The sequence below is a fragment of the Procambarus clarkii genome, chromosome 80 (genome assembly GCF_040958095.1).
Source record: "Procambarus clarkii isolate CNS0578487 chromosome 80, FALCON_Pclarkii_2.0, whole genome shotgun sequence".
Classification (NCBI taxonomy): Eukaryota; Metazoa; Arthropoda; class Malacostraca; order Decapoda; family Cambaridae; genus Procambarus; species Procambarus clarkii.
The window spans coordinates 12,223,335-12,295,423 of NC_091229.1; the positions used below are offsets into that span (position 1 = coordinate 12,223,335).

The 72,089-nt window shown below is 40.8% G+C and overlaps 2 protein-coding genes across 2 annotated transcripts; both read left to right on the plus strand.

Annotated features, from left to right (window-relative positions):
- Window positions 1–8,168: 8,168 nt before the first annotated feature.
- Window positions 8,169–12,301, plus strand: LOC138357834 (uncharacterized). Its single transcript, XM_069315010.1, has 3 exons — window positions 8,169–8,557; window positions 11,405–11,649; window positions 11,709–12,301. The coding sequence occupies exons 1-3, from the start codon at window positions 8,169–8,171 to the stop codon at window positions 12,299–12,301; spliced, it is 1,227 nt and encodes a 408-aa protein (XP_069171111.1).
- Window positions 12,302–12,561: 260 nt separating this feature from the next.
- On the plus strand, window positions 12,562–13,428 carry LOC138357835 (mucin-22-like). Its single transcript, XM_069315011.1, has one exon. The coding sequence runs from the start codon at window positions 12,562–12,564 to the stop codon at window positions 13,426–13,428; it is 867 nt and encodes a 288-aa protein (XP_069171112.1).
- The last annotated feature ends 58,661 nt before the right edge of the window (window positions 13,429–72,089 follow it).

A 72,089-nucleotide genomic window follows, 5' to 3' on the forward strand; every position in this document is an offset into this window, starting at 1 on the left:
GGAGACACTCGCAGAGGGACACTCACAAGGACACTCATGGAACACTGAGGGGGAATACTCATGGGGATTGTCATTGAAACACTCATTAGAACTCTTATAGGTACAAAGTACAAAATCAGACTCTCATGAGGACACTCACGTAGACACTCTGAGGACACTTACGGGGACAAAGTACTAACTAGGCATTCAACGGAGACACTCGCGGGGAGAAAGTATGAAATAGGCACACATGGGTGGGGGGGGGGGAAGTATTCACTTGACTGTTACCTCTGGCTAACTTACACATGATTGACAGAAGAGGCAGATTGCCATTTTGCTTTTAGATAATTTCAGAGAGCGCACAGGAGTGCACGAAATTCTAACTTTCTTAATATAGCAGCTAGAAGGTCGAAATTTGGTGTCTTTGAAAAGCAGACACCCTCAGACTCACGGTGACATTTCTGAGTAAATAGTTACAGCATTAACATGATTTTTAGCATCTGGTTTCCCAGATACAGAGAGAGAAGCCAGACGGTTATGAGCTAGGAGTCTCTCTCATTGGTCGAGGCACCATCGTCCTCAAAGATGCTGCCAACTGTAGGGAAATCTGGCTGCAGAATACTAATAATAATGATGATTAAGATTCGAAAGACCCTTTCCTTTATGGGAGAAAACAATTAATTATAGAAATTGAATAAACCAGAGAACCAATGCCTATGGATCTCCAATCTATATAAATAAAAATGAAAAGGTACATTTGTGCATAACCGCTAATCTCCGAAAGTTCTTCACCGATTGCTTTTAAAATTTTCACACAACGTTCCATTCGCATCTGAGCAGGTTTTTATATACATACTATATAGATGTCACGTCTTTGACAGTAAAAAAAAACCATGCTTTTTCTGAAAAAACTGGTGTTTTCAAGTGTTTTTCATGTGAGGGAAGTCTTCGAAAAATCTTTACCGATTGTTTTTTTTTTTACAGAACGTTGCAGTTGAATAGGCGCGTGTTTTTATATACATACTATATACATGCCTCACCTGTGACAGGATAAAACATGTTTTTTTTTAAATAGCGCCATCTGTTAAACGTAAGAGCAACACACGCTGTTATATCCGAAAGTTCTTCATCGATTGCTTTGAAATTTTGACACACCGTTCCATTCATACACACGTGTGTTTTTATATACCTACTATATAGATGTCACACTTGTGGCAGGTAAAAACATGCTTGTTTTGAAAAACAGTGCCATCTGTTGCACGTAATAGCAACACAAGCATATACTAAATATGTAACGGTTCTATTTCAAACTTTCCGATTGCAGTGATAAATTACATTTTCATAGATTTTGATTTATTTTCATTTTGATTTAATTAGTGTATGTGACATTCCATTGGAATTGAGCTGGGTTGTTTACCATACCATTCATTTTGTAAGAATAAGTATAGATTCCACACCTGTGACAGGTAAAAACATTTTTTTTAAGAAACAGTGCCATCTGTTGCAGTTAAGGGCAATACAAGCCATCTATTTAAATAAAAATGGAAATGTTCGTTTGTTCAAAATTGCTAATCTCAGAAAATTCTTTACCGATTGCTTTGAAATTTTAACACAACGTTCCATTTGCATCCGAGCGGATAAAAATCCTCTCGGATGCAATGAAACGAAAACGTTTTTCATTTTTTTTCAAAAATGTCATATTTTTTCCGTGACAAAAAAACATGCTTTCTTTGAAAAACTGTTTTTCATTATTTTTTCATGTGAGGGATAACTTGAAATCCTCTTTACCGATTGCTTTGAAATTTTGACACAACATTGAATTCAAATAAGCTTGCGTTTTTATATACCTACTATATAAATGCCTCACCTGTGACAGGTAAAAACATGGATTTTTTTTTAAATAGTGCCATCTGTTGGACGAAAGAGCAACACATGCCTAAATATCCGAGAGTTCTCCGCCGATTGCTTTGAAATGTTGACACAACACTCCATTCTTATACGCGCGTGTTTTTGTATACCTACTATATAGATGCCACACCTGTGACAGGTAAAAACATGTTTTTTTTATAACAGCACCCTCTGTTGCACATAACAACAACACACGCTATACTAGATATGTTACGATTACATTTCAATGTTTTCTATTGCATTGAAAAAATTGAATTTTCATAGATTTCGATTTATTTTGATTTTCTTTTAATTATTTTATGTTATATTGCGTTGGAACTGAGCTGTGTTGTTTACCATACCATTCATTTCGTAAGTATATGTATAGATGCCTCATATGTGACAGGTAAAGCCTTCGTTATTTAAAAAACAGCATCATCTGTTGCATTTAAGAGCAATACACACAACACTAAATATGTTATGATTCCATTTCAAAGATTCCAATTACATTGACAAATTGATTTTTCATTGATTTCGATTTATTTTCATTTTGATATAATTATTTTGTGTGACGTTGCGTTGGAATTGAGCTGTGTTGTTTACCATTCCGTTCATTTTGTAAGTATAGCTTATTTTTTTGTATTATGTCATTGTTTTTCATTTCGTTTTTAACGTTTTTTTTTATATTTCAGTGATGGGAAAATCAGATAATTTGATGTTCCTAATTTTCTGATTGGCACCATCAGATCCTTTGGAGGATGCATCAGCCGAGGGAGTGGGGAAGGGTGAGGAGGGTGAGATGACGAAAGTGGCGGATTTTGGGGAGGAATATGGGACAGGAGGGGTTAATGGATGGGAGGACGAGGAGACGGAGGAGTTTGGGATGGTGGGGACGAGGGGAATGGAGAATATTGAAGAGGACAGGGGGACAGGGGTGTGGGGGATGGTAGAGAGGACGAGAGGATTGAGGAGAGGGAAATGGTAGAAGAACAAGGGGACGGGGGAGTGGAAGATGGTGAGGAGGACGAGGGGATGGGTGGAGTGAGGAAGGGTTAGGAGGACGAGGGGATGGTGGAGTGGGGGATGGTGGGGAGAACAATGGACGGGGGAAGGGGGGGGATGTTTGGGGAGGACAAGAGGACGAAGGAGTGGGGAAAGGTTGGGAGGACGAGGAGACGGGGGAGGGGGGAATGGTGAGGATGACTGGGAGACAGGGAAAGGTTGCTGTGGCTCAGCAACGCATGTGCCACCAGCAATTCATGGTCGGGAACAGCAAGTGATAAATAAGTAGGATGCTCTGAGATGCTATATAATGCAATGTGATTAATCGTAAAAATGTTAGAGTAATGGACTGTAGAATAATAATGAAAATAATAGAGCCAAATCCCTCCATACACTTTGGGGTTTTTTTCTGAAATGCTACTAGGTAATGTACTACAAACTACAACAATATAAATATAAGTTATTAATTACAGCATATATGTGAAAAATGTATTAGTTTATGTCACGTAAAAATAATAATGCATATCAAAGATTAAATCAAGTATATGATTAATAAGCAAATAAATGAAAATTTATTGCCTCTCAATATAGAAAGGACACTATCTACAAATTAAGGCTGGTAAAATTCTCAGCTGTGTCAGAGGAATGAAGAATGCGTCCAATATCTACAACACGTTGGGACCCATAGTATTCAGGGACCAGGGATAGTATTCCTTGGGACATGTGATCATGGGGACAGTCACAAGCCTCCTCATTTGAATTACACCCCGCTGAAATAAATAACTTCCATAATTTCCACTCCTAACTAGTATTCACGCATTTAAACGCAATATCTGAAGTAATTGGAGGGGTGGAAGCAGCACTTATATGGGCGTTTTATATCGCCTACTGCATTACGGCATGGCACATGCATTAGTAAAATATTCCTGAGCTCAAAAGTAAAACTATGAGGTAAAATGCCTGCCGAAATTGGTGTCCGTATATTGAGTAAGCTGCGCCCTAAATCTGAAGCCCTGAGAAGAACGGATACCTGCAGAATTGGAAGATTTGGTCGCGCCGCTTCGGAACACCTTGCTGCCAATAGATAAAAAAAGGCGAGAGTCGCTTTCCTCCTCCTTCCCTCTCGGGTACACGCATTCGCAAAAGTAGGGGCCCCGAGCATAAATTATATTATTCATTTAATTCTAAGTAGGAAAGGAAGTGGCTATGACGAATATTTATGTCATAAATAGTATGTGATTTACGGTAATATATTTTCGGGTAGGGCAAGCCGGTTAATTCAGACCGCGCAAAATAAACGAGAAAGATTTAAATGAAGAATAATTTGTATTATAATATTACTCACTGGAACAGCTATCTAGCTGGATAAGTGATTTCCAGTAAACAGTAATATACTAAATGAAGTAAACTTATTAATAACTATTATCCTTAATAAAGGAAAGTAAGTAAATGGACTCGATTTTATTCACAGATATGTGGAAAATTATTGCCTCTGGCAAGCATTGTAGCACGAAGCCATAAATATTAGGAAAGATTTCGCAGAATTGCGTCTTAATAGGATATGAATTGATACTAGTAAACTACTGATTAATAGTGTTAGTAAATTATAATTATTAGCACAAAGATGATTTATCAGGGTGCTAAATGAGAAATAAGTGTTGGATTTTTCCAACATCATTGATTGGCCATCTCAAAAGACAAGGGGAACGCCGCAGCCACCTTCCCGCCTCAAGGACCTCATTCTGATGAGCAAACCTGGACTGAGTAGACGTGGTATCCTGATTTCGGCCAAAATTCAGTGTATTTTCCTTGGCTATCGTATAGTTCAGCAAGCTCAAAGTATATCTATTCCGTCTAAGCATTACCGTCCCAAAATCCGGTACTCGCTCGGCGCAAATAGATATTATTTACGAAGATACTAGGAAGCACGGAAGGAAGATACTCCATGCCGCACATGTTCCTCTGCAGGTGCATTAGAACTGTAGCAAAGTGATTCGTGATCATCGGCTTATATCAGAGCGATCCGTCACCATATCTCTTAGTAGACTGTGTACAGGGAATCTAGGGATACGGTTCCAAGTGTTTAAGTTAAAATTCTGAGTGAATTAATGTAAAATTGTGGACTGTGTGGACTATTAATTTCGTCCATCGTGCTGTCCACCCCGGGTGCTTATCACATGGTGTCCATCTCGTTCCATCAGTGTTCCACCAGTGTGCCTTCAGCAAAGCACGCTACTGAAATTCTCACCCCGTGTGCTCTCTAAACGCACCCCTGTCTCCACCAGTTATCTTGGGTGGCAAGCAATTCTCGCCCTTGTGGTCCAGTGGTTCGCTACCTCATCCGCCAGCGCCACCTCGACCCCACCTCACCGCACCTTCACCCGTGTAACCCCTGTGCACAAGGATCTACCACGGGCTGCCTGTGTGGTGTTCGATCTTCAATCAACAGCGGAATCATAATGAGTATGAATGTACTGTGGAAGGATACCGGTATTTTCAAAGTGAGTACTCAAGTATCAACTTTATGTATCATTCTTCTGGTGAGCATTATTTCTTTGGGCTGAGTAAATTCAGCCAGACGGTCTGTTGTTCTTCGTAGTCCCGTAGCTGGAAGAAGTTCCACAGCCGAAGAAAGCACGATAGGAGAGGGCAGCTACAGCTAATCTGTGTGATAACTGTAAACTGACCTGAGTGTGATTGTTATCTTACACTTGTTACACATTTAGTATTATGTGTTTTATATTATTTATATTATTATATTATAAGCTGAACGTGTTGTTGTCAATGCAGTCCTTTCTGACTGAGGCCACTTGTATTAGTGCCATCCCCCGTAGACTGTAATCTCACAATGACACTGGAACCAAGTACTAACTAGAAACTCACAGGAACAAAGTACCAACCAGGCACTCACAGGAACAAAGTACCAACCAGGAACTCACAGGAACAAAGTACCAACCAGGAACTCACAGGAACAAAGTACCAACCAGGCACTCACAGGAACAAAGTACCAACCAGGCACTCACAGGAACAAAGTACCAACCAGGAACTCACAGGAACAAAGTACCAACCAGGCACTCACAGGAACAAAGTACCAACCAGGAACTCACAGGAACAAAGTACCAACCAGGCACTCACAGGAACAAAGTACCAACCAGGAACTCACAGGAACAAAGTACCAACCAGGCACTCACAGGAACAAAGTACCAACCAGGCACTCACAGGAACAAAGTACCAACCAGGCACTCACAGGAACAAAGTACCAACCAGGCACTCACGGGGACAAAGTACCAACCAGGCACTCACGGGGCCAAAGTACCAACCAGGCACTCACAGGAACAAAGTACAAACCAGGCACTCACGGGGCCAAAGTACCAACCAGGCACTCACAGGAACAAAGTACAAACCAGGCACTCACGGGGACAAAGTACCAACCAAACACTCATGGGGGCAAAGAACTCACCAGGCACTCAATGGAGCAAAGTACCAAACCAGGCATTCATGCATACATAATACTAATCTGGCACTCATAGTGGCAAAGTTCAAACCTGGCGCTCATTGGGGTAATTTCTCAACAAGGCACTATCGGGAGGAAAGTATCGAGGTACTCACGGGAGGAAAGTATCAGGGTACTCACAGGAGGAAAGTATCGAGGTACTCACGGGGAGGAAAGTATCAAGGTACTCACGGGAGGAAAGTATCAGGGTACTCACAGGAGGAAAGTATCGAGGTACTCACGGGGAGGAAAGTATCAAGGTACTCACGGGAGGAAAGTATCAGGGTACTCACAGGAGGAAAGTATCGAGGTACTCACGGGAGGAAACTATCAAGGTACTCACGGGAGGAAAGTATCAAGGTCCTCATAGGAGGAAAGTATCGAGGTATTCACGGGAGGAAAGTATCAAGGTCCTCACAGGAGGAAAGTATCGAGGTACTCACGGGAGGAAAGTATCAAGGTCCTCACAGGAGGAAAGTATCAAGGTACTCACGGGAGGAAAGTATCAGGGTACTCACAGGAAGAAAGTATCGAGGTACTCACGGGAGGAAACTATCAAGGTACTCACGGGAGGAAAGTATCAAGGTACTCACGGGAGGAAAGTATCAGGGTACTCACAGGAGGAAAGTATCGAGGTACTCACGGGGAGGAAAGTATCAAGGTACTCACGGGAGGAAAATATCAGGGTACTCACAGGAAGAAAGTATCGAGGTACTCACGGGAGGAAACTATCAAGGTACTCACGGGAGGAAAGTATCAAGGTCCTCACAGGAGGAAAGTATCGAGGTACTCACGGGAGGAAAGTATCAAGGTCCTCACAGGAGGAAAGTATCGAGGTACTCACGGGAGGAAAGTATCAAGGTCCTCACAGGAGGAAAGTATCAAGGTACTCACGGGAGGAAAGTATCAGGGTACTCACAGGAAGAAAGTATCGAGGTACTCACGGGAGGAAAGTATCAAGGTCCTCACAGGAGGAAAGTATCAAGGTACTCACGGGAGGAAAGTATCAGGGTACTCACAGGAAGAAAGTATCGAGGTACTCACGGGAGGAAAGTATCAAGGTACTCACGGGAGGAAAGTATCAAGGTACTCACGGGAGGAAAGTATCAAGGTACTCACGGGAGGAAAGTATCAAGGTACTCACAGGAGGAAACTATCAAGATCTCTTGACAGTTGACGCTAAGCTAAGCTAAGTATCTTATGATGCACTTTAACAGATCAGTGATATATCAGTGATAATATGAACAGATGTTATATGAACCTGTAATTAATTATTGTCGGTTGAAAATACCACTATTACAGATTCAAACCCAATTGCATATATTGAAAGCAAATAGGAAATCTTACCAAAATCAAGTCCACGACGACGACGACATAGTAGTTGAAGACGTAGAACCATTCCTGTCTGACCTAGCACAATATGAAGAAGAAACTCAAGCCAGGTTGGAGCACTTGCGTAGAATAATTGATTCTGATGTACTACCAGTACATCAAATAAAGTAGAGAATATTATGGATGTTCTGGCTCTTTTTGAGAATAAATATCAAGCCAGATTAGATCCTTTAATCAACTAGGATAAAGCCTCACCCACTACAGCATCAATAATTGAAATAGTTGATTTGATGTACAGCCAGTACATCAAATAAATTAGATACTATTATGGATGATCTAACTCTTTTTGAGAATAAATATCAAGCCAGATTAGATCCTTTAATCAACTAGGATAAAGCCTCACCCACTACAGCATCAATAATTGAAATAGTTGATTTGATGTACAGCCAGTACATCAAATAAATTAGATACTATTATGGATGATCTAACTCTTTTTGAGAATAAATATCAAGCCAGATTAGATCCTTTAATCAACGAGGATAAAGCCTCACCCACTACAGCATCACCCAATATTATACCACCAGAAATTAAACAGTTCTCAGGCAATATATCCATAGTCTCTGTGGATTCTGAAAAACCAATACCGGAGGCTACTAAGCTAACATGCCTCCTAACTGAAATTAATGGTGAAGTTGAACCAGTAGTAGAAAATGTAAATGAAAATAGCGACAACACTAATTTCCCAGTCCAGCTTCCTAGGGATAATGCTGGCAATGAGAAAACTGTCATACAATTAGTACTGCAATTGCTGGACTTACCTCAACCTGATCAGACTACTGACTCATTACAATCCTTCAGCATGAAGTTCGAGTCACTACTAAGAACATTCAGTCTTAAGGTTGACATAACCACTAGTGAATGGATGACCAATGTAGTCTTTCAACGAAAATTGTCCAGCAATATACCAGATGAATTATACACACATCTACATAACACCTTCCTGACGGTACAGGACATCACTGAAGGTTTGCATTCCATCATAAACAAACGACGTGCGAATGAGTAAGTTAAAGCCTCTTGCGAGCCTTCGGAAATAGAAAATAATAGTCAATTAAAGGGTAAAAACAACTACCCCAAATAAACATCAGCCAAATACTTTCACACCAAGTTGGAGAAAATCAGGTAATGCAGCAGATTCCTCAAAGCCTACTGTTACTAGTTCCCCCAAACCGGTAACTTCCAAGCGTGCAGTAGGCTGGGGGACATGTATGTTCTGCAAAAAGAAACATTCAACATTCTGTTTTGCTAATTATCCGGACAGAGACACTCGTAGTAAGCGACTCCAGGAATTAGGGAGATGTTCAAGGTGTCTCAAGACACACAACATAGACTATTGTGAGACCCAATTCAACACCTGTCACAGGTGTAGAGGAGGTAAACACCATGCAGCACTGTGCAAACATACGAAATTAATGTATTCAAGACCCAAGGTGGAAGATAGCATTCCCACCACAGTACAGTTTTGCAAGGTGCGACAGAAAATCAGTGTCCAAGCGGCAGAGTCCAAAAGGAATGCGACTTTGCCTATTGCCCAAATTACCATCCAGAATAAGAGGGCCAAGGTCCATACCCGTGGGTTGTTTTACCAAGGGTTCCAGAGAACATATGTCACTAAAAGGTTGGCAGATGAACTACAATTAAGGCCTGTAGCCCAGACGACAATCAACATCTCAGGGTTTCTAACAGATACAGGACCTCAAGTCTACCAGTTGGTACAACCATCAGTACGTTTAGGCAGGTACGTTTGGCAGATAATATTAAGTCTGATCACCTCACCGACTTCGGTATCCTTGTAGGTACAGACTACTACCATCGATTCATTGGTAGCCCTACTAAATATCAGGGCATAACCATGCTAAATTCTGCAGGAGGCAAATTACTCTCTGACCCAGTATTAAGCCTGAGGAGACCTATACCTGCAGATAAACAATACCAGCAGAAATCTAAATTTGTCAGCTGATTATATTACTCCAGTAGCATTATACTAAGGAGATTACTGCTGACTATAACAACAGAGGTTGATATTAATATCATCACTTAAAGCTGAAGATGAGTTCATAAGGCCTCAGTGGCAAATCAGTGAACAGTAGCCTAAACAGCTACAAGTCACTGCGACCAATGTCACTGAACCCACTGCAGTCTCAGAACCATACTTGACTTTAATGATGGACTATTCAGTCCTCTGAATTAACTAAATTATACCCCAATAAATCTGACGACTGATTTTGATACATTTATTATTTAATCAAGATGAATTCCATGGGCCTCAGTGTTTATATATCAGTGACCTGAAACAAGCTTCAAGTTATATCTAATGTCACTGATCTCACTGCAGTCCTTGAATCATACTTGACTGTAGTACTTGATCACATTCAGTCTTCTGGGTTAAATAATATGTATTTAGGCTATAATTTTAGCTTTTCAAGAGTTAACAGGAAAATGAAATCCCATTAGACTTCTAACCCCTGCAACTCTAGTACGGGACATCCGTTCTGTATGAACAGACGCACAAATGTGTGACTACTAACATCAAATTAATCTAATAATCCGAAGGAGGAGTATCAGTGTTCGTCTGTTCAAAATAGGACTAAGACCCATGAGCAGCCCCCCGGGGAATTATGTCGGAAAACCCAACGCTATTTAATTATATTCAATACAGTAGGCAGATAACATTGCTGCTGTCGTTGTATACACAAGTTAACCCATAGAAAATGTAGCTTGTAGTGGAATTTTCCGTCAATAGAAAACGGGATATCACTGCCACATAGTACTATAAATTCACCAGCTATTCTGTTGGGAATTATTCTTAAATACAGTAGTCTTTGGACTTATTACATCATAAAAACGTCTTATTTGAATTAACTTAACTACTAGTATCACAATAGAGTAAATGTGACCCTTCTATCACTTATTGACATCTGAACAATGAGAGCCATGGCGTCAGTGGTGAGGAGGTCAGCCATGATTTAAGACCATAGTAGCAGGAGCAAATTCAGTTCCTATAGTTCTCTTGGACGAAATGATATGGAGATCAAATTAGAGCTCTATCATCATCAACACGCAGTCAACATAAACAAGGGAAGTGTCGTACCCAAACCCGTTTATCTAATCATTTCTGGTCAGTTAATGTTAAGTAGATATAGGACAACCCGGTTAGGACGCGAATGAGCCACTAAATGCAGGTAATTAGGCCTTGGTCCTTATCTAATAATATATAAATGTTTTCTCTGATACAGCTGTCATGTATTAGGATTCCAGCTTTACAGCTAGTGCCCTGTAACAGGAACAAGAAGATGAAGGAAGAATTAATCTTGGTACATCAGTTACTTGGGTGCTGGAAGCTAGCCTCTCACGAGGATAATTTGGTGTCTACATCCTAGTTATACCTGGTGGACTAAGCCTACCATACAATAAGAAAAGGCAACTCCAATTTTATTAACTAATATAAATAGTTTAATACAGTTTTTTGAGTGGCTGCATATATAAAAATTTAATATAAACCCCCTCCTAATGTGTAAGGATCGATTTGGTAGATTATTGCAGAAATACAGTCCGCTAAACATCATACAAATTGCTATCGAAATATATAAATTAACGTATATATAAATTCTATATAAATTCATATAAATTAAATAAATATAAATCTCACAGGTCGGTTTCCACACCAGATGCTGCTGCTGATGCTGTTAATGAAACATCCGGTGATGCTGCTGCTGTTGATGAAACAGTCGGTGACTCTCCTGCTGGTGATGAAACACCCGGTGATGCTGCTGGTGGTGATGAAACAGTCGGGGCTGCTGCTGGTGGTGATGAAACAGTCGGGGCTGCTGCTGGTGGTGATGAAACACCCGGTGCTGCTGCTGGTGGTGATGAAACAGTCGGGGCTGCTTCTGTTGGTAATGAAAATCCCGGTACTGCTTCTGCTGCTGGTTATGATGAAACAGTCTTACTGCAGTTGCTGTATATGAAAAAGTCGGTTCTGCTGCTGTTGACGACGAAACAGTCAGTACTGCTGCTGCTGTTGATGAAATAGTCGGTGCTCCTGCTGCTGGTGATGAAACTCCCGGTGCTGCTGCTACTGCTGCTGGTGATGAAACACCAGGTGCTACTGCTGCTGGTGATGAAACACCCTGTGCAGCTGCTGCTGGTGATGAAACAGTTGGTGCTGCTGCTGATGGGGAGGAAACAGTCGGTGCTGCTGCTGCTGGTGATAAAACATCCGGTGCTGCTGCTTATGGTGATGAAACACCCAGTGCTGCTGCTGGTGAGGAAACAGTCGGTGTTACTACTGCTGTTGATGAAACAACTTGTGCTGGTGGTGATAAAACACCCGGTGCAGTTGCTGCTGTTGCTGGTGAGGAAACAGTCGGTGCTCCTGCTGGTGATGATGAAACAGTCGGGGCTGCTGTTGTTGTTGATGAAACGCCCGGTGCAGCTGTTACTGTTGATGAAACATCATGTGCAGCTGGTGTTGGTGATGAAACTCAGGGCGCTTCTGCTGCTGGCGAGGAAACAGTCGGTGCTGCTGCTGGTAATGAAACACGTTGAGCTGCTGGTGCTTGCGATAATACACCCGGTGCTGCTGCTGATAGTGGTGAAACACCCGGTGCTGGTGCTGCTGGTGATGAAACACCCGGTGCTGCAGCTGGTAGTGGTTAAACACCCCGGTACTGCTGCTGCTTGGGATAATACACCCGGTGCTGCTGCTGCTTGGTGATGAAACACCTGGTGCTGCTGCTGCTTGGTGATGAAACACCCGGTGCTGCTGCTGCTTGGGATAATACACCCGGTGCTGCTGCTGCTTGGTGATGAAACACCCGGTGCTGCTGCTGCTTGGGATAATACACCCGGTGCTGCTGCTGCTTGGTGATGAAACACCCGGTGCTGCTGCTGGTAGTGGTGAAACACCCGGTACTGCTGCTGCTTGGGATAGTACACCCGGTGCTGCTGCTGCTTGGGATAGTACACCCGGTGCTTCGCCTGCTGGTGAAGAAACAGTCAGTGCTGCTGCTGCTGCTGCTGATGGTGGTGATGAAACAGTCGGTGCTGCTGCTACTGTTGATGAAATAACCGGTGCTGGTGGTGGTGGTGTTGAAACACCCAGTGCTGCTGCTGGTGGTGATGAAACAGTCAGTTCAACTGCTGTTATTAATGAAACAGTCGGTGCTGCTGCTTGTGGTGATGAAACAGTCGATTGCGCTGCTGGTGGTGATGAAACACTTGGTGCTGCTGCTGCTGCTGCTGTTGGTGATGAAACTCCCAGTGGTGCTGCTGATACTGGTGATGAAACGTCCGGTGCAGCTGCTGCTGTTGATGAAACAGTCGGTGTTGCTGCTGCTGTTGATGAAACAGTCGGTGTTGCTGCTGCTGGTGGTGATGAAACAGTCGGTGTTGCTGGTGGTGGTGATGAAACAGTCGGTGCTGCTGCTGCTGGTGATGAAACAGTCGGTGCTGCGCCTGCTGGTGATGAAACAGTCGGTGCTGATGCTGTTGGTGATAAAACACCCGGTGCTGCTGCTTATGGTGATGAAACACCCAGTGCTACTGCTGCTGGTGATGAAACAGTCTGTGTTGCTGCTGCTGTTGATGAAGCAACCGATGCTGCTGCTGGTGATGATGAAACACCTGGTGCAGTTGCTGGTGGTGGTAACACCCAGTGCAGCTGCTGTTGGTGATTAAACACACGGTGCTGCTGCTGCTGCTGGTGAGGAAACAGTCGGTGCTGCTGCTGGTCATGATGAAACAGTAAGTGCTGCTTTTAGAATCAAATAGGGACTCTACATCCAACGAGGCTCTTATCCTTGTGGTCTGCGCACCCCGCAGTAGGTCAACAAATTCCTTGGGAGACTTCAGGCTGAAAGCACAAGGTATGTAAGGAGTCAGCAACCCGTTGAGTCGTTTAGCCAGTCTGTATGTGGGTGTGGGTTCGGCTGTTGATTTCCCGAAGTGGGTTTCAAGGTTTGTGAGTCTTGACATTTCTCTTTCCTTTTCTTTCTCTCTTCTCTCTTTTTTTCTGTTCATTGTTTTCTCTTACGTTCCCTTACTACCCTCTTCTTATTCCTATTACTATCTCCTTCTCGTTCGGTGGTTATAATAGGAGCTGCCTCGTATGGGCCAATAGGCCCTCTGCAGTTCTTATACCTACTACTACACCTTACCTTGCTTCTCACCTCTCTCGTGCCTATTTATTGCCTGCATCTATTTCCTCATCTCTCGAACATTTAATCATGGGGGAGACATCTCCCGTCACGCAGGATGCAGTCGCACCTCCACAGATCTTCCGTATCAGCTCTTGATACTGGTAATGGCTCAAAAGAGCCACCACCCACGGGCTATTTATGCCCGTGCCACCTTTTGGGTGGCTTAATCTTCATCAATCAATCAATTCCTCATCACAATCGACTTGAGAATGGTCCAGGACGGACCGAAACGTCGTCGTCCCTTCTCCTTCTAGTGTGTGGTCTGGTCAACATACTTTAGCCACGTTATTGTGACTCATCGCCTGCATATGGATACCACACGTAAGCGTCCTACTCTGTTTAATTTCTTCGATGCTCTACCTTCCTTTAATTAAACAGCCTTTTCGCGCCTCTGAATCTTCCCTTCTTGCCGCCAAGCGTCGAAAGAACCAGCTCAGGTTTCTTAGAGACTATCTTGCTGAGCAAGTTTCTCCCTCCTTCTTTATTTCACTTTCTCCGGTTCAACACTTCGGGATCTCCTTTCCCTGAACATGCCCGCCTTCTTCTTCAAGAACTTATTCATGCCACCTCCTTTCAAGTTGATGAGGCTTTTCTAGCTGTTCGTCAACATCAACGCTTTCTATCCTCTTCTCTTCCCAGTGATCTATGCAATATCATTTTTCCAATTGCATTTGACACTACTCACGTCTCCTCTTCCCGCCACTCATCCACACTACACAACAAACTTCAACGCTTGATCTCCAGCAGTCCTTGGGCTAAATACTCTCTCTCTGACTGTGTTACCAATCTTTCATCCTACCCTCTTTCTAAGCACCAGCAAGAACTTCTTGGCCTTGGTCTTTCTTTTGCTACTTCCCCTGGCCCACGCTGTGGCATTGACCTCATTAGTTCCTTTGACAGGTTTGTCAATTCTAACTCTAGTACTCTTTCGGACTTGTCTGCCTTTAGAGGGGCCCAAATCCCCGTTCTTGACAGCTTGTTTTCTAAAAATCACTACCATCCTCGTCGCTTCCAACTTGCCCTTGACTCCCTGAAATCTAACAACTCTATTCTTATCCTTCCTTCCGACAAAGGCAATTCTGTGGTTGTCCTTGACCGTCAGGACTACCTCCGAAAAGCAGATGTTTTGCTCTCTGACTCACGCACTTATGCTCCTTTGACTTCTAACTCTTTGGATCACCTCAAAACTTCCTTTAACCGCAAACTAAGACAGCTTTCTAATCTTTGTCCTCCTGACTTTGATCTCATTAAACGTCTCCGTGTCATCTGCCCTTCTCTTCCTTATTTCTATGGTCTTCCTAAGACTCATAAACCTGGTGTTCCTCTTCGTCCTATCATTTCTTCACGGGGCTCTGTCAGCTATCCTCTTGCCTCCTGGCTCGCTAAAACCCTGACACCTTACCTTGGCACTTTTTCCCCTGCCCACCTTCGTCACTCTCAGGACTTCATAGAAAGACTGCGCATGCAACCCTCTTGTAAGATGCTTAGTCTTGATGTCGACTCTCTGTTCACTAATGTTCCGCTCGATGACGTTCTCTCTTTCCTTAGACAGAAGGCGTCTGAGGGCCTTCTTCCTCTCCCGCTTCCTACTGACGTTTTTCACGAACTCATTAGACTCTGTGTGCACTCTAACTCTTTCTCTTTCAACGGTAAATATTACACTCAAACTTTCGGTGTCGCTATGGGTTCCCCTCTCTCCCCTGTTCTTACTAATTTCTACATGGAATACTTCGAAACTGTTCTTCTTCCTTCTATTGATACTCGTCCCTCTCTCTGGCTATGTTGATGACATTTGTGCTTTATGGCCTCATGACCTTAGTCTTTTCCAGCCTTTCCTCGCCTCTCTTAACAATCTGGCTCCTTCTATACATTACAAAGTTGAATGGGAATCGAATTCCCTCCATCCTTTTCTTGACGTTCACGTTCACAGCTCTGTGTCCGGGTTCTCTTTTTCTGTCTACCGCAAACCCATGCATAGTGGCATGTACATTCACTTCTTTTCCTACCATCCTCCTTCTGTTAAGAAAAGTGTCCTCGTCTCTCTTCCTCCACACTCTACGCATCAGCGACCCTCAGTTTCTTGATTCTGAAATTGCCTTTATCTACAAATCCTTCTCTCGCCTTGGTTACCCTTTGCATTTCATCAACTGTGCCTACTCTCAAGCTAAACGAAATTTCTTTCATCCTAAACCTGCTTCCAACACTAGTAGCACTGTACTTTGCCTTCCCTTCATATCTGAACTCAAAACTTTTACTAATTCCTCTTGACATAAAGCTCGCCTTTCGACAAACTAACACACTTCGTAGCAATCTAGCTCACACTGCTCCTCCTGCTACTAATGCTGCTGGTGTCTAGTCTATTTCCTGTTCTTCTTGTCCTCTCCAATACTTTGGCGAAACTGGCCGTACACTTAATGACAGACTTAAAGAACACAAGAGAAGTGTTAGGTCTGCAGACACTAACAATGCTCTCTTCTGTCATGTGAGGGATTCTAATCATCCTATTGATTGATCTTCCTCCAAAATAATCTTTCCTGCCTCTACTCTACACAGTCGCCGTCTTGTTAAATCGGCTCTAATACACAACGTACCCAACATGAACTTGAGTCCTGGCTTTGTTGCTGTTGACTTTTCCCTTTCACAGTATATACTCAAATGCTCTAATCTTTCTAACAAACGTGACCTAACATAAGCTTACCCCTCCATTTATCTTTTCTTTCTCTTTCCTTTTCTTTCTCTCTTCTCTCTTTTTTTTCTGTTCATTTTTTTCTTACGTTCCCTTGCTATCCCATCCTCTTCTTATTCCTATTACTATCCCCTTCTCATTGGGTGGTTATAATAGGAGCTGCCTCGTATGGGCCAATGGGCCTTCTGCAGTTCTTATTCCTACTACTATCCCCTCTACTACACCTTACTGTTCGTTCCTGCCTTGCTCCTCACATCTCTCTTCATTATTTTATTGCCTGCGTCAACTCCCTCTTCACAACAGACTTGAGAATGGTTCAGGACGGACCGAAACGTCGTCGTCCCTTCACCTTTTAGTGTGTGGTCTGGTCAACTGGGAAGTTTTCTTTACCCGATTTCCTTTCACCCAGTTTACCTTTATCCGGTTTACCTTTATCCAGTTCAGGTCGAGCGACGTGGTGGTGATGACGATGCCCAAGCCCGGGACGACGTGGATGCAGGAGATCCTGTGGACGATGCTGCACAACCCTGACCTCAACCACCCACAGGCAGATGAACCCATTTATCACAGATCTCCACACATTGAGTATGACAATGGCTTCGTGTTTCCGGCTCTAACCCATTGTTTGTTAAAATGCTCTTGAGGTAACATCTTCATTCAGCATGATAGTCAACTTTATCATGTTGTCTCTACTGCTTTACTCAACAATTAATTTACTTTACATGATTATTCTAATTGCTATCTATATTTTTCATACACTCGCAGGTTCTAATTAACATTAATAAGATGAGCACTTGGTGATTGATATCTTCCTCTTCTGTTTATCTCTACAATATATATTTTTATTGAAGAGAACGTAAATAAAGTTAAGTCTGAGTGTTACGCCGTTATACACAGTGTAGCCCAGGGGAAGGGGGTCCTGTCCTGTCTCCATTGTCAGCCTTGTGTACAAAATCATCTCAAGATAACCTCTCAAGACACAAGAACGCACGAATCCTCTAATTTGTGTGTAATACTCTTGAAATTAGTATAGTTCACTGCTAGGGTATTGTTACCTCTATGTCTACCAACTGATATACTCTACCATGTCTTCCCCTGATATACTCTACCATGTCTATACGTGATGTATATACCTAATATACTCTACCATATCTATTCCTGATATATCTGCTATACTCTTCCATGACTACCCCTGATATACTCTACCATGACTATAGCTGATACCTGCAAACCTGAACCAGTGCCTGGAAAAAAATAAGCTCAGTAGCACTAGAAATATGTTCAAACCGCATACCCCTAAGAAAAGAGAAGAAGAGATGCAAATTGGAACGGGAACGCTGTTCCCTCTATAGGCGAAGAAAACGAATCGCGGAACAACTTGAGAGTCGCACCCTATCTCAAAAACGGCGAAGAAGGTTAGGTAGAGAAAAAGAAACAATTGAACTCAAGCTACAAGAATCATACAAAACCTAGGAGAGGCAAAGAGAGCAAAAGGCAATTAGTGAAATAGAGAGAAATCCGAAATATTTTTTCTCCTATGCAAAATCAAGATAAAAAAAAAACACATCTAGTATCGGGCCCCCTGTGAAAGGGAGATGGAACTTTCACCGATGACAACAAAGAAATGAGCGAGATACTGAGGGAGTAGTACGACTCCTTTTTCAGCGAGCCACTAAACACACTTAAGATTAATAACCCAAATGAATTTTTCATGGATATGATACCAACATCAAATCATATAACAGACGTCACACTATCCCCATCGATAGGGAGCTGAGCAAGCTGCAGATGGATATTGTTGCTCTCCAAGAAACCAGGCTCCCAGGATCAGGATCTGTGAGAGAGAGGACCTTCTCTTTCTTCTGGCAAGGAAAACATCCAGATGAGACCAGAGAACATGGTGTGGGATTTGCCGTCAGGAATGCACTGTTGGGACACATTATGCCACCGATGGGGGAAACCAAACGAATTCTGTCTCTGCAACTGCACTTCCAAACAGGACCAGTCAATGTAATTAGTGCATATGCACCAACCCTGACTTCTCCAGCAGAGGCAATTAGGAAAAATTCTACGATGACCTCACAGAGTCATAGCGAGAATCCCTGTAAAGGAGCCACTGTTCATTCTCGGCGACTTTAACGCCAGAGTGGGTGCCGAGCACAACATTTGGCCCACTGGTCTGGGTCAATTCGGCATAGGGAGGATGAATGAGAACGGGCAACGTCTGCTAGAACTCTGCTGCCTTCATGGTCTTTGTGTCACCAACACGTTCTTCGGCACAAAGCCTCAACACCGAGTATCTTGGAGACACCCTAGATCCAAGCACTGGCACCAGCTTGACCTGATTCTTACCAGGCGTGCAAGTCTACCCAGCGTCAAGATTACGCGTAGCTACCAGAGTGCTGTCTGTGACACCGACCACTCCCTGGTATGTAGCAGGGTCAAGATGCAACCAAAGAAGATTCATCACTCGAAAAAGGTGGGCAGACCTCGCATCGACACCACCAAGACCCGCAACCAGGACAAGGTGGAAGATTTTGCACGCGTGCTCGAGGAAGCTCTCCCTGGCCCAGCTGGGGTCACTGCCTGTAAAAGATGGGAGCACTTCAGAGACGCTGTGTTCAACGCTGCCATTTCCACCTTTGGCAAGAAGACCAGCAGATCGGCAGACTGGTTCGAGGCTCACTCGGAAGAGATGACACCTGTCATCGAAGAGAAGAGAAACGCCTTGGCAGCCTACAAAGCCTGCCCAAGTCAGCACAACTTACAGATCCTTCGGGCCGTCCGCTGCAAAGTGCAGCAGAGCGCCAGGCGATGTGCCAACAACTATTTGCTCCAGCTCTGCTCCCAGATACAGACTGCAACGGATACAGGCAATGTAAGGGGAATGTATGACGGCATCAAGCAGGCCCCTCGGCCCAATCCAGAGGAAGACCGCTCCTCTGAAATCTGCCACTGGCGAGGTGATTCAGGACCAGACACTGCAGCTGAAGCGCTGGGTCGAGCACTACTCTGAGCTATACACCAGGGACAATGTGGTCACCGAAGATGCCCTGAGCGCCATTGAGTGTCTGCCTCTGTTAATGGAGCTCGACAGCGAACCGATCCTGGAAGAACTCAGCGATGCCCTAGACTCCCTTGCTTCTGGTAAAGCTCCTGGCAAAGATGGTAATCCTGCTGAGACCTTGAAGTGCTGCAGAGGTAGCCTGCTCATGGAGCTGCATGAAATTCTCTGCCTCTGCTGGGGAGAAAGAGAGGTGCCACAGGACATGAGGGATGCTAACATCGTCACGCTGTATAAGAATAAAGGTGACAGGGGCGACTGCAACAACTACCGTGGAATCTCCCTCCTCAGTATTGTCGGAAAGCTGTTTGCTCGAGTCACGTTGAAGAGGCTCCAAGTACTTGCAGAGAGAGTCTATCCAGAATCACAATGCGGATTCAGAGCTGGCAGGTCCACCATCGACATGGTCTTTTCCCTCAGACAACTGCAGGAGAAGTGCAGGGAACAGAAGCAGCCACTCTTCGTAGCCATCATAGATCTGACGAAGGCCTTCGACCTCGTCAACAGGGATGGCCTGTTCAAGATCCTCCCCAAGATCGGATGCCCACCCAGGCTCCTCAGCATCATCAGATCTTTTCATGAGAACATGAGGGGCACCGTGGTCTTTGATGGCCTAACATCAGACGCCTTTGACATCCGAAGTGGAGTAAAGCAGGGCTGCGTACTGGCTCCAACCCTATTCGGGATTTTCTTCGCAGTTATGCTGCGGCACGCCTTGGGATCTGTCACGGAAGGCATTTACCTCCGGACCAGGGCGGATGGAAAGCTCTTTAACCTCGCCAGACTGAGAGCCAAGACGAAGGTTCGGCTGAGGTGTCTGCGCGACTTCCTTTTTGCCGATGACGCAGCATGGTCATATTTAATAATATATGTCTACAGGAAAGACTGCTACCAAAATATACTAATATATATATATATATATATATATATATATATATATATATATATATATATATATATATATATATATATATGCAAACAAGCCTGAATGGTCCCCAGGACTATATGCGACTGAAAACTCACACCCCAGAAGTGACTCTAGTGAGTGAGTCACTTCTGGGGTGTGAGTTTTCAGTCATATATATATATATATATCCATGTTTATCCATCTGTCCATCATCTATCAGTATATATCCATCGATCCATCCATCGTTCTCTCCATTCACTTATGCAGCCGTCTATCTGTCAGTCTATAATCAATCTAACTTTCTGTCTATCCACCTAGCTTTCTATCCATCCATGTAGCTATGCGCCTACTCATCTTTCTAACCATCTCAGAAGAGGGAAGAGTCAACAGCAACAAAGCCTGGGACTAAGGTTCATGTTGGGTCGGTTGTGTATCAGAGTCAACAAGAGCAGAGACAGAGCCGAGTCAACAAGAGCCCAGACAGAGCAGGAGACAGAGCCGAGTCAACAAGAGCCCAGACAGAGCAAGAGGCAGAGCCGAGTCAGCAAGAGCCCAGACAGAGCAAGAGACAGAGCCGAGTCAACAAGACGGTGTCGATATTTCCGGATAACATAATCGATGTGGGATCAGTTGAATATTGTCAGCGTGGGTTACACCAGGTGTTGACAGATTGTGCTATAAGTAGCTTAATTTAGCTTCTTATAGCGCAATCTTATAGCTTAACTTCTTACAGCCCAATTGAAAACAACAGTTATGTATATCGCTGTTTGCAATTGTTTGGGCTACTTTTAAATAAACTGGGCTATATACTCAGAACAACTTACCAATCGCTAAATAAAACATATTTGGCACTTTTATTATAAATTCGCGAATTTTAGTCCTAAATTTGGCTACTATCAGTAATAGGGATTCAGGCAAGACAGGTTTAGACGGATATGTGAATGAGTTTGGCTGGGCATAAATAAGAGCTGCCTCCTATGGTCCAATAGACCTTATGCAGCTTCCTTAATTAATGTTTTCTTATAACATTTACAGAGATGAAAGACGTATTCTGCTTTACGTCGAAACGAAACCTATTATTTTTTGTCAGTGATTCTTTTTTAATTTAGTTTAAAACGAGCAAGATGTTTTGAAGTTAGGCGAAGTTATTTCATTATTCCTCTAATATTCCAAGTGGCGCTCTGCTTTGTATATACACAAAGACTTTAGGATTTTATATAGATTGTCGTAAACTTCACACAAGCTTCGTCAATGTCAAGCTCTGACGCAATAGTCTAATTCTAACATCAGATATATGATATCTCCAAATATTAATATCTTAATCACTAAACTGGCAACCCCATGCCATTCAGTCCCCCGACCCCTCATTCCCCCTCTGCTGCTCCCTCGGCGCCCCCCCCTACCAAAACCCAACCCCCCAACCGAGGCCCAAACATAACTACCTTCATACCACAATTACCAGAAACCACCCTCCTCCCCCCACCCCCTGCCCACCAGAGAAAATGGCCGCCACAACGCTATACTTACCCAGCCAAACCGTTCGTTCGCATATGTACTATTTATTGTTGAGAAAAAAAATTAGAATAAAACAAACCGGATTTTCATTCCCTAGTAATACATATATATATATATATATATATATATATATATATATATATATATATATATATATATATATATATATATATATATATATATATATATATATATATATATATATATATATACAAAACGAGGCCTAAATTAGCACATATTAGGTATTGGATTGCTGGATTCACAAACTCATTTGGACGCACACCACACTAAATATTAATTAATACATACCTTTAAACACACACACACACACACACACACACACACACACACACACACACACACACACACACACACACACACACACACACACACACACACACACACAGCGTCTGTCGAAGAGCGTCTGCAGGAACTGAACCTTACGACACTAGAGAAAAGAAGGGAGAGAGGAGATATGATAGGGACATATAAAATACTCAGGGGAATTGACAAAGTGGAAATAGATGAAATGTTCACACGTAATAATAACAGAACGAGGGAGCATGGGTGTTAACTGGAAACTCAGATGAGTCACAGAGATGTTAGGAAGTTTTCTTTTAGCGTGAGAGTAGCGGAAAAATGGAATGCACTAGGGGAACAGGTTGTGGAAGCAAATACTATTCATACTTTTAAAACTAGGTATGATAGGGAAATGGGACAGAAGTCATTGCTGTAAACAACCGATAGCTGGAAAGATGGGATCCAAGAGTCAATGCTCGATCCTGCAAGCACAAATAGGTGAGTACAAATAGGTGAGTACAAATAGGTGAGTACACACACACACACACACACACACACACACACACACACACACACACACACACACACACACACACACACACACACACACACACACACACACACACACACACACATGTCAGTTTGCCTAAATACTCCAATATTCATTCATGAAACTGCCTCACTGGACTGCAACCTCGTCGAATAAGCTGTCATGTATTTCTAACTGTCAACACAAACTCACAACTTCACACGTCAATCATTGCAAATGTTGATAAATAGACACTGACTAATCTTACTACGAGATATAAATACAAGTGCCAAATTTTATTCAAAAGGCAACTCCAGCGTGGCCTAGTCGGATAGAACATGTTCTTAATCCGGATAGACCTGCGTTCGAGCCTGTCGGAATGGTTGCAAGTACAGGGCACAGATTTCTCTGTGTGTCCCCTCCTGTAGGAGCATCAGTTTCGATAGTTTCTCTGGATAGCTGAAGATTGACTGACTGACCCCTTGGAATGTGGGGAAGGGTTGAAATCCGGGGGCCCACGGATGGATACCTGGATCCACTGACCTTGGGCAGGTCTTTCAATTCACCTGGATTTCAGGTGGGGAAAAGGGAGGCAATTTGGGTCGACACAAATAGCTTCCTGGACCCAAAACCCCAAAGGCACCCGGACAATCAAGACGCACACGGCCTCAGAAGACACACGGACTCAAGACACAAGATCAAGACACGCGGACTCAAGACACACACGGGATCAAGACACACACGGACTCAAGACACACGCGGAATCAAGACATACACGGAATCAAGACACACACGGACTCAAGACACACGCGGAATCAAGACATACACGGAATCAAGACACACATGGACACTGACACGATCCCAAGGTAGAGATAAGGGAGGCAATTTGAGGGGACACAAATGGCTTCCTGGACTCAAAACCCCAGGGATAATGGACACTCATAGACTCTGACGGACACGGACACTCATAGACTCTGACGAACACGGACACATACGGAATCAAGACATAAGACGGAATCAAGACACGCATTGAACCAAGACATAACACGGAATGAAGACACACACGGAATCAAGACTCAAACGGAATCAAGACTCAAACGGAATCAAGACACACACGGAATCAAGACTCACACGGAATCAAGACACACACGGAATCAAGACATGAGACGGAATCAAGACACACACGGAATCAAGACATAAGACGGAATCAAGACATGAGACGGAATCAAGACACGCATTGAATCAAGACATGAGACGGAATCAAGACACGCATTGAATCAAGACATAAGACGGAATCAAGACTTAAACGGAATCAAGACACACACGGAATCAAGACACACACGGAATCAAGACACACACGGAATCAAGACTCACACGGAATCAAGACACACACGGAATCAAGACTCACACGGAATCAAGACACACACTGAATCAAGACTCAAACGGAATCAAGACACACACGGAATCAAGACTCAAACGGAATCAAGACTCAAACGGAATCAAGACACACACGGAATCAAGACTCAAACGGAATCAAGACACACACGGAATCAAGACACACACGGAATCAAGACTCACACGGAATCAAGACTCACACGGAATCAAGACTCAAACGGAATCAAGACTCACACGGAATCAAGACTCACACGGAATCAAGACTCACACGGAATCAAGACTCACACGGAATCAAGACTCAAACGGAATCAAGACTCAAACGGAATCAAGACTCACACGGAATCAAGACACACACGGAATCAAGACTCACACGCAATCAAGACACACACGGAATCAAGACTCACACGGAATCAAGACTCACACGGAATCAAGACACATACGGAATCAAGAAACGCACGGAATCAAGAAACGCACGGAATCAAGAAACGCACGGAATCAAGAAACGCACGGAATCAAGAAACGCACGGAATCAAGAAACGCACGGAATCAAGACACACACGGAATCAAGACACACACGGAAACAAGACGCACACGGAATCAAGACACGCATTGAATCAAGACATAACACGGAATCAAGACACACACGGAATCAAGACACACACGGAATCAAGACTCAAACGGAATCAAGACTCAAACGGAATCAAGACACACACGGAATCAAGACTCAAACGGAATCAAGACTCAAACGGAATCAAGACACACACGGAATCAAGACACACACGGAATCAAGACTCAAACGGAATCAAGACTCACACGGAATCAAGACACACACGGAATCAAGACACACACGGAATCAAGACTCACACGGAATCAAGACTCACACGGAATCAAGACTCACACGGAATCAAGACTCACACGGAATCAAGACACACACGGAATCAAGACTCAAACGGAATCAAGACTCAAACGGAATCAAGACACACACGGAATCAAGACACACACGGAATCAAGACTCAAACGGAATCAAGACTCACACGGAATCAAGACACACACGGAATCAAGACACACACGGAATCAAGACTCACACGGAATCAAGACTCACACGGAATCAAGACTCACACGGAATCAAGACTCAAACGGAATCAAGACTCACACGGAATCAAGACTCACACGGATTCAAGACACACACGGAATCAAGACTCAAACGGAATCAAGACTCACACGGAATCAAGACTCAAACGGAATCAAGACTCACACGGAATCAAGACTCAAACGGAATCAAGACTCACACGGAAACAAGACACACACGGACAGAGATAAAAATTTTAAACATCAAAGAAATGTGGTGTTTCTTGTTTGTCTGTTTTAAATTTGTTTTAAAACTGTTTTAAATTTGTTAACGTGAGAACTGCCAGAAGGTCAATCATCCAGAGAATCTATCATAAGTGATGCTGCTACAGGAGAGGGTAATTGCTAGAATGTAATTGCAACCGTTTCGACAGGCTCAAACATCATCCGGATTAAGAACACGGCCTATCCGACTAGGCCATATCAATCGGAATCAAACTCAAACGGAATCAAGACTCAAACGGAATCAAGACTCACACGGAATCAAGACTCAAACGGAATCAAGACTCAAACGGAATCAAGACTCACACGGAATCAAGACTCAAACGGAATCAAGACTCACACGGAATCAAGACTCAAACGGAATCAAGACTCACACGGAATCAAGACTCAAACGGAATCAAGACTCACACGGAATCAAGACTCAAACGGAATCAAGACATAATACGGAATCACGACTCACACTAGACTAGGCCGACTAGACCTAGTTCTAATTCTAGATAATAAGTTCAAAGTTCATAAGTTCATAAGATAATAAGTTCGCATTTCTAACTTGTATAAAGAAGAAGTAACCTTTTTTTCAACCTATGGGAGACAAATCATTGAATATGCCCCAGTTTATACATTTATACGTGTCCTGACCTTACTTTTTACGTACATACTTACTTACGTATTTCTTTTTTATAGCAATGTGTGCACAATAAAATTTTCTATAAGAGGAAAGGTATAAAAATTGTACAAAGCATGTGTACGAGAAGCGCCAAATATAAAACCACGTCGCTCAGTATGCGTTCGCGGCAAAAACGAACGCAATGTTTTCGTTCGTTTGATGTTTCTCATGTTTATACTTGTTGAAACACTTTATTATTTGTATGACAATGATCGCAATGATTTCCTACACAGACATATACATAACACATACAAATATTTCCCACGTCTTGGCAATATCAACGGCTAAAGGGAACCCACTGCCACACGGCCGCCACACCCAGAGCCACACCCCCAAAATACTTTGTGTTTTTTTCTTGTTTCTTTTCTTGTTAAAAGGTTATGTGATATAATATTCATTCTGGTACCAAAAAATTCGCGAATAAATTCTCTACAATACGTATATAATATAATATCTTATGGATGATAAAAAATTCCAAATAGGTGTACTTACCGTGTCTATGTTGATTGAAGATCAACAGTTGAGCATTTTTTCTTCACTCCACCATCTTCAGGCTTCAGATCCTGAAGTTGTTCAGCTGATGTTTCTTAGGTGGAGTGAAGCTGTTGCCGGTGGTTATTTTTTCTCTACCCAAAATATCTTTCTTCTGTGGTACCTTGTGTACCTTGTGTAGCAAGGCACAGCGCACAGTGCCACATCACAAGTTTTACATCCAAGTCTCATGTCCCTCCTTATGCCAGACTTGTAACAAACACGGCATCTTCTTTTTTTAGGCAGGTAAGGATTTCGTGCGTCAACTTGTAGTTCAGACGTTGTTCTGAATCGATAATTCTTCTATTTCTTGGATGAGCTGGAGTAATATTGTCTTCATCAGGAACAACTACACTTGTAGCAGAATCTTCTGTAATATCCGTAACGTCTAGTGGTTCTATGTCATCCATGTCCATTTCAGAATTTGTTGTCGATGACTGGGCTTGAGGTGTTGAGGTGAAAAGAGGCCGCCTCGCACCAGATGGCCCGGGTGTTGAAACTGCCGCGTCAGCAGGAGGAGCTACGTTGGCATCTATGTCGGGAACATGGGGTATACTTGTTGTTGTTGGCCAGTCCTCGATGTTCCACGCCAATAAGGCTTTTATTCCTATTGCGTGAAACTATAATAATGTTAGTTTTTTTGTGTCTGTGGAGTAGTTGCTATACAATGCGTATGCATTGTGCAGGGCCATTTGCAGAAAATAAAAAGTGATCTTCTTGGTTCATTTGTGCGTTTTTCTTGCAAACTCATAATACTTGACCATTTGATCGAAATGATCAACACCTTTCATGAACTTATTGTAATCAACTATGGTCTTTGGTTTGTTCATTTTCACAATTTCGACTCCAGTTCTCCCGTCACGTTTGCGAACGCGTTTCCTGCGCTGTACTTCAGTAGTGTCGGCATTGTGGATATTGGTGATGACAGAGACGGGGCGCTTGTCCTTCCAAACTAAAACAAAGGTGTTATCCTTACGCATGTGTAGGGTCGTGTCGGTTGCCATTTTACCCTTTACCAGTTGTTGCAGATCCTTGGGGGCGCCACGTTGGAGTCTAAGTGTGCCACATGTGTCAACACCCACTTCACGTAATTTTTCTGTTAGGCTTACTGAGTTATAGTAGTTATCCATATACAGATGATAACCCTTGTTGACTAGGGGCGCCATCAACCCCATCACGGTTTCCACTGTCGTTTTTTCAATTCCACAATACACATCAAATTTATATATGTATCCTGATGTCCCTTCGGCCAACATATAAAATTTTACACCATATTTATCAGGCTTGTTTGGATTATAGACCTTGAAAGAGAGGCGGCCACGCCATGGCATTGTACCCTCATCGAGTCTCAATTCTTTTTTGGGATATATACAGACGCAAATTTCTCTGTAAAATATTCCATTAGTGGTCTAACTTTTATCAATCGGTCACTATTATTCACTGGAACACCTTTTTTGTTATACATGTGGAAGAACTTAGAAATATGTAGGAACCGCGCAGACGACATAAACAAGTTGAAGAATCGACAATGCCACATCTGATTCGTCTGCCAGTACATCCTCATTGTAGGCTGCTTCACTATCCCCATCAGTATGCACAGGGCCAAATATCGGGCCATTTCTTTCACAGACACTGGTTTCCATGTTTTTCTTGCTGAGACAGCCATCAGATGTATGATGTGTGTGGCATACAAATTGGTTTCATACGCTAAATATTCCACCACCGCTCTAGTGAAAAATAATTGTATAAACTGCAATGGAGTAGTAGGTATTGGAATTGTTAGGCCGGGGTTTGCAGAAAAGTCACCAACGATGGGAGGAGTATTGCTACGATTCCACTCATACCTCTCAGCTCGGGTACTAGTCTGGTGGCAAACCTTTGAACCTTTTCCAGTTTAGTCTTATCCTTGACTAGATATGGACTCCATGCTGGGGCTGCATACTCCAGGATTGGCCTGATATATGTGGTATACAAAGTTCTGAATGATTCTTTACACAAGTTTCTGAATACCGTTCGTATGTTGGCCAGCCTGGCATATGCTGCTGATGTTATCTGCTTGATATGTGCTGCAGGAGACAGGTCTGGCGTGATATCAACCCCCAAGTCTTTTTCCTTCTCTGACTCCTGAAGAATTTCCTCTCCCAGATGATACCTTGTATCTGGCCTCCTGCTCCCTACACCTATCTTCATTACATTACATATGGTTGGGTTAAACTCTAACAACCATTTGTTCGACCATTCCTTCAGCTTGTCTAGGTCTTCTTGAAGCCTCAAACAGTCCTCTTCTGTTTTAATCCTTCTCATAATTTTAGCATCGCGCAAGAATTATAGCAAGAATTTTAGCATTCTTGCGCGCGCGCAAGAATGTCGCACTTTGAAATATGTACCTATGATTATTAGAGTATACCATTCGAGAAAAAAAATGTATACCTATTTATCAGTCCATTCTCTCTCTGCCTGCCTGCCTGCCTACTAAAACTTGTCCACTCAATATGCTGTTGAATATCTATCTCCAATAGTCCTTTACCGTTAATTAGCACATTATTAAGCAAATAAAGTCAATTACAATTCTCTACACCTTTTTAAGCACGTATCTTCCTTCTAACATGAATCCTACTCAGTATCAAAACAAACTTTCTTTAACAAAGACTTAATGGTTTGATGACTCCGTTCTAGAGATCCCTGTGAAGCAGGATGATATGGACTGGACAAGACTTTGGTGATGTTAATTAAATTCCTGAAGGGTTTTCTTAATTAAACAACTCACTGGTGAAATTAGTTCCACAGTCACTTTGTATCTTCTACGGTAAACCATACTGAAAGAAGATCTTCAAGAGATGCTTGACAACCGTAGCAGCAGCAATATTCTTATCGGGAACTGCTATTGGGAACCTGGTTGTAGGACACATTATAGTGAACATGTTGCCTGCGTGGGTTTTGGTAAGGGCCCAACGCAGTCAATTATTAGTTTGGAAAAGGGGCTCTAAAGGCACAGGAATAGGGATAAGTGGTGTCTTTGGAATACCTAAGGGGCCTGACAGCTGGTGGACAGCGCTTCGGATTCGTAGTCCTGAGGTTCCGCGTTCGATCCCCGGTACAGGCGGAAACAAATGGGCAGAGTTTCTTTCACCCTGATGCATGTGTTCACCTAACAGTAAATAGGTATCTGAGAGTTAGACAGCTGCTATGGGCTGCTTCCTGGGGGATGTGTAACAAAAAGTAGGCCTGGTTGAGGACTGGGCCGCAGGGACGCTAAGCCCAGAAATCATTTCAAGATAACCTACATTTGGTTTTCCTGCCATTTAACGGGTATGACAGTTATTGACAAGGGTCTTGACATCTCGTGCCATGTCTGGCCAAAATAGTCCTGTAGAAGGGCATTATAAGTTTTGTTGATCCCATAATGAGACATTGGGCCATGAGCTAGAGATATAATCTCCTTTCTTAAAGATGTTGGAACAACTCATTGGTTCATATCAGCCCAATCATGTGGTTGGGCCATAAAAAAGCCACAGATGGCATATCCCTGGATTTTACTTGAGCTAGATCTGCCTTGAGGTTACTGGGCCTGTTGTTGGAAATTTCCAACAATTATTCTCATCCCTAATACAATAGGATGTATTTCCTGTATTAGGCTTCATTATTATTTAATACTCATTTACTAATCAATGGGATTATTTCCTGTACTAAGTGTAACAAGTAACTAACACTACTAATCCGTAGTTTAGTATCATAAAATTCATTGCATTAGGATGTGGAACATCATGTAATTTCTCCTAGAATTGTGCAGTGTTGCGTCAGCCACTCACGGAGAATAAATTTCCACATATCTGTACATCTAATAGAAGTCCAACCATTTACTTTCCTTTATTAGGGATAAAGGAATTTTTGATTTGGGATTAGGGAATTAGAGATTTGTACAGTCTACATTAACTGACCTGCACTGTGAGAATCAAATATCACCACATACAGTATTCATAAACACTTCCTTCCCTATTTAGCTTTAATAAATAAATAGAATTTATGCTCGAGCCCCCCCTCCCCCCCCCCCCCCACTGTGAGCTATGTGCATGCGCGACTTTCGGGAAGGAAGAAAACTCTCGCCATTTTCGATCAACTAGCAGTACGGTGTTCCGAAGCGGTCCCTACAAATCTTACAATCTAGAAGACATCCGTACATCCTCGGACGTCAGATTGAGGACGCAGCTTACCAGAATCACGGACACCAGTTCGGCAGGCATTTTTACTTCATTTGTTCTATTTAACGAGCTCTTAAATATGTTCATGTAGGTGCCACGTCGTAACGCTGCAGGCGATAAAATAAACCCTCATGTAAGTATAGTTTCTTCCCCTCCAAATATTTAGATATTACATTTATGTGTGTGAATGCTAGTTTGGAGTGGAAATTATGGAATTTAATTATTGCAGCATGGTGCAACATCACTGAAGAAGTGTGTGACCGCCATATACTCACGTGTTCCAAGTATCACTATCTCAAGCTGTTTCCAGACTGTTGCAGAGATTGGACTACACCTACGTCCCTCTGTCACAGCTGAGATTTAATCAATTTTCATTGTAGATAGAATTTAATTATTGAGAGTCAAGCATTTCTAATCATTGCATATTTATCATATACATGATTTGAGTTTTAATATGCAGTAGTATTTTTGCATTAAATATTATTTATCATTATCTATGTGTGTGCATATTATCATTAGTATTATTACATAATATATGTTACACATAGACTAACTTCACAGAATCTTTAATTAATCTTTATTAATTAGTCAATCGAATATGATGTTTTCCCCCAGTTCGAACACTCTCTTTGCACTTCTATTTTTCATTTACTATCATATAAATGTTAATGTTCAATTATTCAATCGCATTTTTCATCTATTCATTTATTTTTTAAATGTTCAAGCACGTTTAATTTTTAAATTAAAGCAACTTCAATATATCTATTTATATCATAATTTTGATTTATTAAAGGATCTTTACCAAAGCAATCATCCGTTTTTAGATATTTAATCACCTAAATTTCTCTAGTTAATCACCTTTATTAGCTGTTCAATCTAATTTTCTCTGTTTCTTCAGTCAGTTTTCTTCAGTTATATTTATTCATTTATTTTTTTATCCTTCTATTTATTCACTTGTTAGTGATATTTTCTATCACCTTTTGTTTATTTATTCAATCGATAACTTCTTTAAATTTACATATAAGCAATAAAACATTATTATCTGGCAAAAATACAACGTTAAACGCTTGATGGAAATACGAGTTGTGAGTGTTGCATCAGGGTCCTAATGTGAATGTTGCAACACAGAAATTTCACAGTGAGAGTTGCAAAATTGAAATATTGTAATATCCTGAAGTAAGTGTTACAACACAGCAATAACGTGATGTGAGTCTTGCAAGACAATAGCGCATTGTGAGTGTTACAACATTTAGTGAGTGTTACAACTAAACTCAGGTTTTCATTCACGAATTTTGCCCTCTTGAGTCAATAAAGTTATGTAATCAAGAACATTTTAACCCCCGTAACATATTGAAAGGAATATAGGATAATTATCATTCCGAAAACTATAATATTACCATATTTATTTTATTATTACTCTAATTTTAAAATAATACCCTTAATTATTACTATAATATTGCGATAATTATCATTATTACTATAATTATGCCATATATGCCTTAACTAGTACTATAATATTACGTAAATTAGTGAAAATACGAAATCTGTGTGTCATTGGGTACCTTTTCACTGAAATCCTCAATATAGAAAAATAACTTCAAGACATTTTTATTGAAGCTTCGGGCAAACATTTGATACCTAAGATAAGAAAAAATCTTATCTGATCTAGGTGTCATATACACTTGATATTCACTTTTTTCTCTGCCTTGCGTTCATTACTAAAACATGATAAAATATACAAATTAGCTTTAGGTCTCAATAATACTTGAGAGTAATACAATACAATTAATACAATAATACTAATAATTGCAAGATAAACCACTGTTTATTAGGGTGTTGAAGCTGTTAATGTACGCCCATGAACATCCAATGTAAATTATTTATTTATTTATTAAATAAATGCTAAGAAGAATAGATCCCAGATATACCTTAATAAATTGGAAAAAATAACTTCGTTCAGTTCGCTTTGTTTAATTTTATTGAGATTCATGATGTCTATAAAATATGTTTTCTGGTCCAAGTCCAAGGTCCAAGTGATTGGGCACCGTTTTTCCACTCCATACTTTCACTTCTTGCGTGGTTGGCTTTCGATCCCCGATGATCTAAGTGGTTGAGCACTGTTTCTTCACTCCATCTTCACATCCCAGCCCATCCTAATGTCCCTTCCAAGTGTTATATATTCATATTGGCATGGCACTTTCACGTCATCATTTCCTTACCTCACCTTACATCCTCTTCTCATGAAGATTCATTTTTCTTTCCCGGCTTTCTCCTTCACACGCCTCAATGGTCAGTTGAAGATGTATGGTGAAGTGGATGAATGTATGACTGCAGAGTTCTTCATTAAGCAGGAAGAGTCGTGGCCAGACAGGGAGGTCGGACCCGGTGTTCACACGGTCACCAGTTCGAACTCATAATTGTATTGCTTCCGTTTTTCCTATATTGCCCAAATAATAATTTAGTTGGCATTATTAAATCAAATTTTTTCATCTATTTAATCCCTTTTAATAGATATTCACTTTTTATAGATCTATTACAGCACATTTTACATAACTATTCATCACATTTAAATTATTTCTTTAATCATCATGTATTTATTGATCCATTTACATTTCTTATATGCTTAATAACTAGTATTTAACACTTAATCATCTTTAATAACTATTCATTTGCATATAATTTATTTATTCTTTTCTGTTTTATTTGTTTATATAATTATTTTTATCTTTTTAAACTTAGTTATTTTTCCATCACCTCTTATCTATCTGTTCAATCTCAAATATTTTTTTATTTTCATATTAGCAATGAACAATTCATATTGTGCAAGAATACATCGTTTAATTTCTTCGTTCATTAATTTCATCGTTCATTTCTGTGTTGCAAATATATCACATCATTCATGTGAGGCATAATTGACAACTAATTCCAGTGTTGCAACACTCACAATAAATTCTTTTATTGAAACGCACAAAAAACGTTATTCCGATGCTTTGCAAAGCTCACAACTTATGCGAACGCAATTATGTTAAGTCTGATTTTTTTGTGTGTTTTCAAGTTGATTTTCGTTCAAAAGAAGGATCCCATTCTGGATTCCTTAATTCCTCTCTAGCATCAATGTAAATATAATCAATTATATAATGAATCCAGTAACATATTTATAGGAATGTTCATACTTCCTCTGTATATAACAGGAATATACGTGTATTTACCATAAATACTACCATAATGTCTTAGCTATTACAATAATATGATCATAATTCCTGTAGCTACTATTATAAATATTACATAAGTTAGAGGAAACACGTAATTTCTCTATCATAAAGTTTCTAATAATTTAAATTCTCAATGAAGAAAAATAACTTGAAGGACATTTTTCATAAAGCACTTGCGGCTGACTAAAAGTACAATAAAAATCAAACATATATACGCCATATACACTGTTATTAATTTATTTCAAATCATACAGATAAAATTCCTGCCATGTGATCATTACTAGAAAACTAATATAAAAGAAAAAATCGGCTTTAGTTCTCGGTAATACTTAACGCTGATAACTAGGGTGAGCACATCTAGGTGAGCACATCTAGGTGAGGACATCTAGGTGTGCACATCTAGGTGAGCACATCTAGGTGAGGACATCTAGGTGTGCACATCTAGGTGAGCACATCTAAGTGAGCACATAAATGTCTTTAAACATCCAGTCCTCAAAATTGTTCATTTATTAAAAAATACTACGTTAAATGACACCTTGATATTCCTTAAAGAATTCCAGACAAGAACTGTATACAGTTTCCTTTGTTTAAATATCTTCAGATCTTTGCTGTCTATAAAATATGTTTATGTTCGTTCCCCGAAGGTCGAAGTGGTTGGTTAGCGTTTCTTTAATCCGTCCTCACATCCCAGCTCATCCTAATGTCCCTTCCAAGGGCTATATAAGCATGCTGGCCTAGCGCTTTCACATCATAATTACCTTGGCTTATCATACATCTTTTCCACGTGTTTTTTTTCTCAGAATTTTGCTTCCCAGACCTCAACTGTCAGATGATGATGTATGATGAAGTGGATGAATGTATATGATGAAGTGGATGAATGTATGAGTGTTAAATTCTTTGTTTAAATTTATTAGATCTGTGCTGATTATAAAGCACGTTTGTGTTCGATTCCCGATGGTCCAAGTGCTTGGACACCGTTACTACACTCCGTCCTCTCGTTTCTTGTAGAGTCCGCGTTCGATCCCCGATGGTCCAAGTGCTTGAATACTGTTACTGCACTCTGTTCTCTCGCATCTTGCAGTGTCCGCGTTCGATTCCCGAAGGCCCAAGTGGTAGCTTTCCGATCCTTAACTTCGTCTCTATATATCCCAGTTGATCTTAATATCCATACCAAATGCTATATAATCATACTGTCCAAGTTCTTTCACCTAATAATTACCTTACATTACCTAACCTCGTTTCCTCACAAAGATTATTTTCCCTCCTAATTTTTTCTCATCATGCCACAAATGTCAATTGATGACATAGGACGAAGTGGATGAATGTATGAGTGATGAGTTCATCATTAAGTAGGACGCGTCGTGGTCAGACTGGGAGGTCGGACCCGGTGTTCACGCGGTCACCAGTTCGAACTTTGGGGTTTCTGTTTCAGCTTTCTTTTTTCCATATATAGGCAACAAAACTCTTTAGTTTTAATTCAATAATATTTTTCATCTTTTTATTTATATTTTATATATTCGATCACGTTATATATATATATATATATATATATATATATATATATATATATATATATATATATATATATATATATATATATATATATATATATATATATAAATATATAAATATATATATATATATATATATATATATATATATATATATATATATATATATATATATATATAAATATATAAATATATATATATATATATATATATATATATATATATATATATATATATATATATATATATATATATATATATATATATATATATTTTGGTAGCAGTCTTTCCTGTAGGCATATGTTATTAAATATGACCGAAAAAGTAAGATTAATAATTCTAACACGAATTTTCTCTATCTTTCTTACGTTTCTTTCCACTGTTGATGGTAATTCAAAGATTAATTCTCAAAAATTCATTTTTGATTCTAGCCTGACGCGACACTTGAGCGCGTTTCGTAAAACTTATTACATTTTCAAAGACTTTAGTTTACACACACACAACTGAAACTGAATAGAGCTTGCACATCTTCGAGTTTATATCTACATTTGGGTGAGGTGGATGAGGTGAAAACAAACTTTCAACAATGGGTATTGAATGGGTATTAAATTCAAACACAAGACAGAACACGAAACAATGGGTATTGAATGGAAGTAATTGTAGAAAGCCTATTGGTCCATATTTCTTGATGCTTCTATATTGGAGCGGAGTCTTGAAGTGGGTAGAATATAGTTGTGCATTAATTGGATGTTGATTGCTGGTGTTGACTTCTTGATGTGTAGTGCCTCGCAGACGTCAAGCCGCCTGCTATCGCTGTATCTATCGATGATTTCTGTGTTGTTTGCTAAGATTTCTCTGGTGATGGTTTGTTTGTGGGAAGAGATTACATGTTCCTAATGGAGCCCTGTTGCTTATGCATCGTTAAACGCCTGGAAAGAGATGTTGTCTTGCCTATATACTGGATTTTTGAGGCTTACAGTCCCCAAGAGGGCATTTGAAGGCATAGACGACGTTGGTCTCTTTTAAAGCGTTCTGCTTTGTGTCTAGAGAGTTTCTCACGAGTATTCTGGCCGTTTTTCTGGTTTTATAGTAAATCGTCAGTTGTATCTTCTGATTTTTGTCTGTAGGGATAACGTTTCTACTGACAATATCTTTCAGGACCCTTTCCTCAGTTTTATGGGCTCTGGAAAAGAAGTTCCTGTAAAATAGTATAATAGGGGGTATAGGTGTTGTGTTAGTTGTCTCTTCAGAGGTTGCATGGCGTTTCACTTTTCTTCTTATGATGTCTTCGACGAAACCATTGGAGAAGCCGTTGTTGACTAGGACCTGTCTTACCCTACAGAGTTCTTCGTCGACTTGCTTCCGTTCTGAGCTGTGGCTAAGGGCACGGTCGACATAAGTGTTAACAACACTCCTCTTGTACCTTTCCCGGCAGTCACTGTTGGCATTCAGGCACATTTCTATGTTTGTTTCCTTAGTGTAGACTGCAGTGTGGAAAACTCCGCTCCTTTCCATGACTGTTACATCTAGAAAGGGCAGCTTCCCATCCTTCTCCATCTCGTAAGTGAAACGCAACACAGAATTTTGCTCAAATGCCTCCATCAGCTCCTGCAGATGTCTGACATCAGGTACCTGTGTAAAAATGTCGTCAACATACCAGCAGTATATGGCCGGTTTCAAGTTCATGTCGACTAAGACTTTTTGCTCGATGGTACCCATGTAGAAGTTTGCAAACAGGACACCTAGGGGAGAACCCATGGCGACCCCATCTACTTGCTTATACATGTGTCCATCTGGGCTCAAGAAGGGTGCGTCTTTAGTACAAGCTTGGAGTAGTTTCCTTAGACTGTTTTCTGGTATGTCAAAGGCGTTCACCTCATTTCATATTTCTCTGTGGATTTTCCGCATATATATATATATATAAATATATATATATATATATATATATATATATATATATATATATATATATATATATATATATATATATATATATATATATATATATATATATATGAATATACAATATGGAAGGGAGTACCACCTCTAGCTGGAAGAAGGGGGACCCATAGCCTCGGAGGAAACCACGCATAACGCATTAGAGGGAATGTTTAGATCCCCTCCAATACAGTTTCTCTGTGCTTTTCTCCTACCACCCCCTTCCTTTTTTATTTTTTGTGCTTTATTATGCATTTGATGGTTACAAGATATACATGGGTTGATACAAAAATAATAATGCTAAAAGGTGCTTAAAAGTTATGGATCTCTTGAAAAACACAACAATGGGAAACATTGATGAATGTCACAGACGGGTTCGATCATTGTTGCAAGTCAAACACTTCTTCGAATTCCTCTGAAGTTGGACTAGTGCCCAAGACGCAACAGGCATTTCCCCTCTGAATCGCAACACTGAGGCGCTGGAACAAGAAACTGTTTGCTCTCTGGTCTTTTGTAGCGCTGATCAGTTTGTCCCCCAATTCCTTCAGGAACTTCAATGCACATTTTCCCCACGAACCGAGGGTCTCCGAGCCGATCGGAACAAAGCTGTAGCAGTGTGCTAGACCTCTGTATTTAATAATTTTCTGCGATTCCCTGAAAGAAGCAGCACCACCGCTTTCACGTGTGCTGTAGTGGAGGTAGGTACTGGCCAGTGTGGCAGCGCACGTGTAGTCCCATACCACTTGCTTACCATCCTTCCAAGGTAGCAAGGTGACCCCATCAGGGCGCTTCTGAGGGTCGTTAGGTCGGGATAAGTGTGGTTCTCTTTGTGCCGGGCAGCGGGCTGTGGCGAGGCTCCTCTTGATGATGTCATTGACTTCTTCATGTCTTGCAATTTTACCCTGTGATTTACGACATACCAGACCATGACGACCATATTGGTCTGCCATCGCAGTTCCGCAGATGCACCTATGTTCAGTGAGGATGGGGGCGACAAGGCGAAGGGCAACTCCAATGCGGAGAGCGTCATGACTGAGGCGAGTTCCCAGGGCTGCATTGGGCACAGCAAATAAAAAATCCCCGGCGTGGGGTGCTGTTACCGCTAGTAGGCGGGCTTTGTTTTCAGCATCAGCGTTGTCAATCATTGCTGTGACAGTCTTTTCCATTATGGGGCTATCCCAGTGGGCCTGCTTGTGGTCTTTTGGGACTTGTGGTCGGGGTTGAGGGTGTGCAATGGTGTCCCATTGTCTGGCTGCTTCGATGAACGTTTGATCATGAGTTCCCGCTGTCTCTCTCATACGCTCTGGTAGGATCTGCCCTACCAATTCGTTGGCTGCTGTACATGAGGATAAGAATGCTGGAAGTGCTACCTCAGTTGCCTTTCGTATGCCTATCCCTCCAAATCTCACTGGTAGTGTTGCTTGGTCCCACTGACTGTCATCTAAATCTAGGTTGAGCGCCTTCCTGAATATTGACCTGAGGAGCTCATCATATTGATTTAGAAGTGGGTTGCCAAAAGTTGGTGCACACCTTAAGAAGTATGTTAGCCTGGGCAAGGTAAGGCACTTTGTGAGAAGGTAGAGGGCATCGTGGGAGTCCAAGTCCCCAATTCTCTCTTCCATCCTCTTTAGGTCTCTAAACTTTTCGTCAAGGACTGCAGCAATGGCATTGTGGCCCAGAGGTGCTCCGAGTAGTGTGCTGTCGGTAGGTTTAACGACTGAGGCTTCTGGTAAAACTGATTTCACTGCTCTAATGATTACTTCACTGGATGCAATAATTTCGCACTTGGAGGGGTTAAGAACGAGACCCATGGACTCCCCCCGTGTCTTCACCAGCTGTAGGTCTTCTAGCAGGGAATCTTGTGTGCCTGCCAGAGTGCCATCATCCAGGAACCAGATGTTGAGCTCACTGGACAGTCTGGTTGTAATTTCTCGAACCGCTATGCAAAAGAGGAACGGTGCAAGTGGGTCACCCTGTTGAATTCCCTCTGCTGAGGTGACTTCATGTTTGCCAAACAGGAGGGTTGAGTCTTTGCTGTAGCCTGCTGACACAAACGGGAGAATGCTTGGGCAATGTTCCTGGACTGCAGTGAGGATTGCTTCCCTTTTGACCGAGTTGAAAGCGTTTTTAAAATCTAATTTTACTACTGCCTGGTCTTCAGTAAGAGAGCTAATGTAGGCTCGTGCAGCATGAGCCGCTGCTTCACAGCCTTGGGGGACTCCAAACCCCAGCTGGTTGGGTTGCAGCATGGTGGCTGCTTCCATTCGGATACTTCTGACAGCAGCCCTTGCAACTAGGCGGCGAAGGGTATTACCAACGGCAATGGGTCTGATCCCTCCCCCCTTCTTTCTCAGGGCACATAGGGATGCACCAAAGAAGAATGGTTTGATTTCATCAGGGATTAACCCGGCGAGGCAGTTGTTGACAAACGTTGTGATTTCTGTCAGGAGCGCTTCTGCAGCTGGGCCAAGAACAGGGTTCACCATTTCCTTCACATGTTGAGGTCTTACCCCTGTATAGCCTCTTGAGGAGCCCGGGGGAAATGAAACGATAGCTTTATAAACCTCTGACTCCCGGAGGACGAGAGGTTCCTGGTTAGGGGCGAGCCTGACCTGTGGGGGAGGTCCACCTACGGCCCTGAGGGGGTGTTTTTCTCTCAGTGCTTGGGCTGTGGTTTCCTCCCTGGGCAAAATTTTGTCCTCACTTGTGATCAACCTGAGTGCCCCGACTGTATTGCCCTCTTCAATTTTCTTGCTGACTTGGGTACCTAATTTTCTGTTGTCGCTGATTGTCGTACTTGGTCTGCCTCGGCGGTGTTTGGTGTGTTTGGGGAGGCGGACTAGGTTGTCAGCCCTAGGAAAATCCCTAATTGCTTTATTGATGGATGAGGCCAGTGTCTTGCCTCCTCTGTCTGGTACACCTAAGCATGCATTGCCAAAAAGTAACAGATTGTGCCAGGCTTTGATGGTATCAGGTGCATCAAGGTTATTTGACCTTCTGTTGACTTTTGCGATGAGGTCCGTGTATTTCCCGGCAGCAAATGGGCGAGAGGCCTTTGGGATGTGGGTGAGTGTCCTGGTTGACGTTGCTTTAATTGCCTCTAGCAGGTCGTCTGTTGCAATGTAATCTGTTGCGATTTGTACTGGTGCAACAGGCTCCTGAGTGCTGCCTCCTCCCACGGGAGGCCTCCCTGACCCAGGACAGTCACCATGCTAGCGTATGACTCTGGAGACAGAGTTGATGCTGACGTTGCTCCCACAAACACTGCATGTGCCTCTCCTTTGATTGGCTTCGGGAGGGGTGAGCTGGCTGGTAGCGGCTTCTTCTGCCATCCCCTTAGGAAAAGTGAATGTCACCTTGCACTGGAGTATTTGTCTCTCCCTCCTGGCTGGGGGGACGAGGTTGTCCCCTATACTATGCGTCATGTCTGGGCAGATGTCTGGGGTGGGTGGGCTTGTGGAGGTGGTGGGTGGGGGTTGGGAGGCTGCGCTGGCCCAGTCTGGGAGGGGGGCCGGGGAGAGGAAGGCGCGACCACCTGATCGTGGGAGGTGGGGGCGGGGGAGCGGGAGACACTACACTCACTGGGGGGGAGGCACTACACTCAGGGGGTGGGGGGGAGGGTTGATGTGGCACGTAACACTTGGTGCTACAATACTACAATACAATACAATACAATACAATACTACAAGTGGTGCTACAATAAATTACCCCTGACCAGTGCATCATTCGCAACACGTTATTCCTGTGTTGTAACGTAGTAACACCTACAGTATGTTATTACTGTATTGCAGTACTGACAATACGTTATTCTGAGCTATAACACTCACAATACGTTATTTTCTGTTTTGTAAAACTATAAACACTTTTTTGTGCATTTGAACAATCACAATATTATATTTCTGTCTTGTATCACTCACAATTAGTTGTTTTTATTTATTTCAACACTCACAATTTGTTATTGATGTTTTGCAACACTCACAACACTTCATTCCTTTGATGTAACACTCATAATTCAGTATTCATATACGTTGCAACACTTACATATGTGCCACAGGATCTTCAGAAGTCCACCCAGTCCACGATTTCGCTACCTTGGGAAGCATTGTTTCCGGGCTACTAGTAAGAAATATCATTATAACTGTCCAGTAATATAGATAGTTCTTGTAGTCCACTTATGATGCCAGCAGAGCACTGGAACGGGAAAGGTAATTTCTTCACAGATATTTATCTCATATGAATACAAGTAGAAGGTTATTCACTTGTATTATGATGTAATTATTTCTCACGTGACGTCGAGAAAGAAGAGACAACCGCCACTAATCCTTCCAACCCACATTTCTCTTGACGCTATATCATTCGAGAATGTGGCTCTCATGTTCAGGACGGGTCTGTGATTGCAGAATCAACTGAACTCTCCTTACAGCTAAGCTGTGTTTAATCTTTATTAGCATAATTAGCAGTAGACTAACAAATAATAGTTTTAGTAGTCAGCAGTACCAGCTCATTCTAATATTCCTTCCGCATGCTATATTACATACTAGAGAAGTACTTTCACCTCATTATTACCTTACTTTACATCGAATCTTCACAATGATGTTTTATCCTTACTGACTTTTTTTCTCATCATGACTCGTATAACACTTGAAGATGTATGATGAAGTTGATAAAGGTATGACTGCTGAGTTCTTCAATAAGCAGGAAGCGTCGTGGCCAAACAGTGAGGTCGGACCCGGTGTTTACGGGGGTCACCAGTTCGAATTCTCACCCTAGGCTTCCTTTTTTCCATATATTGGCCTCAAAATGCTTTAGTTTTAATTCGATAGTATTTTTCATCTTTTTAATCATATTTTAAATATTCGAACACGTTTTATTTAAGAATTCTAGTACATTTCATGTATTATATTATTTATTGGTATTTAGTATTACAAAACAGAAATAACGTGTTGTGAGTGTTGCAACAAAGAAATGACATACTTTGAGTTCTGATACACATAAATAACCAATTGTGATAGTTCAAATGCAGAAATAAAGTGTTTTTAGTGTGCAACACAAAATGAAGTAATGTGACAGTTACAACGCAGAAATAACGTGTTGTGAGTGTTACACCGGTCAGGAATAACATATTGCAACACATAGTTTTCCTGTTATGAATAAGGGTTTCAACATGTTTTTTCTGTGTTGTAACACTCACAACACTTCATATTTGTGATGTATCATTCAAAGCAAGGTATTTATTTACGTTGCAACACTTAAGCATTCGTGTTATGTATGTGTATTTTTATTTCTCTATATATGGACTTTCGTTTACAGCAAGGTTGTCATTCAGGATTCTTTCCTCTCTAGCATCAGAATAGACATATAACGAAAAATATGTTCAATGCCGTGACATATTGAGAGGAATTAACCATAATTATCATAACTATAACTTTAATATTACCGTAATTACCTTACCTATTACTATATTATTATCCCAAATATTTTTTTGGTCCCCAACTCCCCTTGCCACTTCGGGGGGGGGGGGGGGTGGGGTGGTAAGGGTATTGATCTAACTAAAGGGCCCAGCGACCCAGCCACAGGTCATGAGCTGCATAGGGCTGCATCAGCAGTAACCCTAAACACATGTTATAGACAAAAATAAACTAAACTTCAAATATGTGGCCTACGATGGTAACAAAAAAATAAACATGGAGATACATAAAAAAGATACATATTACAGTATAACATGAAATAAAATAAACATAGGGTCAGGCCAACAAAGTGAATGGATAACGTCTCAAGATTAGACGACCAGCCTTTAATTGTCATAGGCGAATGGAAAATAGATAACGCAGGGGAGGCATGCCTGGCTAAGGTCAAGTCCCCGGAGAGGCAAAAGGAATATGCGCGCATGTGTCCTTCCGGTCGTAATTTATCCTCTCACAGGCTCCGTCAAGCCACCCACCATCTCTAAAACTGCCACTGGGGAAGTGGTACCCCAAGATGACGCCCGGCACCCTAGCCGGAGCCCACTCACCCTGGTTGCTTTGTGGGTGTTCGGGGCACAAGGGTAAGATCACCCATGCCCATGTCCAGGGGTGATCATTATCAACCCCTTCCCGTGTTCTTGGGCCACATACGATAAATCGTGTACGTCCAGGTTAGGGCTTTGACGGAACAGATCTCCAGGTCCCCATTAGTCAAGCCCAACCTCTTAAGAACACGGGCACTCTCTATGCAGAACCCGCCTCTCCAATTCAAAGTGATTGAGGAGACAGAAGCTGCATTGGCACCGGTATAATCCCTAACCCATTGAAGGATCTCGGGTGTGGCATATCGATCACACTTGGTCTGGTGTGGCCGGGAGAGTGGAAAGCCGTCAGCCGAGACCTGGGTGTCTAAGATTATTGCCTCGTTCCCTTTGCAAGCAATGTCCACCAGCTACGAACCGGGTGATATCGTTATGACGTACCACCCGTGCTCCATGCGTCCTCGGGCATGCTTGTGAGATATGCCCAAGGGTGCCAGGTTTTCTACATGTATCACACATGCCACTGGCACCTGGGCGTCCCCTAGCGTCCCTGGACGGCGTAGCCAAAGCGTTAGCTCTCACCTGGACTGCGTGAGCGAACTCACCACTGCTCAAGAGGCGAGTGCCGGACGAGATCCATCCCAGGCACGAGGGAACCTCGAACGAGGACCTCAATCCAGCACCATCGGCCGTGTGGTAGAGCCGCTCCCGCCATTACAGAGAGCCCTCAGCTCTGTTGGATACCGGCTCACCCCAAGTCGAGGCCGGGCAAATCCACCAACGCATCTTATCTTGTATAGCCGGTTGAAGGGCCGCTGCTCGGGCCTTTGGCTCAGCCGACTCCAACAGACTGCTAAAACGTTTGTTTTTATGTAGCTGGATTGACGAGAAAAATTCGGGCATCCCAAGACCACCGTCCTTCCAGTCAGTGTAGAAAAACGCATTCGGGGTGTCATGCAGTAGACGGAGCCAACTACGAATATCCTGCTTCATCCTCCGGTCAAAACTTGCTAGCTGAGTCCTAAACACCACTCCCAGAATCAGACGGTGGTTCATTTTAGGAATGAGGTGGTGCTTCAGCACGTATTACCTCTGCTGGGGTTTGAGGGGGGCCTGTGTGATATTAATAATCCCTTCCTCAAACACAGAGCCATAGGAGAGGCCCCTGCCACCAGCACCAACGATAATATCCGGTACTTGTACTCGTCAGTGATGCCAATAGAATCCATGACAGCGCCCTCGACGTGGAACACCGTTTGCGAGACGAGATAGCACTTCTTGCGCTTTCCATCGATCTGCAGGCTCAATGATCCACACTTTCCCGCGTTGACCCTCACGCCAGCGTCAATCAACGCGTCATATATAATATCTATCAATGTCTGAAGGCCAGCCGGCGACTCCGCCGCCACGACCAAAACGTCAGCAAACGCTGGTACTGACACCTTTTACTCCCCCAGACGAATCCCCAGCCTCAATTTCTTCGCATTGGTGATATCCTCATCAATCGCCAAATTGAAAAGAAATGGGGACAAGGGATCTCCCTGTTTAACTCTCATATTCACAGGGATTACTCTCGATTTCTCCTTCTGGCTGGTTATGACAGTCGAGGCGCCATCATAGCCCGACATAATATAAACCCTAAGAGGCTAAGGGATTCCCTTGCGCTCCATGGCCCGATCTATGAGCGCATGAGAGAGGCTATCAAAGGCCTTCTCCATGTCGAGATCCGCAAGGTGCGCCGGATATTTCAGCGCTCGGGCCTCAGCCTAAAGAGCATCTAGGATCGCGAAGTTTTCAGCACATCCATCCACAAGGATGAACGCCTTCTGCCTCCCGTCGATCGTGACAGCTTGAGACACTCGGTTGTACTATAATAACTAATACTATTTAATAACTAGTACTAAAATAACTAGTACTATAATATTGCCTAATAACCTTATCTATTGCTATATTATTACATAATTTAGTGAAAATACGTAATTTGTATGCCATTGAGAATATATTCACATTAGTCTTCGTTGTAGAGAAATAATGTCAAGAAAATCATTGACAAAGTTTAGTGCAAGAATTTAAAACTTGTAAGTTTGCACAACCCATCCTCCTGTTTAGATACTAATTTTTGTAACACTGTGCACCATGGTACAAAGATTTATATACTAAGTAATCAGATGGTAGAATTTTGTAATAATCACTTTATAGACACTGAAAAAATTGAGGCAAACAAAAATATTCCTAGGCCTCGTATAGCACACATATGTACTATAATAGGCTTCATGCAGATATCGTGTATTAGGCCTAGGGAGGGTACGTTAGGTTAGTTTAGTTTGTCTTTGCAACATATATAGAAAATCTATTTCCGGTTCGTCCAATTTCCATACTACCAATTTCATCTTTCTAATTGCGTTTTACGTCGGTATAAGTGCTATTGTCGTCATCGTTACTATAAGTACTACCAAAGCATGGGGATAGGCTTGTATAAACACTAAAGTCATGTTTCATCGATCTGTTTTTTTCTGGGTTTTAAACACTTGTGACCATCAAAAAGAGAAATCCTAATCTGATCTATAGGTCAAATATACTGAAAAATCTCTTTTTTTATCTAATAATTCAATTTGGATTCCTTCCATGCAATCATTAAAAAAAACATGATCGGTACAAAATCAGCTTAAGGGGTCAGTAATACATTTAGGTGAACATCATCATAGTGGCAATATTAAACCTGTGCACAAATTAATAATTTATTACATAAATACCAAGAAAAATAACGAATTATATTCCTTAAAGAACTGGTGAGAACAACTGTGTACATTTCACTTTGCTTAAATTTATTAGATCTGTGTTGCTTATGAAATACGTTTGTGTTCGATCCCCGATTGTCCAAGTGCTTGGGCACCATTACGCCACTTCGTCCTATCACTTCTTGCAGATTCCGCGGTCGATTCCCAATCGTCCAAGTGGTAGCTTTCCATTCCTTCACTTCGTCCTTATATATTCCAGATGATCTTCATATCTCTTTCAAGTACTTTAAAATCATATTGGCCTAGTACTTTCACCTCATAATTAACTTACCCTACCTTGCTTCCTCACAGAGATTCTTTCCTTCCTGATTTTGTCTTGTCAGACCTCGAAGGTCAATTGATGATGTATGATGAAGTGGATGAATGTATGACTGCCGAGTCCTTCAATAAATATAAAGCGTCTTGATTTGACTGGGAGGTCGGACCCGGTGTTCACGCGGTCACCAGTTCGAACTCTTTGTTGAGCAGTATGGCATCCTATTTTCAAGATATTGGCCACAAAATACTCTAGTATTAATTTAAGACTATTTTTCATCTATTTAACCAATTTTTACATGTTCAATCACGCTTTATTTCAAATTTATGCAAGTTTTATATTTTCTCTTTTAACACCTTATCATTATTTGTTGAGTCATCATTTATTTGTTATTCCAATCACCCTTTTCTAGATATTTAATCATATATATTTTTCCATTTTATCGCCTTTATTAATTTTTAATCGCATATTAATATTTTTTGTCCCTAGTTCGAACTCTCTCAGTGCATCTATTTTTTCATTTAGTTAATAAATAATAGATCATTTTTAATTATTCAATTGCAATTTTCATCTATTAAATCACATTTTAAATGTCCAATCACTTTTAAATTGTAATTTACAATAACTTTAATATATCTATTTGTATCATTTTATCTATGCAATGTTATAAAATGTTATAAATGTAAGCATCATTTATTAATGCAATCACCCGTTTTTAAATATTTAATCACCTTTATTAACTGTCCAATCTAATATAATTTGTTTCTAAACTCATGTTTTATTTATTCATTGATTTTTTGTTCGTCAATTAAATCACTTGTTAGTTATATTATCTATCACCTTGTGTTTATTTATTCATTTGCTAAATTTGTTAAATAAACATATTAGCAATAAAACATTAATATCTGCCAAGAATACAACGTTAAATACTTGATGGGAATACGAGTTGTGAGTGTTGCAACACGGTCCTAACGTGAGTGTTGCAACACAGAATTTGCACGGTGAGAGTTGCAGTATTGCAACACTGTAATACCATGATGCGAGTGTTACAACACAGCAATGACATGTTTTGAGTTATTATGCAAGATTATAATGCATTGTGTGTTACAAAAAAAACATTGTGTTGTGAATGTTCCAATACTTATATATATATATATATATATATATATATATATATATATATATATATATATATATATATATATATATATATATTAAGATGAATAGGAAAACCAGGGATATACTGAACATCTTGTTTCAGATTCTTTACTTTAAAATGCATAACGTTTCGAATACTTCTCGTATTCATCATCAGATCTAAAAGAAAAAACAGAAATCACAATCAAATAACTAGTAAACAAAGAACTCGTACTGAATATAATTGCCTATCAAAGAAAGCAAAATGCTTAAAAAACAAAACACTTAAGCACACTTAAAGTGATCAATACAAATAAAACTTATTAACTGTCACATATATAAAAGCTAATTTAAAAATCCATTGGACTACAAGACGAAATTTATAACTACTAAAACAAACCATTCTATTAAACTTACGTGAAGTGATCAGAAGTGAATCTTGATACCTAACACATAGATACTAAACACCATAACAAATATTCATATAATGACTACAAATCTACAAAAAATGTATATAAAATACAATCAGAATAAACGACAATTATAAAGTACTAACCAAAATCTTATAAAAACTCAATAATTAAATCAAATTAAATACCAAAAAATGTATTATATATCATAAATAAAAGATTATAATAATGTACAATGTCAAGACTTGAAATAAGTAAGAAAGGGCAAAGGCATGATAAACTAAACAAAATTATAATAAAATTAAACTACCAGAATGAACTATAAATCAATTTACAGGGCCTACTGTGCACTATACAGTGTACAATTGAACAGCTGAAAGGTTACTATTTAACAGAGGCCGCAGCTCCTTTATATATAAGGATTCCATTACTCTCAAATCTGACTGGCCATTCATACAAGTGTCCAGAATTTTAAAATCAGATTCCAGCAGAGAATGATTAAACTCATAACAATGGTTTCTAATCTCCGAAAATGCTGGTTTAGACAATGGTAATCCAGTCCTAAAAGATAATCCCCGGTGATCAAGTATCCTAATCTTAAAGTTCCGAATGGAACTCCCGATATATCCAGCATTACAGCTGGAACAATTATACATATATACGACATTTGAGCACAAGGAGGTAGGCACTTTATCTTTAAATTTAAAATAAGAGCCTATGGTATTTGTGTTGACAAAAATAAATATAAAGTCTACTTGAGGATAACAATGCTGCAACAGTCTCCTCAAACGATTCCTTACAGAAAAACTAATAGTGCCATAAAATGGTAATTTAATATATTTAAGATCACTTTCTATTGTAGTAATCCTACACGATGGGTGAAACTTCTTATTTAAGAAATTCCTTATAAACGTATAAACCATATGCAAAGGATAACCCTTAATTGAAAAAAATTTCACAAGAAAATTAATTTCTTTATCAAAGTTATTCCAATTTGAACATAAAACAAAGGCCCTATTCAGTAGAGTGTTAATTGCATTTTTCTTAAAAATATCAGGAACAAAAGAATTAAAATTTAAACCTAAACCAGTAAAAGTTGGTTTCCTAAAAACATTAGTGTTGAACCCATTAAGGTTATTCACTTTTACATCAAGAAAAGACAATGAATTGTTCACTTCACACTCTGCAGTAAAACGTATATTACTATGTCGTGCATTAAGATACTCTCTAAATTTCTCAATATGACATTGGTCCTTGAATAACAAAAAAGTGTCATCTACATATCTCCTGTACAAGACTGGTTCAACTGAAACAAGATGTTCAGTATATCCCTGGTTTTCCTATTCATCTTAAAATTAAGATTCCCGAAGGGAACATCGATCATAATTATTTTATTAAAACGATACGGAAGACCTGTAGTTACTTTATACAGAAGAATAGAAAAAGTGGATTTCGCAGTTAAGAAGGCTCACTTGGATTTGGAATTTCTACAAACCTGTAAGGCGCATCGTTTGGTCCCAAGATTCCTCAGGTTTAAAGTATATTCCGACAAATTTGCGCTAACAAGTGAATATAATTCTTGGTTATTAAGATTGTTGGACTTTGAAATTTCTGAAAAGCAGAAGCGGGTAAATAAGTTGAAAAGTGAATTGCACGTGAACTTGGAGAAATTCAAGATCTTGGTTTCCTGGGTTGATTTTGCATCCTTAAAATGTAAATTTGAAAATTATAATGATAAAAGGGTTGAAAAATGTAGACTTATTCACGGGAAGAAATTGTGGAACTTGGGTATACCTTCATTTAATTCGGTGGACCCTTAAAAGGTGGTTTTCAATTTTTCAACGAGAATTCTGTCTCCCATTGAGAAAGAACTTCTCTCTCTGGGGTTAGACTTCGGGTTGACGTGTAAAAAACCTAAATTTGTTAATAATTTTTTAGGTTTTGAGCGGTTATGCAATACATTGAAAACTTGTACCCTAAGGACTGGTACAAATTATAGTTGGACCAATATCATCAGTACTGTTTCTTCCTTAGCACATGAAGTCTTTAATGACTTTGGTAAATATAAATCTACATTCCCTCCTTTTGACAAAAGGAAATTGGATTGTATTAATGGCTTAAAGAGTGATAGGAGTATTTGTATTACCAGACCACATAAAGGTAGGGGTAAAGTGGTTTTGGACAAGTTAGAGTATGTGAATAAGGTTGAAAGGTTGTTAGAAGACCCCTCTAAATTTACGTTAGTTGATATAGACCTTTTTTCGTATATTTTGAAATGTGAGGATAAACTAAATAGAGTTTTAAGAAGTCTGAAAGACTCTCTTTTTGATTATACAAAATTACTTGCAACTGGCTCTAAGCCAGGCATATTATACGGGTTACCTAAAGTTCATAAAACAGGTATACCGATTCGTCCTATTTTATCAGCGATTGGCACTTTTAATTATAAACTGGCAAAGTTTCTGGTTCCATTATTAGAACCATTAACGCATAATGAATTTACTGTGAGAAATTCTCAAGATTTTGTAAAAGAACTTTCCTCTTTAAATTTTGAGTTCCCAACTATAATGGCCAGTTTCGATGTTGAATCACTTTTTACTAATATTCCTTTGTTGGAAACCATTGATATCTGTGTGAATCAATTATTTGCTGACACTAACTTAGTGTCTGGATTTTGTAGTAAAATATTCAGACGGCTGTTAGAAGTAGCAGTTAAAGACTCCGTCTTTATGTTTAATAATAAATATTATAAACAAATTGATGGAGTAGCAATGGGGTCTCCTTTAGGTCCTGCACTGGCTAATGCTTTTTTGAGTTTTCATGAAATAAATTGGCTTGATAATTGTCCTTTGGCCTTTAAACCAGTCTTGTACAGGAGATATGTAGATGACACTTTTTTGTTATTCAAGGACCAATGTCATATTGAGAAATTTAGAGAGTATCTTAATGCACAACATAGTAATATACGTTTTACTGCAGAGTGTGAAGTGGACAATTCATTGTCGTTTCTTGATGTAAAAGTGAATAACCTTAATGGGTTCAACACTAATGTTTTTAGGAAACCAACTTTTACTGGTTTAGGTTTAAATTTTAATTCTTTTGTTCCTGATATTTTTAAGAAAAATGCAATTAACACTCTACTGAATAGGGCCATTGTTTTATGTTCAAATTGGAATAACTTTGATAAAGAAATTAATTTTCTTTTTAAATTTTTTTCAAATAATGGTTATCCTTTGCATATGGTTTTTACCTTTATAAGGAATTTCTTAAATAAGAAGTTTCACACATCGTGTAGGATTACTACAGTAGAAAGGGATCTTAAATATATGAAATTACCATTTTATGGCACTATTAGTTTTACTGTAAGGAGTCGTTTGAGGAGACTGTTGCAGCATTGTTATCCTCAAGTAGACTTTAGATTTATTTTTGTCAACACAAATACCATAGGCTCTTATTTTAAATTTAAAGATAAAGTGCCTACCTCCTTGTGCTCAAATGTCGTATATATGTATAATTGCTCCAGCTGTAATGCTGGATATATCGGGAGTTCCATTCGGAACTTTAAGATTAGGATACTTGGGCACCGGGGATTATCTTTTAGGACTGGATTACCATTGTCTAAACCAGCATTTTCGGAGATTAGAAACCATTGTTATGAGTTTAATCATTCTCCGCTGGAATCTGATTTTAAAATTCTGGACACTTGTATGAATGGCCAGTCAGATTTGAGAGTAATGGAATCCTTATATATAAAGGAGCTGCGGCCTCTGTTAAATAGTAACCTTTCAGCTGTTCAATTGTACACTGTATAGTGCACAGTAGGCCCTGTAAATTGATTTATAGTTCATTCTGGTAGTTTAATTTTATTATAATTTTGTTTAGTTTATCATGCCTTTGCCCTTTCTTACTTATTTCAAGTCTTGACATTGTACATTATTATAATCTTTTATTTATGATATATAATACATTTTTTGGTATTTAATTTTATTTAATTTTTGAGTTTTTATAAGATTTTGGTTAGTACTTTATAATTGTCGTTTATTCTGTTTGTATTTTATATACATTTTTTGTAGATTTGTAGTCATTATATGAATATTTGTTATGGTGTTTAGTATCTATGTGTTAGGTATCAAGTTTCACTTCTGATCACTTCACGTATGTTTAATAGAATGGTTTGTTTTAGTAGTTATAAATTTCGTCTTGTAGTCTAATGGATTTTTAAATTAGCTTTTATATATGTGACAGTTAATAAGTTTTATTTGTATTGATCACTTTAAGTGCGCTTAAGTGTTTCGTTTTTTAAGCATTTTCCTTTCTTTGATAGGCCATTATATTCAGTATGAGTTCTTTGTTTACTAGTTATTTGATAGTGATTTCTGTTTTTTCTTTTAGATCTGATGATGAATACGAGAAGTATTCAAAACGTTATGCATTTTAAAGTAAAGAATCTGAAACAATATGTTCAGTATATCCCTGGTTTTCCTATTCATCTTAAAATTAAGATTCCCGAAGGGAACATCGATCATATATATATATATATATATATATATATATATATATATATATATATATATATATATATATATATATATATATATATATAATATATATATATATATATATATATATATATATATATATTATTAAATATGACCGAAAAAGTAAGATTAATAATTCTAACACGAATTTTCTCTATCTTTCGTACATTTCTTTTCACTGTTGGTGAATAAACTAAAGTCTTTGAAAATGTAATAAGTTTTACGAAACGCGCTCAAGTGTCGTGTCAGACTAGAAATAAAAATGAATTTTAGAGAATTGATTTTTGAATTACCACCAACAGTGAAAAGAAATGTACGAAAGATAGAGAAAATTCGTGTTAGAATTATTAATCTTACTTTTTCGGTCATATTTAATAATATATGTCTACAGGAAAGACTGCTACCAAAATATACTAATATAAAAACGCACGACCCAGCAGCAAGGAATCAAGCCTTCACGATAAAATATCGCCAGGATCTGATTCGTGATCAGATATACAAGGCGGAAAATGAAATCAAAGACAACAAAGCGCAACTACTTCATGCTACAAACGAATGGAGAAATAGCAACATCGACGAAAGTCTCCGTACCCGCATTGAACAATCGACATCCTCACAGACCGACATCACCTCAGCACGGAAACAAGGATTATCAAGAAACTAACAACGTTATATGGAGGCAATTCCTATGGCAATTCCACGACCAAGAGATGGCTTCCTGAACCTTGCAGGAATCAACCTCACTGAGGACCAAATCACTCTCCTAAATCTGGGTATAAACTGTCACGTTATGTCCAGACCAAGTGAGATGGCCCGGAAAGTGGAGTTGGAAATCCTGTTGGACGACATATTCGACCTCGAGACACAAAAGAAGGTCACTACCAAAGACACCTTGCAAGCAGAACTTATTGCGGAAGGAGGAAAGAATCGAGGCAATTACAGAAGCACCATACTGTCCCCCGAGCTCAAAGCGGCAGCTAAAAGCCTTCGTGAGAACAAGGAGATAGTTGTCAGAAGAGGCGACAAGTCGCCAATATACGTCATTCTTAAAAAAGACGAATATCTGGCGAAATTGAACCTCATACTCTCTGACCAAACTAAATTCCAAAGGGTAACGAAGGACACTACAGCCGAATTAAAAGCAAAGGTCAACAAACTGATCGAAACTGTGAACGCCAAGAAATCCGGACTCCACCTGCCAAAGATTATTGGGGAATATAAACCTGGATATGCGTATGGAAATGTCAAGACACACAAGCCTGGAAACCCACTTCGGCCAATCATTAGCCAGATACCCACACCCACGTACAGACTGGCGAAGCGACTCAACGGTCTGCTGGCTCCTTATGTCCCTTGCGCCTTCAGCCTGAAGTCTCCAAAGGAGTTTGTTGACTTACTGCGGGGCACACGGGCCACAGGGATAAGAGCCTCGTTGGACGTAGAATCACTGTTCACCAACGTACCTGTGGACGAGACAATCGGGATGATAGCCGACAGAGTGTATCGTGATCCAGCCTGTACTCCTCTTGACATACCAGAAAATATTCTAAGGAAACTACTCCAAGCTTGTACTAAAGAGGCACCCTTCTTGAGCCCGGATGGGCACATGTATAAGCAAGTAGATGGGGTCGCCATGGGTTCTCCCCTAGGTGTCCTGTTTGCAAACTTCTAAATGGGTACCATCGAGCAAAAAGTCCTAGTCGACATGAACTTGAAACCGGCCATATACTGCAGGTATGTTGACGACATTTTTACACAGGTACCTGATGTCAGACATCTGCAGGAGCTGAGGGAGGCGTTTGAGCAGAGTTCCATGCTGCGTTTCACTTACGAGATGGAAAAGGATGGGAAGCTGCCCTTTCCAGATGTAACAGTCATGGAAAAGAGCGGAGGTTTCCACACTGCAGTCTACACTAAGGAAACGAACATAGGAATGTGCCTAAATGCCAACAGCGACTGCCCAGACAGGTTCAAAAGGAGTGTTGTTAACGCATATGTCGACCGTGCTCTCAGCCACAGCTCAGAATGGAAGCAAGTCGACGAAGAACTCTGTAGGGTAAGGCAGGTCCTAGTCAACAACGGCTTCTCCAATGGTTTCGTCGAAGACATCATAAGAAGGAAAGTGAAACGCCATGCAACCTCTGAAGAGACAACTAACACAACACTTATACCCCCTATTAGACTATTTTACAGGAACTTCTTTTCCACAGCTCATAAAACGGAGGAAAGGGTCCTGAAAGATATTGTTAATAGAAACGTTATCCCTACAGACAAAAATCAGAGTATACAACTGACGATTTACTACAAAACCAGAAAAACGGCCAGCCTACTCATGAGAAACTCTCCAGACACAAAGCAGAACGCTTTAAAAGAGACCAACGTCGTCTATGCCTTCAAATGCCCTCTTGGGGACTGTAAGCTCCAAAAAACACCCAGTATATAGGCAAGACAACAACATCTCTTTCTAGGCGTTTAACGATGCATAAGCAACAGGGCTCCACTAAGGAACATATAATCTCTTCCCACAACCAAACCATCGCCAGAGAAATCCTAGTAAACAACACAGAAATCATCGATAGATACAGTGATAGCAGGCGGCTTGACGTTTGCAAGGCACTACACATTAAAAAGTCAACACCAGCAATCAACAGCCAATTAATGCACAACTATATTCTACCCACCTCAAGACTCCACTCCAATATAGAAGCATCAAGAAATATGGGTCAATAGGCTTTCTACAATCACTTCCATTCAATACCCATTGTTTCGTGTTCTGTCTTGTGTTGATGAAATTAATACCCTATTAATGCCACCTTACACCATCCACCTCACTCAAATGTAGATATAAACAAATCGGAGATGTGTAAGTTATATTCAGTTGTGTATGTTTAAACTAAAATCTTTGTAAATGTAATAAGTTTTACGAAACGCGCTCAAGTGTCGTGTCAGACTAGAAATAAAAATGAATTTTGGAGAATTGATTTTTGAATTACCACCAACAGTGAAAAGAAATGTACGAAAGATAGAGAAAATTCGTGTTAGATTTATTAATCTTACTTTTTCGGTCATATATAATAATATATGTCTACAGGAAAGACTGCTACCAAAATATACTAATATATATATATATATATATATATAAATATATATATATATATATATATATATATATATATATATATATATATATATATATATATATATATATATATATATATATATTTATATATATATATATATATATATATATATATATTTATATATATATATATATATGTCGTACCTAGTAGCCAGAATGCACTTCTCTGCCTACTAAGCAAGGTCCAATTTGCCTAATAAGCCAAGTTTTCATGAATTAATAGTTTTTCGACTACCTAACCTACCTAACCTAACCGAACTTTTTCTGCTACCTAACCTAACCTAACCTATACAGATAGGTTAGGTTAGGTTAGGTAGGGTTGGTTAGGTTCGGTCATATATCTACGTTAATTTTAACTCCAATAAAAGAAAATTGACCTCATACATAATGAAATGGGTAGCTTTATCATTTCATAAGAAAAAAATTAGAGAAAATATATTAATTCAGGAAAACTTGGCTTATTAGGCAAATCGGGCCTTGCATAGTAGGCTGAGAAGTGCGTTCTGGCTACTAGGTTCGACATATATATATATATATATATATATATATATATATATATATATATATATATATATATATATATATATATATATATATATATATGTCGTACCTAATAGCCAGAACGCACTTCTCAGCCTACTATGCAAGGCCCGATTTGCCTAATAAGCCAAGTTTTCATGAATTAATGTTTTTTAGACTACCTAACCTACCTAACCTAACCTAACCTACCTTTTTTGGCAACCTAACCCAACCTAACCTATGAAGATAGGTTAGGTTAGGTTAGGTAGGGTTGGTTAGGTTCGGTCATATATCTACGTTAATTTTAACTACAATAAAAAAAAATTGACCTCATACATAATGAAATGGGTAGCTTTATCATTTCATAAGAAAAAAATTAGAAAAAATATATTAATTCAGGAAAACTTGGCTTATTAGGCAAATCGGGCCTTGAATAGTAGGCCAAAAAGTGAGTTCTGGCTACTAGGTACGACATATATATATATATATATTATATATATATATATATATATGCGAACAAGCCTGAATGGTCCCCAGGACATATGCAACTGAAAACTCACACCCCAGAAGTGACTCGAACCCATACTCCCAGAAGCAACGCATCTGGTATGTACAAGACGCCTTAATCCACTTGACCATCACGACCGGACATAATGAGGTGATAGCCGAGGCTATTTGAACCACCCCACCGCCGGCACTCGGATAGTTATCTTGGGCATAGCATTTTACCAAATCACCTCATTCTTTGGGGCAACACGTGAGGAACACAAATGCGAACAAGCCTGAATGGTCCCCAGGACATATGCAACTGAAAACTCACACCCCAGAAGTGACTCGAACCCATACTCCCAGAAGAAACGCATCTGGTATGTACAAGACGCCTTAATCCACTTGACCATCACGACCGGACATAATGAGGTGATAGCCGAGGCTATTTGAACCACCCCACCGCCGGCACTCGGATAGTTATCTTGGGCATAGCATTTTACCAAATCACCTCATTCTTTGGGGCAACACGTGAGGAACACAAATGCGAACAAGCCTGAATGGTCCCCAGGACATATGCAACTGAAAACTCACACCCCAGAAGTGACTCGAACCCATACTCCCAGAAGCAACGCATCTGGTATGTACAAGACGCCTTAATCCACTTGACCATCACGACCGGACATAATGAGGTGATAGCCGAGGCTATTTGAACCACCCCACCGCCGGCACTCGGATAGTTATCTTGGGCATAGCATTTTACTAAATCACCTCATTCTTTGGGGCAACACGTGAGGAACACAAATGCGAACAAGCCTGAATGGTCCCCAGGACATATGCAACTGAAAACTCACACCCCAGAAGTGACTCGAACCCATACTCCCAGAAGCAACGCATCTGGTATGTACAAGACGCCTTAATCCACTTGACCATCACGACCGGACATAATGAGGTGATAGCCGAGGCTATTTGAACCACCCCACCGACGGCACTCGGATAGTTATCTTGGGCATAGCATTTTACCAAATCACCTCATTCTTTGGGGCAACACGTGAGGAACACAAATGCGAACAAGCCTGAATGGTCCCCAGGACATATGCAACTGAAAACTCACACCCCAGAAGTGACTCGAACCCATACTCCCAGAAGCAACGCATCTGGTATGTACAAGACGCCTTAATCCACTTGACCATCACGACCGGACATAATGAGGTGATAGCCGAGGCTATTTGAACCACCCCACCGCCGGCACTCGGATAGTTATCTTGGGCATAGCATTTTACCAAATCACCTCATTCTTTGGGGCAACACGTGAGGAACACAAATGCGAACAAGCCTGAATGGTCCCCAGGACATATGCAACTGAAAACTCACACCCCAGAAGTGACTCGAACCCATACTCCCAGAAGCAACGCATCTGGTATGTACAAGACGCCTTAATCCACTTGACCATCACGACCGGACATAATGAGGTGATAGCCGAGGCTATTTGAACCACCCCACCGCCGGCACTCGGATAGTTATCTTGGGCATAGCATTTTACCAAATCACCTCATTCTTCTGGGAGTATGGGTTCGAGTCACTTCTGGGGTGTGAGTTTTCAGTTGCATATGTCCTGGGGACCATTCAGGCTTGTTCGCATTTGTGTTCCTCACGTGTTGCCCCAAAGAATGAGGTGATTTGGTAAAATGCTATGCCCAAGATAACTATCCGAGTGCCGGCGGTGGGGTGGTTCAAATAGCCTCGGCTATCACCTCATTATGTCCGGTCGTGATGGTCAAGTGGATTAAGGCGTCTTGTACATACCAGATGCGTTGCTTCTGGGAGTATGGGTTCGAGTCACTTCTGGGGTGTGAGTTTTCAGTTGCATATGTCCTGGGGACCATTCAGGCTTGTTCGCATTTGTGTTCCTCACGTGTTGCCCCAAAGAATGAGGTGATTTGGTAAAATGCTATGCCCAAGATAACTATCCGAGTGCCGGCGGTGGGGTGGTTCAAATAGCCTCGGCTATCACCTCATTATGTCCGGTCGTGATGGTCAAGTGGATTAAGGCGTCTTGTACATACCAGATGCGTTGCTTCTGGGAGTATGGGTTCGAGTCACTTCTGGGGTGTGAGTTTTCAGTTGCATATGTCCTGGGGACCATTCAGGCTTGTTCGCATTTGTGTTCCTCACGTGTTGCCCCAAAGAATGAGGTGATTTGGTAAAATGCTATGCCCAAGATAACTATCCGAGTGCCGGCGGTGGGGTGGTTCAAATAGCCTCGGCTATCACCTCATTATGTCCGGTCGTGATGGTCAAGTGGATTAAGGCGTCTTGTACATACCAGATGCGTTGCTTCTGGGAGTATGGGTTCGAGTCACTTCTGGGGTGTGAGTTTTCAGTTGCATATGTCCTGGGGACCATTCAGGCTTGTTCGCCTTTGTGTTCCTCACGTGTTGCCCCAAAGAATGAGGTGATTTGGTAAAATGCTATGCCCAAGATAACTATCCGAGTGCCGGCGGTGGGGTGGTTCAAATAGCCTCGGCTATCACCTCATTATGTCCGGTCGTGATGGTCAAGTGGATTAAGGCGTCTTGTACATACCAGATGCGTTGCTTCTGGGAGTATGGGTTCGAGTCACTTCTGGGGTGTGAGTTTTCAGTTGCATATGTCCTGGGGACCATTCAGGCTTGTTCGCATTTGTGTTCCTCACGTGTTGCCCCAAAGAATGAGGTGATTTGGTAAAATGCTATGCCCAAGATAACTATCCGAGTGCCGGCGGTGGGGTGGTTCAAATAGCCTCGGCTATCACCTCATTATGTCCGGTCGTGATGGTCAAGTGGATTAAGGCGTCTTGTACATACCAGATGCGTTGCTTCTGGGAGTATGGGTTCGAGTCACTTCTGGGGTGTGAGTTTTCAGTTGCATATGTCCTGGGGACCATTCAGGCTTGTTCGCATTTGTGTTCCTCACGTGTTGCCCCAAAGAATGAGGTGATTTGGTAAAATGCTATGCCCAAGATAACTATCCGAGTGCCGGCGGTGGGGTGGTTCAAATAGCCTCGGCTATCACCTCATTATGTCCGGTCGTGATGGTCAAGTGGATTAAGGCGTCTTGTACATACCAGATGCGTTGCTTCTGGGAGTATGGGTTCGAGTCACTTCTGGGGTGTGAGTTTTCAGTTATATATATATATATATATATATATATATATATATATTATATATATATAACTGAAAACTCACACCCCAGAAGTGACTCGAACCCATGCTGCCAGGAGCAACGCAACTGGTATGTACAGGGACGCCTAAATCAGTTTTAGGTTGTATATGAGTTTTCAGTTGTATATAGTCCTGGGGACCATTCAGGCTTGTTTGCATTTGTGTTCCTCACGTGTGCCCCAAAGAATGAGGTGATTTGATAAAATGCTATGCCCAAGATTACCATCCGAGTGCCGGCGGGGAAGTGGTTCAAATAGCTTCGGCTATCACTTCCTTTTGTGCAGTCGTGATGGTCAAGCGGATTAAGGCGTCCCTGTACATACCAGTTGCGTTGCTCCTGGCAGTATGTGTTCGAGTCACTTCTGGGGTGTGAGTTTTAAGTTGTATATAGTCCTGGGGACCATTCAGGCTTGTTTGCATTATATATATATATATATATATATATATATATATATATATATATATATATATATATATATATATATATTATATATATATATATATATATATTATATATATATATATTATATATATATATATTATATATATATATATATATATATATATTATATATATATATATATATATATATATTTATATATATATATATATGTATATATATATATATATATATATATATATATATATATATATATATATATATATATATATATATATATATATATATATATATATATATATTAGTATATTTTGGTAGCAGTCTTTCCTGTAGACATATATTATTAAATATGACCGAAAAAGTAAGATTAATAATTCTAACACGAATTTTCTCAATCTTTCGTATATTATGCTTCACTGTTGGAGGTAAATCAAAAATCACTTCTCCAAAATTCATTTTTATTTCTAGTCTGACGCGACACGGGCGCGTTTCGTAAAACTTATTACATTTTCAAAGACTTCACAAATACACAACTGATTAGAACTTGCGTTTCCCTGATTTTATATCTACATTTGAGTGAGGTGGGAAGGGTGATGTGGCATTACATTTGAGTGAGGTGGGAAGGATGATGTGGCATTAACACAAGACAGAACACTAGAGGATATTAATAGGGTATTAAAAGTATCAACACAAGACAGAACAGAAACAATGGGTATTGAATAGAAGTGTTTGTAGAAAGCCTATTGGTCCATATTTCTTGATGCTTCTATATTGGAGCGGAGTCTTGAGGTGGGTAGAATATAGTTGTGCAATAATTGGCTGTTGATTGCTGGTGTTGACTTCTTGATGTGTAGTGCCTCGCAAACGTCAAGCCGCCTGCTATCGCTGTATCTATCGATGATTTCTGTGTTGTTTACTAGGATTTCTCTGGCGATGGTTTGGTTATGGGAAGAGATTATATGTTCCTTAATGGAGCCCTGTTGTTTATGCATCGTTAAACGCCTAGAAAGAGATGTTGTTGTCTTGCCTATATACTGGGTTTTTTGGAGCTTACAGTCCCCAAGTGGGCATTTGAAGGCATAGACGACGTTAGTCTCTTTTAAAGCGTTCTGTTTCGTGTCTGGAGAGTTTCTCATGAGCAGGCTGGCCGTTTTTCTGGTTTTATAGTAAATCGTCAGTTGTATCCTCTGATTTTTGTCTGTAGGGATAACGTTTCTATTAACAATATCTTTCAGGACCCTTTCCTCTGTTTTATGAGCTGTGGAAAAGAAGTTCCTGTAAAATAGTCTAATAGGGGGTATAGGTGTTGTGTTAGTTGTCTCTTCGGAGGTTGCATGGCTTTTCACTTTCCTTCTTATGATGTCTTCGATGAAACCATTGGAGAAGCCGTTATTGACTAGAACCTGCCTTACCCTACAGAGTTCTTCGTCGACTTGCTTCCATTCTGAGCTGTGGCTGAGAGCACGGTCGACGTATGCGTTAACAACACTCCTCTTGTACCTGTCAGGGCAGTCGCTGTTGGCATTTAGGCACATTCCTATGTTTGTTTCCTTTGTGTAGACTGCAGTGTGGAAACCTCCGCCCTTTTCCATGACTGTTACATCTAGAAAAGGCAGCTTCCCATCCTTTTCCGTCTCGTAAGTGAAACGCAGCACGGAACTCTGCTCAAATGCCTCCTTCAGCTCCTGCAGATGTCTGACATCAGGTACCTGTGTAAAAATGTCGTCAACATACCTGCAGTATATGGCCGGTTTCAAGTTCATGTCGACTAAGACTTTTTGCTCGATGGTACCCATGTAGAAGTTTGCAAACAGGACACCTAGGGGAGAACCCATGGCGACCCCATCTACTTGCTTATACATGTGCCCATCCGGGCTCAAGAAGGGTGCCTCTTTAGTACAAGCTTGGAGTAGTTTCCTCAGAATACTTTCTGGCATGTCAAGAGGAGTACAGGCTGGATCACGATACACTCTGTCGGCTATCATTCCGATTGTCTCGTCCACAGGTACGTTGGTAAACAGCGATTCTACGTCCAACGAGGCTCTTATCCCTGTGGCCCGTGCGCCCCGCAGTAAGTCCACAAATTCCTTTGGAGACTTCAGGCTGAAGGCGCAAGGAACATAAGGAGTCAGCAGGCCGTTGAGTCGCTTTGCCAATCTGTACGTGGGTGTGGGTATCTGGCTAATGATTGGCCGAAGTGGGTTTCCAGGCTTGTGTGTCTTGACATTTCCAATATAGAAGCATCAAGAAATATGGACCAATAGGCTTTCTACAATCACTTCTATTCAATACCCATTGTTTCGTGTTCTGTCTTGTGTTGATGAAATTAATACCCTATTAATGCCACCTCTTGTTCTGTCTTGTGTTGATGAAATTAATACCCTAATAATGCCACCTCACCCCATCCACCTCTCTCAAATGTAGATATAAAATCGGAGAAGCGTAAGTTCTATTCAGTTGTGTATTTGTAAACTAAAGTCTTTGAAAATGTAATAATTTTTACGAAACGCGCACGTGTCGCGTCAGACTAGAAATAAAAATGAATTTTGGAGAATTGATTTTTGATTTACCTCCAACAGTGAAAAGAAATGTACGAAAGATTGAGAAAATTCGTGTTAGAATTATTAATCTTACGTTTTCGGTCATATTTAATAATATATGTCTACAGGAAAGACTGCTACCAAAATATACTAATATATATATATATATATATATATATATATATATATATATATATATATATATATATATATATATATATATATATATATATATATATATATATATATATATATATATATATATATATATATATATATATATATATATATATATATATATATATATATATATATATATATATATATATATATATATATATATATATATATATATATATTATTAAATATGACCGAAAAAGTAAGATTAATAATTCTAACACGAATTTTCTCAATCTTTCGTACATTACGCTTCACTGTTGGAGGTAAATCAAAAATCACTTCTCCAAAATTCATTTTTATTTCTAGTCTGACGCGACACGGGCGCGTTTCGTAAAACTTATTACATTTTCAAAGACTTCACAAATACACAACTGATTAGAACTTACGTCTCTCTGATATTATATCTACATTTGAGTGAGGTGGGAAGGGTGATGTGGCATTAACACAAGACAGAACAGGAGGGGATATTAATAGGGTATTAAAAGTATCAACACAAGACAGAACAGAAACAATGGGTATTGAATAGAAGTGTTTGTAGAAAGCCTATTGGTCCATATTTCTTGATGCTTCTATATTGGAGCGGAGTCTTGAGGTGGGTAGAATATAGTTGTGCAATAATTGGCTGTTGATTGCTGGTGTTGACTTCTTGATGTGTAGTGCCTCGCAAACGTCAAGCCGCCTGCTATCGCTGTATCTATCGATGATTTCTGTGTTGTTTACTAGGATTTCTCTGGCGATGGTTTGGTTATGGGAAGAGATTATATGTTCCTTAATGGAGCCCTGTTGCTTATGCATCGTTAAACGCCTAGAAAGAGATGTTGTTGTCTTGCCTATATACTGGGTTTTTTGGAGCTTACAGTCCCCAAGTGGGCATTTGAAGGCATAGACAACGTTAGTCTCTTTTAAAGCGTTCTGTTTTGTGTCTGGAGAGTTTCTCATGAGTAGGCTGGCCGTTTTTCTGGTTTTATAGTAAATCGTCAGTTGTATCCTCTGATTTTTGTCTGTAGGGATAACGTTTCTATTAACAATATCTTTCAGGACCCTTTCCTCCGTTTTATGAGCTGTGGAAAAGAAGTTCCTGTAAAATAGTCTAATAGGGGGTATAGGTGTTGTGTTAGTTGTCTCTTCAGAGGTTGCATGGCTTTTCACTTTCCTTCTTATGATGTCTTCGATGAAACCATTGGAGAAGCCGTTATTGACTAGGACCTGCCTTACCCTACAGAGTTCTTCGTCGACTTGCTTCCATTCTGAGCTGTGGCTGAGAGCACGGTCGACGTATGCGTTAACAACACTCCTCTTGTACCTGTCGGGGCAGTCGCTGTTGGCATTTAGGCACATTCCTATGTTTGTTTCCTTAGTGTAGACTGCAGTGTGGAAACCTCCGCCCTTTTCCATGACTGTTACAACTAGAAAAGGCAGCTTCCCATCCTTTTCCGTCTCGTAAGTGAAACGCAGCACGGAACTCTGCTCAAATGCCTCCTTCAGCTCCTGCAGATGTCTGACATCAGGTACCTGTGTAAAAATGTCGTCAACATACCTGCAGTATATGGCCGGTTTCAAGTTCATGTCGACTAAGACTTTTTGCTCGATGGTACCCATGTAGAAGTTTGCAAACAGGACACCTAGGGGAGAACCCATGGCGACCCCATCTACTTGCTTATACATGTGCCCATCCGGGCTCAAGAAGGGTGCCTCTTTAGTACAAGCTTGGAGTAGTTTCCTCAGAATACTTTCTGGCATGTCAAGAGGAGTACAGGCTGCATCACGATACACTCTGTCGGCTATCATTCCGATTGTCTCGTCCACAGGTACGTTGGTAAACAGCGATTCTACGTCCAACGAGGCTCTTATCCCTGTGGCCCGTGTGCCCCGCAGTAAGTCCACAAATTCCTTTGGAGACTTCAGGCTGAAGGCGCAAGGAACATAAGGAGTCAGCAGGCCGTTCAGTCGCTTCGCCAGTCTGTACGTGGGTGTGGGTATCTGGCTAATGATTGGCCGAAGTGGGTTTCCAGGCTTGTGCGTCTTGACATTTCCATACGCATATCCAGGTTTATATTCCCCAATGATCTTTGGCAGGTGGAGTCCGGATTTCTTGGCGTTCACAGTTTCGATCAGTTTGTTGACCTTTGCTTTTAATTCGGCTGTAGTGTCCTTCGTTACCCTTTGGAACTTAGTTTGGTCAGAGAGTATGATGTTCATTTTCGCCAGATATTCGTCTTTTTTAAGAATGACATATATTGGCGACTTGTCACCTCTCCTGACAACTATCTCCTTGTTCTCACGAAGGCTTTTAGCTGCCGCTTTAAGCTCGGGGGACAGTATGGTGCTTCTGTAGTTGCCTCGATTCTTTCCTCCTTCTGCAATAAGTTCTGCTTGTAAGGTATCTTTGGTAGTGACCTTCTTTTGTGTCTCGAGGTCGAATATGTCGTCCAACAGAATTTCCAACTCTACTTTCCGGCCCATTTCACTCGGTCTGGACATAACATGACAGTTTATGCCCAGATTTAGGAGAGTGACTTGGTCCTCAGTGAGGTTAATTCCTGCAAGGTTCAGGAAGCCATCTCTTGGTCGTGGAATTGCCATAGGTCCTCCATATAATGTTGTTAGTTTCTTGATAATCCTTGTTTCAGTGCTGAGGTGATGTTGGTCTGTGAGGATGTCGAGGTGTTGTTCAATGCGGGTACGGATACTATGGTCGATGTTGCTATTTCTCCACTCATTTGTAGCATGAAGTAGTTGCGTTTTGTTGTCTTTGATTTCATTCTCTGCCTTGTATATCTGATCACGAATCAGATCCTGGCGATATTTTATCGTGAAGGCTTGATTCCTTGCTGCTGGGTCGTGCACTTTAATATTAGTATATTTTGGTAGCAGTCTTTCCTGTAGACATATATTATTAAATATGACCGAAAAAGTAAGATTAATAATTCTAACACGAATTTTCTCAATCTTTCGTACATTACGCTTCACTGTTGGAGGTAAATAAAAAATCACTTCTCCAAAATTCATTTTTATTTCTAGTCTGACGCGACACGGGCGCGTTTCGTAAAACTTATTACATTTTCAAAGACTTCACAAATACACAACTGATTAGAACTTACGTCTCTCTGATATTATATCTACATTTGAGTGAGGTGGGAAGGGTGATGTGGCATTAACACAAGACAGAACAGGAGGGGATATTAATAGGGTATTAAAAGTATCAACACAAGACAGAACAGAAACAATGGGTATTGAATAGAAGTGTTTGTAGAAAGCCTATTGGTCCATATTTCTTGATGCTTCTATATTGGAGCGGAGTCTTGAGGTGGGTAGAATATAGTTGTGCAATAATTGGCTGTTGATTGCTGGTGTTGACTTCTTGATGTGTAGTGCCTCGCAAACGTCAAGCCGCCTGCTATCGCTGTATCTATCGATGATTTCTGTGTTGTTTACTAGGATTTCTCTGGCGATGGTTTGGTTATTTTATTATTTGGTTATTTGAGTTTCTCATGAGTAGGCTGACAACTAACAGACAACTGAAGAGACAACTAACACAACACCTATACCCCCTATTAGACTATTTTACAGGAACTTCTTTTCCACAGCTCATAAAACGGAGGAAAGGGTCCTGAAAGATATTGTTAATAGAAACGTTATCCCTACAGACAAAAATCAGAGGATACAACTGACGATTTACTATAAAACCAGAAAAACGGCCAGCCTACTCATGAGAAACTCTCCAGACACAAAACAGAACGCTTTAAAAGAGACTAACGTCGTCTATGCCTTCAAATGCCCACTTGGGGACTGTAAGCTCCAAAAAACCCAGTATATAGGCAAGACAACAACATCTCTTTCTAGGCGTTTAACGATGCATAAGCAACAGGGCTCCATTAAGGAACATATAATCTCTTCCCATAACCAAACCATCGCCAGAGAAATCCTAGTAAACAACACAGAAATCATCGATAGATACAGCGATAGCAGGCGGCTTGACGTTTGCGAGGCACTACACATCAAGAAGTCAACACCAGCAATCAACAGCCAATTATTGCACAACTATATTCTACCCACCTCAAGACTCCGCTCCAATATAGAAGCATCAAGAAATATGGACCAATAGGCTTTCTACAAACACTTCTATTCAATACCCATTGTTTCTGTTCTGTCTTGTGTTGATACTTTTAATACCCTATTAATATCCCCTCCTGTTCTGTCTTGTGTTAATGCCACATCACCCTTCCCACCTCACTCAAATGTAGATATAATATCAGAGAGACGTAAGTTCTAATCAGTTGTGTATTTGTGAAGTCTTTGAAAATGTAATAAGTTTTACGAAACGCGCCCGTGTCGCGTCAGACTAGAAATAAAAATGAATTTTGGAGAAGTGATTTTTTATTTACCTCCAACAGTGAAGCGTAATGTACGAAAGATTGAGAAAATTCGTGTTAGAATTATTAATCTTACTTTTTCGGTCATATTTAATAATATGTCTACAGGAAAGACTGCTACCAAAATATACTAATATTAAAGTGCACGACCCAGCAGCAAGGAATCAAGCCTTCACGATAAAATATCGCCAGGATCTGATTCGTGATCAGATATACAAGGCAGAGAATGAAATCAAAGACAACAAAACGCAACTACTTCATGCTACAAATGAGTGGAGAAATAGCAACATCGACCATAGTATCCGTTCCCGCATTGAACAACACCTCGACATCCTCACAGACCAACATCACCTCAGCACTGAAACAAGGATTATCAAGAAACTAACAACATTATATGGAGGACCTATGGCAATTCCACGACCAAGAGATGGCTTCCTGAACCTTGCAGGAATTAACCTCACTGAGGACCAAGTCACTCTCCTAAATCTGGGCATAAACTGTCATGTTATGTCCAGACCGAGTGAAATGGGCCGGAAAGTAGAGTTGGAAATTCTGTTGGACGACATATTCGACCTCGAGACACAAAAGAAGGTCACTACCAAAGATACCTTACAAGCAGAACTTATTGCAGAAGGAGGAAAGAATCGAGGCAACTACAGAAGCACCATACTGTCCCCAGAGCTTAAAGCGGCAGCTAAAAGCCTTCGTGAGAACAAGGAGATAGTTGTCAGGAGAGGTGACAAGTCGCCAATATATGTCATTCTTAAAAAAGACGAATATCTGGCGAAAATGAACATCATACTCTCTGACCAAACTAAGTTCCAAAGGGTAACGAAGGACACTACAGCCGAATTAAAAGCAAAGGTCAACAAACTGATCGAAACTGTGAACGCCAAGAAATCCGGACTCCACCTGCCAAAGATCATTGGGGAATATAAACCTGGATATGCGTATGGAAATGTCAAGAAGCACAAGCCTGGAAACCCACTTCGGCCAATCATTAGCCAGATACCCACACCCACGTACAGACTGGCGAAGCGACTCAACGGCCTGCTGACTCCTTATGTTCCTTGCGCCTTCAGCCTGAAGTCTCCAAAGGAATTTGTGGACTTACTGCGGGGCACACGGGCCACAGGGATAAGAGCCTCGTTGGACGTAGAATCGCTGTTTACCAACGTACCTGTGGACGAGACAATCGGAATGATAGCCGACAGAGTGTATCGTGATCCAGCCTGTACTCCTCTTGACATGCCAGAAAGTATTCTGAGGAAACTACTCCAAGCTTGTACTAAAGAGGCACCCTTCTTGAGCCCGGATGGGCACATGTATAAGCAAGTAGATGGGGTCGCCATGGGTTCTCCCCTAGGTGTCCTGTTTGCAAACTTCTACATGGGTACCATCGAGCAAAAAGTCTTAGTCGACATGAACTTGAAACCGGCCATATACTGCAGGTATGTTGACGACATTTTTACACAGGTACCTGATGTCAGACATCTGCAGGAGCTGAAGGAGGCATTTGAGCAGAGTTCCGTGCTGCGTTTCACTTACGAGACGGAAAAGGATGGGAAGCTGCCTTTTCTAGATGTAACAGTCATGGAAAAGGGCGGAGGTTTCCACACTGCAGTCTACACTAAGGAAACAAACATAGGAATGTGCCTAAATGCCAACAGCGACTGCCCCGACAGGTACAAGAGGAGTGTTGTTAACGCATACGTCGACCGTGCTCTCAGCCACAGCTCAGAATGGAAGCAAGTCGACGAAGAACTCTGTAGGGTAAGGCAGGTCCTAGTCAATAACGGCTTCTCCAATGGTTTCATCGAAGACATCATAAGAAGGAAAGTGAAAAGCCATGCAACCTCTGAAGAGACAACTAACACAACATCTATACCCCTATTAGACTATTTTACAGGAACTTCTTTTCCACAGCTCATAAAACGGAGGAAAGGGTCCTGAAAGATATTGTTAATAGAAACGTTATCCCTACAGACAAAAATCAGAGGATACAACTGACGATTTACTATAAAACCAGAAAAACGGCCAGCCTACTCATGAGAAACTCTCCAGACACAAAACAGAACGCTTTAAAAGAGACTAACGTCGTCTATGCCTTCAAATGCCCACTTGGGGACTGTAAGCTCCAAAAAACCCAGTATATAGGCAAGACAACAACATCTCTTTCTAGGCGTTTAACGATGCATAAGCAACAGGGCTCCATTAAGGAACATATAATCTCTTCCCATAACCAAACCATCGCCAGAGAAATCCTAGTAAACAACACAGAAATCATCGATAGATACAGCGATAGCAGGCGGCTTGACGTTTGCGAGGCACTACACATCAAGAAGTCAACACCAGCAATCAACAGCCAATTATTGCACAACTATATTCTACCCACCTCAAGACTCCGCTCCAATATAGAAGCATCAAGAAATATGGACCAATAGGCTTTCTACAAACACTTCTATTCAATACCCATTGTTTCTGTTCTGTCTTGTGTTGATACTTTTAATACCCTATTAATATCCCCTCCCGTTCTGTCTTGTGTTAATGCCACATCACCCTTCCCACCTCACTCAAATGTAGATATAATATCAGAGAGACGTAAGTTCTAATCAGTTGTGTATTTGTGAAGTCTTTGAAAATGTAATAAGTTTTACGAAACGCGCCCGTGTCGCGTCAGACTAGAAATAAAAATGAATTTTGGAGAAGTGATTTTTGATTTACCTCCAACAGTGAAGCGTAATGTACGAAAGATTGAGAAAATTCGTGTTAGAATTATTAATCTTACTTTTTCGGTCATATTTAATAATATATGTCTACAGGAAAGACTGCTACCAAAATATACTAATATATATATACATATATATTATATATTTTTTTTTTTTTTTTTTTTTTTTTTTTTTTTAAATATAGAAAGGGAGTACCACCTCTAGCTGGAAGAAGGGGGACCCATAGCCTCGGAGGAAACCATGCATAACGCATTAGAGGGAATGTTTAGATCCCCTCCAATACAGTTTCTGTGTGCTTTTCTCCTACCACCCCCTTCCTTTTTTATTTTTTGTGCTTTATTAAGCATTTGATGGTTACAAGATATACATGGGTTGATACAAAAATAATAATGCAAAAAGGTGCTTAAAGGTTATGGATCTCTTGAAAAACACAACAATGGGAAACATTGATGAATGTCACAGACGGGTTCGATCATTGTTGCAAGTCAAACACTTCTTCGAATTCCTCTGAAGTTGGACTAGTGCCCAAGACGCAACAGGCATTTCCCCTCTGAATCGCAACACTGAGGCGCTGGAACAAGAAACTTTTTGCTCTCTGGTCTTTTGTAGCGCTGATCAATTTGTCCCCCAATTCCTTCAGGAACTTCAATGCACATTTTCCCCACGAACCGAGGGTCTCCGAGCCGATCGGAACAAAGCTGTAGCAGTGTGCTAGACCTCTGTATTTAATAATTTTCTGCGATTCCCTGAAAGAAGCAGCACCACCGCTTTCACGTGTGCTGTAGTGGAGGTATGTACTGGCCAGTGTGGCAGCGCACGTGTAGTCCCATACCACTTGCTTACCATCCTTCCAAGGTAGCAAGCTGACCCCATCAGGGCGCTACTGAGGGTCGTTAGGTCTGGATAAGTGTGGTTCTCTTTGTGCCGGGCAGCGGGCTGTGGCGAGGCTCCTCTTGATGATGTCGTTGACTTCTTCATGTCTTGCGATTTTACCCTGTGATTTACGACATACCAGACCATGACGACCATATTGGTCTGCCATCGCAGTTCCGCAGATGCACCTATGTTCGGTGAGGATCGGGGCGGCAAGGCGTAGGGCAACTCCAATGCGGAGAGCGTCATGACTGAGGCGAGTTCCCAGGGCTGCATTGGGCACAGCAAATAAAAAATCCCCGGCGTGGGGTGCTGTTACCGCTAGGAGGCGGGCTTTGTTTTCAGCATCAGCGTTGTCAATCATTGCTGTGACAGTCTTTTCCATTATGGGGCTATCCCAGTGGGCCTGCTTGTGGTCTTTTGGGACTTGTGGTCGGGGTTGAGGGTGTGCAATGGTGTCCCATTGTCTGGCTGCTTCGATGAACGTTTGATCATGAGTTCCCGCTGTCTCTCTCATACGCTCTGGTAGGATCTGCCCTACCAATTCGTTGGCTGCTGTACATGAGGATAAGAATGCTGGAAGTGCTACCTCAGTTGCCTTTCGTATGCCTATCCCTCCAAATCTCACTGGTAGTGTTGCTTGGTCCCACTGACTGTCATCTAAATCTAGGTTGAGCGCCTTCCTGAATATTGACCTGAGGAGCTCATCATATTGATTTAGAAGTGGGTTGCCAAAAGTTGGTG

Bases quoted from the DNA above. Each gene is read 5' to 3' on its own strand.
- LOC138357834 (XM_069315010.1), top strand. From the start codon at position 8,169: ATGGATGATCTAACTCTTTTTGAGAATAAATATCAAGCCAGATTAGAT. The intron at 8,558-11,404 runs GTTCGAGTCACT...TAAATCTCACAG, and splicing joins TTACAATCCTTCAGCATGAA to GTCGGTTTCCACACCAGATG. The intron at 11,650-11,708 runs GTAATGAAAATC...GTCTTACTGCAG, and splicing joins AGTCGGGGCTGCTTCTGTTG to TTGCTGTATATGAAAAAGTC.
- LOC138357835 (XM_069315011.1), top strand. From the start codon at position 12,562: ATGAAACACCCGGTGCTGCTGCTGCTTGGGATAATACACCCGGTGCTG.